Raw genomic sequence first — 72089 nt, forward strand, 5'->3', positions numbered from 1 at the left:
CCGCAGTAACACCTAGGAAGAAACACTGCTTCCTTCATGAATTTCTGGTCTTCAGGATGTTTTCCCAGAACTTGTTTTCCCCTCAATATTATATTGTTAAGAGACAGAGATCTTTCAAGAAAGAGAAGTCACTTAGACTTCCTATTAGCTTAGGAAAACAGAGGTTTCCACAAGGCCTAGGGTGTGTGTTAGGGAAACCACATGATAATGAAGACTTCTATTGTCAGGATTGGTCCTCTGCACATGAATTTTTCTTGTAAAAGATGATTAAAACCATTGTAGGTGGTTGGACAAGGATGAGACTCTTGGTGGTCAGGATTCTGCTTCTTTGGCCAAAGGGTACTATTTATTGTTATTAACATGGTATATATACTGGGTTTCCTAGCCCAAATGCTCTCTGCAATGCATAAAAGTGGGGAATATAGGACAAACCAACCAAAACAGGATAACTTCAATTTATCGGTGTGCACTTGAAAGTATACATGCACTGATCCTTTGTACATGTAGTTCTCCTAGGAAGTTTAGGAGTTATAACAGAGTTACTATCTAAATGTGCCTTGCCATAAGTCACACTCAAGTGATTGTGAACTCAAATAGCAATTACTGTCTGTGGACTTCATTTGGTAATTTATCAGATAAAATCTTCTGATATCTGCTTCATTGTTGCCTTGAATTTTTACTTAAATATTTTAGTGATGTTTAATATTTCACCTATTTCTCTATCTTATCTTTCTTACTAGATTATGATTCTCTAAGAACAGGGACAGAATCTTTTTTTTTTTTTTTGTATCCCCATTTTGCCTGGCCCAATTTTTTGGAATTGGGTAAGAACTCAATAAATATTTACCAATGAGTCTCTTATACAGTGTATATTGTTTCCATGTTGTTAGATTGAATCATAATGTAGCAGAAAATCTTATATTTCCCAGGGTGCCTTTAAGACTCTAGTCCTGGTTTCATCTTTCTCTTCAGCTTCTTTAATTTCTCAGCAAGACAAGTGCCCTGAGATTTTTACGGGCATTGAAACTTTGGAATATTATATACTGCACTGTTACCACTGGCTATTTCTGGTTGGAGTGTTCATGGATAGCCTTAATTGTTTTATACTTTTCTAAATTTCCCAAAATTATTTCACATCAATTTTGAAATTATAAAAGATATTTTATATTAATTTTTAAATAAATAAATGATCATCATAACTATTCTAGTTGTTTTACAAAAGGATAATCAACTTAGTCTCTGCCCTTAATGGGTATTAGATTCATTGTTTTATTTAACTTTGCATTTGTCTTTTCTATAGTCTTTTTGATTATGCTCCTTTTAGGGTGGATACAGAATTTGGTATGGTTAGGTAATAGACCACTCAGCCTCTCTTGACATTAAACTAACCAGACTTGGGCTCATTTTCTACCTTACTGAAAATCTTTACAAAATACTTTTCACTATTTTGCTAAGAATTATATATAAATACAAAGTCATAAAATCCCATGATCTATACAGTTGCAATCTTGTTTTATGTATATACAAATATAAATACGACTGATTTAATAACTTTTATTCATTCGAGTCCCATAAAAATAAAATAGTTTCTGGAATAGTAAAGGGAATATAATCTTTCTTTACTTCTTCACAAACCTCTCCCCCAAATCTTTGTACGAGTTGTATAAGAAGTCAATTTTGAACGTTGAGGAACAGTGAAAGATAAGCATAAGATGGCATCTCTAGCCTTGAGGAGCTTACAGGCTTTTACAGACAAGATATATCCATGAAATATTTGGAAGAAAATGTCATCCGTGTATGGTATAAGTTTATATTATCAGGATAGACTATACAAGATAAGAACATTTAAGAAGAGAAATCACAGAAGACAGAGAAAAGAAAGGAACAGAGATTACTTTAAGGAGACACAACTAATTTATGGCTGAAGGCTATGTAGGCTTTAATTGGTTAGAGAGGGGGCAGGCAGACAACAATCCAGGGAGAAAAAAACATCCATCATTTCACCAAATTCTATTGATTCCTTCTAGTACTCTCACTTCTCTGTTCATCTTTTCTTTTTTTCTACTTTAATGATGACTTACCTCTGAATTTATTTAAAAGATTCTGAATTATTTCTATCAATTGATAAATACCTACAATATTTTCTTTCCATATCAACATTTTTTTTTAATTTACTTAATCTTTCCGTAATCTTACTGCTCTGAGAAGAAGAGCTGTTTCCTTTTCCCAGTGTTAACATCTATGAGACACTTCAAATCCCATTTCCCAGCTTTTTTATTCTTCAGAAATGCAACCTTCTCTCCATGTCTCTAGCTGTACATCATCTCTTCTCTCCCTGAGTTTCTGTAGTACTTGTGTTCTTCTCTATGACAACACTAGTGACATTTCTCTGGGTATTTACACACACACACACACACACACACACACACACACACATATCTTATCTCCTCTACTAGAGTTTTGGTTTCTTTAGAATCAGTGCTATATTTATTTTATCCTTTCAATCTCAAAAATTTTGCACATGATATCCACTAAGTAAATCTTTTGTTAAGTACATGAAAAGCTGTGCACTTGCTTTTACTATTTGTCAAATGCTTTATCTCTTGGCAGTTTACAGTTTTCCATATGTAACTTTTTCTCTTATACATGGGGAAACTGAGATGCAGGACAGTTGTGCTCAAGGTGAAGCAGCTAGAAAGTGACCATGACAGAATTCAAATTCATATTTGCCCCCTAAATCTATAGCCATTTAAAATCATTATTTGGACTTCCTCCTGTCTCTTTGATATTTAATCTCAGCCCTGACATCTGTTGAGCAACAAATACACTATCCCATTGCCCACTTGGATAACCCAACCTTGTTTCATCATGCCCCTTCAGGGTAGATGATATAGACGCTCTTAATATAGCAGGGGACATTGTTCCAACTGCTCTAGGGGCAGAAGCTCTCATACCTATCATATATACTTTTTTCTCTTAAGGTTTAATTTTTTAATTTGGGGGTAACTAGAGAGGAATTTGGGGATGATGGATAAGGTGATAATCAGTTAGCTTGTTGTGCTTGATGCCACTCTTTGTGGAGGATGGACCAAAGTTAGAGTAGCTCAGGAGAGAACTCGTGAGAACTTGAAGACAAGCAAAGCAGCTTAAGGTCCTGGTGACAAAGTGTGGCAAGAGCCGAGAAGCTGACCCTTTCCCATCCACTCCTCCTCTCTAGGGGTGGCTACTTTAGAGGCGTCAGGAGGCACAGCCTGGCAAGGACAGTCCACTGTGGCTCTACTGGGTGTGATACGTGGTGTTTGGTTCTATAGCAGAATAACATTTCAAGAAGCACAGTTTGAGAGGGTAAAAATAATTAAATAAAAATTCTATTCTCCCTCATAGCTCCTGGAAGAAATTAAAGAAAATATAATTCGTAAACCCTCCCTTTTTTTCATTTCCAATTTTCCAGCATAACAACACACTCCTGATCATCCTGTTTACGAAACAGTCTCACAAAATTCTCTCCAGCATTCTTCTCCTTTGCTCCAACTCTTTGCCCACCCTCAGACACCCTTCCTTTGCTTTTATTTTTCTAGACATATATACATTCTTTTTTAAAGTATTCTTTTCCATTATGGTTTATCCCAGGAGACTGGATATAGTTTCCTGCGCTATACCACAGGACCTTGTTTTTTTGTCCATTCTAAATGTAATAGTTTGCATATACCAACCCCAAATTCCCAGTCCATCCCCCTCCCGCCTCCCCCCATCCTTTGCTTTTTTGAGGTATATTGATTTTTTACAACTTTATTGAGGTATAATTGATATACCAAAACATTTATGTATTTAATGTATATAATGTGATGAGTTTAGACATATGAGTTTGGACTTATAATACTATGTAATAAACATATTCATCACTTCCAAAATTCCCTGTGTCCTTTAGTTTTTGTAGTAAGAACACATAACATGAGTCTATGCTCTAAACGAATTTTTGAGTGCACAATATTGTATTGCGAATTATGTACTATGTTGTACGGCAGATCTCTACAACTTATTGTTTCTTTTGTATAATTATAACTTCATATCCACTGAACAACTCCCCATTTCCCCCTTCTCCCAGGCTTTGGCAACCACCAATCTATTTTCTGCTTCTACAAATTTTACTATTTTAGATATCTCATATAAACTGAATCATGCAGTATCTGTCCTTCTGTGACTGATTTATTTCACTTAGCATATTATTTTCAGAGTTCATCTATATTGTCACAAATAGTAGAATTTCATTTTCTAAGGCTGAATAATATTCTACTGTATATATATCCACTCAATTTATTCCTTATCCATTCATCTGTGGATGGATATTTGGGTTGTTGTGAATAATGATGCAATGAACATGGGAGTAAAGAATATCTCTTTGAGATTTTAATTTCAGTTTTTTAAAATATATACCCAGAAGTGAAATTGCTAGACCATATGGTAGTTTTATTTTTAATTTTTTGAGGAATGTCCATACTATTTTCCACAGCAGCTGTACCATTTTACATTCCCACCAACAATGTGCAAGTGTTCCAATTCCTTAACAATCTCACTAACATTTGTTATCTTTTTTTCTTTCTTTTAATAACAGCCATCCTAACAACTGTGAGATGCCTTTATTCAGCATAATACTGGAAGTTCTAGCCAGTGCAATTAGGCAATATAAAGAAATAAAAGGCATCCAAGCAGGAAAGAAAGCAGTAAAATTATCTCTGCAAATAACATGATTTTATATCTAGAAAAACCTAAAGACACCACAAAAAATGGTAGAACTAATAAACAGATTCAGTAAAGGTGAAGGATTCAGAATTAACATACAAAAATCAGTTGTGTTCTGTATACTAACAACAAACGATCCTAAAAGGAAATTAATAAAACAGTGCCATTTGAAGTAGAATAAATCACTTAGGAATAAACCTGACCAAGAAGGTGAAAGACTGGTACACTGAAAACTATAATACATTGATGAAAGAAATTAAAGAAGACACAAATAAATGGAAGGACATCCCATATTTGTGGACTGGAAGACTTAATGTTGTCAAAATGTTCATACTACCCAAAGCAGTCTACAGATTCAATGCTATCTGCATCCAAATCCCAATGACATTTTTTACAGAAGTAGGCGAGACACTCCTAAAATTCATGTGGAACAACAAATGATCCAGAATAGCCAAAGTGATCTTGAAAAAAAAAGAACAATGCTGGAGGGACTTCCCTGGTGGCGCAGTGGTTGAGAATCTGCCTGCCAATGAAGCGGACATGGGTTCGAGACCTGGTCTGGGAAGATCCCACATGCCACGGGGCAACTGGGTCCGTGAGCCACAACTACTGAGCCTGCGCGTCTGGAGCCTGTGCTCTGCACCAAGAGAGGCCGCGACAGTGAGAGGCCCACGCACCGCGATGAAGAGTGGCCCCCGCTCGTCACAACTAGAGAAAGCCCTCGCACAGAAATGAAGACCCAGCACAGCCAAAAATAAATAAATAAAAATAAATAAATTTATAAAAAAAAAAAAGCACAATGCTGGAGACATCAAACTTCCTGATTTCAAGATATATTACAAAGTTACAGTAATTAAAGCAGTATGGTACTGGTATAAAGACCAATAGAACAGAATAGACAGACCAGAAATAAACTCACCCATACACAGTGAAGTGATCTTCAACAAGGGTGTAGATTGACTTAAACTACCATGATTGAAACTTTCTTCTTCTCCAGATCTCTGTTACAATCCTTTTTGTCTGCTCACTGATTCTGCCTAAAAAAAAAATAAATAAATAACCTAACATTTAGACACACACTAAATGTCTCTCTTAATGGTGATGGGTAGGAAGGAGTAGGTGATTAAGCTGGAAAGGTTTTTCTTTGGCTAGTTAGGAGAGGAAAGAGTCTATGATTATGTTAGCATGTTGTATAACATCACTCTAGGAAAAGCAAGGATAATGGTGAAACATCCAAAAAGCTTTATAAACTGTGAACATGGAAAAATGGACCCCGGGCAAGAAAGAAGGAACCACACTGACATTTGTTGAGCACTGCAGATATTCTAGTGTGTTTGAGACCAAAACTCAATAACAAGGAATGCCAGTCAGGAAGCTGATTGGAGCACCAATTCATAAGAAGCACAAATTATCACTGAAATAAATTAGAAATGATACCAAATGGTACATCCATTTGTAACACCTTACTATTGAAATGCATTCATTTCTTCCTGCAGTAGATAATGCCCTTAAGAATAACTTTAAAAGACAAACAAAAAATGTTTCTGACTATTTTACTATACAGTTGTTGAGCCAAAACTTAAAAGACATCTGTCTGAAGGAGCTCTAAATTATCTCCCTGCCTGAGGTACTTATATCACCCTCTAGCCCTTTTTGAAAATCCTTTTTTCGTCTCAGAAATAAATGGAGTAATTTTGGTTCAGGCAGTTTGGGAACAAGGACAGTGGCCCTACTATTAAACAAACAAGTAATGATGATCTCAAAACAGCACAATTTGGGGTTAAATAGATATAGACAAAACACATATAGAAGAAATGAACAGAAGAATAGACATTAAATTGAGACATTAAATTATTATTTAAAAATAAAATTAAAGACGTGATTTTAAAGAATAAGTCTTTGACAAGATTTGTTGGAACTGTGGATCTTGAAATTTTTAAATAAAAAGGAATGATAGAGATTGATCAGCTCATTTGTTTTTTGTTTGTTTTTAAGGGAAATGAGGATAAGGAAGTTCAGGGTCTTTCAGCTCTTGATATCTTTGTAAAGTGTTCTTTATGAAGATATCTTATTACTGTTCTTTTGATATATTTTTGTTTTACATGTAAGATTTAAAAAATAAATATATGTATGTAGTTTAAAAACTCAAATGTTATTGTAAGGCTTGTAACCAACTCAGCAATCTCCTTTTCCTATTGCCCACCCACCAGACACTCCTTACGATATTAATTACATGCTTATATTAGTTCTTGATTTTTTTCAAGTCTCAACATTATTATAGTTCTGTTTATCCTAGAATTAATAATTATTGAATGTGTTTGTGTGCCTGGTTTTCTATGTGTCTATTACTAATTTAACCCTAAACTTTCACTCAGAACTATTAAAACTCCTCTCAAAATATCAGGAAATACAAAAAGGTATCATTTTACATTTTTCTTAGAGATTATGGCAGAGAGATTGCATTAATCACCCCAGTTTTTCACATCTCCCTGCATCCATGCCCTTTGATAGCACTCTTCCAATGACTCCCGGCTTGGCCATATGAATTGCACTGGCCTCTAGGAGAGTAGCAAACTAAGTACCAGGAGCAGCTTGAAAATGTGCTTGTGCATTTTTGCTTCCTTTCATGAGATTATTTTTTGTTAGTTTGCTGTTAAGGTATGAGATAAATATAAAGGAGAGGAGTTGTCCCACAAGACCAATTTAGCACAGTCAGCCCTCAGACTAGCCGATCACATAGTGATCAGTGAACAAGTCTAGCCAAGATCAGTCTGGCCCAGCCCAGATATGCAATCAACTGCTCAATCAGTCTATAAATGTTAGTAATAAAAAAAATTTTAAATAACTAAGTTTGGGAGTGGCTTTTACTCAACAACATTCAGTCAGTACAGAGATATTCTCACTAGAGCCTTTAGCTATGCTTCAATCTTGATTAGGATTCTTTTTTTTTTGGCCTCACCGCACGGCATGCGAGATTTTGCAGTGGAAGCGTGCAGCATCCTAACCACTGGACTTCCAGGGAATTTCCTGATCAGGATGCTTTAAGCCTGCTGTACAGCTATTGTCCTGGGATGTCTCCTTACCATCCTGGGAATTCTCTTTGTCTGTCTCCTACTTTGGAAACTTTTTTCCTGAGTCCCTGTACCTTTTGTGTTTTTTATTTCCTCCCTCATTTCAGAAGATCACATTCCCCAGTAGCACTTTAAGAAAGGATAATAGATGGATATAAATTTTTAAAGAACCATCAAATCTGAAACACTGTTTTCTGTCCTTTAGAATCAATTCATACTTTGATCAAACAAAAAATTATCGGTTAAAATTATTTCTCAGAATTTTGATGTTTTTCTCCTGCTAATCGCTAACGTTATTGTTAAGAAATGTTTTTAGCTTTTTGAAAGCTTCTCACCTCTTATTTTCACTGCAAAATTCAGAAATTTCACGATGCTTTGATATGAGCTTTATTTTATTTATTGTGTAAAATACTAAATGGGTTGCTACTATCTGGAAAATGATGATTTTCAGATCCAGTATTTAAAAAAAAATTATTTCTTTAATAATTTTCCTTCATCTGTTTTCTCCCTCTGGAACCCCTAGTTTTAATATGTTAAACTTTCTGAATCCATCCTTTATTTTTCACCAATTTTCCATTTTTAAATTTTTAAATTTTATTTTCTGGAAAAATTTTCAACATTACATTTCAAACTAATGGATTTGAAAATATTTCTGCCATATTATATTTAATTTCTAAAGGCTCTTTCTTGTTCTCCGAATGTTTCTTTTAAAAAGGACTCTGCTCTTAAGGGATGTACATCTTCTTTTATCTCTCTGAAGATTAAATTTTTAAAAATGTTTTCTATCCTTGTCTTCCATTATCTTTTTTTCTCCTGACTCCTTTCATTTCTGTTTATTTTCTTAGGTTTCTATGTTTTGTGTTGGAGGTACTCTTCAACTGTTTGATGATCTCTGAGTCTAGTTTATATTTAGACCAACATCCTAAAAGCACATAGGAAACCGAATACTTGAGTAGATCTTGCTGATTTGAGATTCCCTAAACCTGACTGGGATGATACCAGGCCCATGGCTGTTAGTATCTGTGTGCCTTTTCTCTTGGGTTGGTTATTTTCCCCAAAGAAAACTCTTTTAATTATATGACTGGATATTAAAAATCTGCTTTGTTGCTGAGCAAGATAATGGGGTTGGGCGGGTCTCAGGATTTAAGACCTACACTTTCACTCGATCCCTTTGTATTTCATAGAGCCACACCCTCTCCCCAGCCTACCTCACCACCACTCCCAGCTCTGATATTTTTACAGAGAAAAACTTTTGCCTTTTGCCAGATGGAAAAGGGATAATTTTGTTGTTGAAGGGCCTCAAGAAGAGAATCTGGGGTATAATCGCTCTTTATAATGATGTGCAATCAATTCTCTTGGTTTCTTTTGTCCTGCTCTCCAAAGATTCCTTCATGCCTTCATTCCCAGACTTTCTCTGTTTCCCATGCAGGGAATTGACCTGCCTCGGATTGGTCTTCCGCCTCCTCCACGCTCCTCGGACCTACTAGTCAATTGCCACGTCTATCCATCTGCTTTCCAAGGTCCAAACTATTGAAGACATATTACTTCTCCCATTACCTTTCCCCCTTTGTCCCTCTGGGTTTATACCATTATTTTTAATTTTCACTATCATTTTTATGGAATTGGTGGAAGGGGTACATGCTTTCTCTATGCTAGATTTAATTAAAACTGAGTTCATGACTTTAAACTTCAAAATATACATTAAAATGCATGTAATTATAGTGGAACCTCTATTACCACAGTTACACAAAGTCAGACTAAAGATGCTTTTAAATACTTTTTGAAAATAGTACTGATTATTAATATGTAATAATTATTAATTCACAAGTGCAGAAGGAGAGTAAATACTAAATATTACTTTAAATGATGTGCTGCTGTGAGTTATAAGAGCTATAAAAATTAGGTAAATATTTCTCATGTCCTAGAAAAAAATATATATATATATTTTAAGATGATTAATTCTAGGAAAACAAATGTTATAAAAGCTTACCTGTTAAACAAGGTCAGATTTTCCCACTATGAAATAAATGTTATTTTTCTCTGCATGTATTTTTTCTTCACAAATTTGGGAGTAGTAACTTTTCTAACCTACTATTATCTCTGTAAATAATGTTTTCTCAGAACATAAGTTAATGAGGTAAGTCTTAGTGATCTACTCATTAAAGTTCTAAAAATAGATCAAGAGATAGATGTGGTGTCAGAATTTCCAGACAAGGGGAAAATCTGTATCTAACAGTGATCAGTGCCCAATTCCAACGTCATGACACTGCATATTCATTTAATGAACCTCTTATCTGTTAATTACTACTCTTCCCTGGATTAGGCTGATTCTGCTTTCTGTGAAAAACCTGTAATAATATTGGACTTTTGTATACGATTATTTGTCATTTGCTGAATTCTGGGGGTGATGTGATATGGACTATGTTTTCCAAAGCTCTGAAGAGCTTCCATTATAATTTATAGATAAAAGGAATAACCTTCTCAGTAAAATCTTACCATAAAGGACTATTTTAAGAAACAATTCTTTTGAAAGAATTCAGTGCAGAAAAACTGGCACCACTTTGTCCTGCAGTGCTATCTGTTATGAATTCCATGCACATATTAAAAATGTACGGCTCCAAGACCTACCGCTTCTGAATTCCACCTCCACTGAACAGCTAGGGATTGTAAAGTTAGTACTGCAATCAGGTAGTCCAGGCTTGAATACCTACCATGTGTTAGCTGTAATGACCTTGGGAGCGTCAATCACTCTGACAGTCTACATACTCATCTGTAAAATGGGGGCACTGCCATCCACCTCCTAAACAATGGAATCTTGTAAATCTGTTTAAGCTGTGCATGTGAAACACAGTGCCTAGTGCCAGGCGTGCTGCAGGTAATCAATCCATGTTGGTTTTCTCTCCACAGTCAAAAAAATATATAAAAGATACACAGAGGTCCTAACAACAAGAACTTTAAAAACAAAAGATTTAACTGACCTGAATCATAAATTAACCTGATTCAGTTCTTGATTCCATCTTTCTACTGGGAAGTGGGCTTTTTTCCCCTGAATTTATTAGTAAGTATTTGAATAAATTGTTCTCACCAGTTAGTAGAGGGAATGTGTATGTGTCAGAATCAGCTGGGTAACATTTTCAACTGTTATTCTCTATGCTAGATCTTTAGCGCCAGAGATTTTGATATATCAACTTCTGTCAAAAATTCACTGTTTCAGGCCTATGAAATCCAATTCTTATAAAGACTTTCTGAAATCACATGTCAGGAATGCGAATTTCTATGAAATCATACTTGCTTTCAATTATGTTTGGATAAATGACAAAGTTCTTTCCACTAATTTCATGGTTTATGACAGTATTTTGCTTCCTCATCCAAGTGCTCATGTATTCATTGGTATATATCCAAGGTATATATCCAACTGCAAATTCTAAGCAGATGTATCAGGGCAGAAAAGAAACTAAAATACTTCTTTAAAATTTGGCATGTCAATAAGTAATAAAGCATGTCTGTTTATAATGTTCAGACAGCGTCACAATGTTAAAACAAATTCACTCCATTTTATCAATTTTTAAATCATGGAAATTCTAGGTTAAAGATAATTTATTTTTACTGCTGCTGCTACTACTACTACTAGCAGTAATCAGTGGGAAACATCTGAGTCATTACTATGTGTTAACTACTGTGTTAAACAACTTTAACACAGTAAATTGCATAATTTCGTCTAATCCTTCCAACTGTATGAGAAAGTTCCTCTTAAGAATAATCTAATATAGCAGTTACAGTTCCAGCTTATTGAACTATAAAGGGTATCTAATCCTTAGTCCTTATAAAAGTCTTTTAAACAATAGTGGACAGTTGTATGTCTCATTTTTTCAGATCTATATTTTTTTCTTCCTGAAATGGTGAGATTGTGATTTTCCTTTCCACTTTGGTAACTGACCTCTTAGTGACCTCTCTATTTTCCTCTTCTAAATGCTACGTGGAACTGAATACTCCTATACACAACAGCCAAGGATTATCACCTCCTTTGTGTTGGATTTAGCTTCACTCTTCAATCTAATGGCACATTAGCTCTTTTGGCCTCTGTGCCACGTATCTATTAGAGGCTGTGTTACCCATATTTATTGTCCTTTTTCATCTCACTGTCTTCTGAAAATTATTAGTGAAATGTGTAGATATGAATTTATAATATCTGTATCTCAAATTTATATAGTTAATTACCATTTTATTAAACTTGTAGAAATGATGAGGGCTACATACAGTTTTTAAAAATGTGAAAAGTCAACTTGTATTTTTTTTTTTAAGAACATAGACAGAGACAGAAGCTCAGACACATACTCATGCCATCACTGATGTTTTCTTGACTTCATTCAACTTCTAGCAATGTAGGAGTTGGTTGACGTATAACTAAAAATATACCCAAATAAATAATTAGTCATGGAAAATTGAAAACTGACACTCTAATTTCAATAATGTGAGTAAAATGAAAAGCAAGTCTAAACAAAATTTGTAGACATTAAAAATATCCAATGGGGCTTCCCTGGTGGCACAGTGGTTGAGAGTCCACCTGCCAATGCAGGGGACACAGGTTCATGCCCCGGTCCGGGAGGATGCCACATGCCATGGAGCGGCTGGGCCCGTGAGCCATGGCCGCTGAGCCTGCGCGTCCGGAGCCTGTGCTCCGCAATGGGAGAGGCCACAACAGTGAGAGGCCCGCGTACCGCAAAAAAAAAAAAAAAATCCTATGTGTCCAAGTATACACACACACACACACACACACACACACACACAGAATTCTTAAAGAAGTTATGAAGATTCTTACAACAAATCTATGCATATAGGTTAACATATTATGTTGGTAAAGGGCCAATTTCATAGCTATGTGGAACTTAAAGGACACAGAAACGATTTAATGTTTCCAAAGCTTTAGTAGCTTTCTTCATTTTTATCTTTCATCGTTCTCCCAGATTATTACAAAAGAAGATAAAGAAACAAATATGAGTTTCCTTTTGTAGACATGGCCAAATAACTACAAAGAGTATTATATAAAAGCCTTATTTTTTGACTTATAAAATTATATTCTTTGGACTGAACTGGACATTTGGACTTGGCCTTTGACTGCTCCATTGTTGAAATAAACAGAATTTCTAAAAAGAAAACGTGCCTTTGGTATATTTCCCCTCTATTTACTCAAAGTAGTTTACTGGTTGGTTGTAAATATATTTATATCTTAGGTGATGCTTTTTCTTCTCCCTGGTAGATTCATTTCTCCCAGAGGCTCTCTACTGTTACATATTTTAAAAATTATATATGAACTTTAAGATGCGGTCTTTTCGGCATACTTCTTTCTCTTCCGTATAACACTGAATTTTATCCATGATTTCTTAGTTTATCCGGGGTCTATTCAAAAGAATGCTATCTTATGAATGCTCCTTTATAGATAGATATTTTGTAAGTGGCCTTTCTATAACTTTGAAATTGTCAAAAATATTTCTATATGCAAACTGATGGGAATATCCAGAGTTGCCCCAAACCCATCATTTTTCTTTCTTATGTTTCTTTTTTCTTCATTTCCTGACCCTATCACATGTATTTAGCTCATAGAGTTTTTCTCCATTAATTTAGGTAAGATGAGAATCATTTCTTTACAGATTAGGAATTTTTGAATGTCTTTCGCCAGTTGTAAGAATGGTATATTTTTTAACATCTTTATTGGGGTATAATTACTTTACAGCTCTTTGCTAGTTTCTGCTGTACAACATAGTGAATCAGCTACATCCGTACATATAAACCAAATCTCCTCCCTCTTGTGTCTCCCTCCCACCATCCTTATCCCACTCCTCTAGGTGGTCACAAAACACCGAGCTGAACTCCCTGTACCATGCAGCTGCTTCCCACTAGCTATCTATTTTATATTTGGTAGTGTATACATGTCAGTGCCACTCTCTCACTCCGTCCCAGGTTATCTTTTCCCCTCCCCAGGTCCTCAAGTCCATTCTCTAAGTCTGCGTCTTTATTTCTGTCCTGCCCCCAGGTTCATCTTTTTTTTTTTTTTGTAATTCCATATATATGTATTAGCATATGGTATTTGTTTTTCCCTTTCTGACTTACTTCACTCTGTATGACAGACTCTAGGTCCATCCACCTTACAACAAATAACTCAGTTTCATTTCTTTCTAAGACTGAGTAACATTCCATTGTATATATGTGCCACATCATCTTTATTCATTTATCTGTCGATGGACATTTAGGCTGCTTCCATGTCCTGGCTATTGTAAATAGTGCTGCAATGAATACTGTGGTACATGACTCTTTTTGAATTATGGTATTTTCAGAGTATACGCCCAGTAGTGGGGTTGCTGGGTCATAAGGTAGTTCTTGTTTTAGTTTTTTAAGGAACCTCCATACTGTTCTAAATAGTGGCTGTATCAATTTACATTCCTACCAACAGTGCAAGAGGGTTCCCTTTTCTCCACACCCTCTCCAGCATTTATTGCTTGTAGACTTTTTTTTTTTTTAATTAATTAATTTATTTATTTTTGCTGTGTTGGGTCTTCGTTACTGTGCGAGGGCTTTCTCTAGTCGCGGCAAGCGGGGGCCGCTCTTCATCGCGGTGCGCGGGCCTCTCACTATCGCGGCCTCTCTTGTTGTGGAGCACAGGCTCCGGACGCGCAGGCTCAGTAGCTGTGGCTCACGGGCCCAGCCGCTGTGCGGCATGTGGGATCTTCCCAGACCAGGGCTCGAACCCGTGTCCCCTGCTTCGGCAGGCGGACTCTCAACCACTGCGCCACCAGGGAAGCCCCTACTTGTAGACTTTTTGATGATGGGCATTCCAACCAATGTGAGGTGATAACTCATTGTAGTTTTCATTTGCATTTCTCTAATGATTAGTGATATTAAGCATCCTTTCATGTGTTTGTTGGCAGTCTGTATATCTTCTTTAGAGAAATATCTATTTAGGTCTTCTGCCCATTTTTGGATTGGGTTGTTTGTTCTTTTGATATTGAGCTGCATGAAGTGGTTGTATATTTTGGAGATTAATCCTTTGTCAGTTGCTTCATTTGCAAATAATTTCTCCCATTCTGAGGGTTGTCTTTTCGTCTTGTTTATGGTTTCCTTTGCTGTGCAAAAGCTTTTAAGTTTCATTAGGTCCCATTTGTTTATTTTTATTTCTATTTCTCTAGGAGGTGGGTCAAAAAGGATCTCGCTGTGATTTATGTCATACAGTGTTCTGCCTATGTCTTCCTCTTAACAGTTTTATAGTGTCTGGTCTTACATTTAGGTCTTTAATCCATTTTGAGTTTATTTTTGTGTATGGTGTTGGGGAGTGTTCTAATTTCATTCTTTTACATGTAGCTGCCTAGTTTTCCCAGCACCACTTATTGAAGAGGCTGTCTTTTCTCCATTGTATATTCTTGCCTCTTTTATTAAAGATAAGGTAACCGTATGTGCGTGGGTTTACCTCTGGGCTTTCTACCCTGTTCCATTGATCTGTATGTCTGTTTTTGTGCCAGTACCATACTGTCTTCATTACTATAGCTTTGTAGTAGAGTCTGAAGTCAGGGAGCCTGATTCCTCCAGCTCCATTTTTCTTCTTCAAGATTGCTTTGGCTATTCGGGGTCTTTTGTGAAGTTTTTTGTTTTAGTTCTGTGAAAAATGCCATTTGTAGTTTGATAGGGATTGCATTGAATCTGTAGATTGCTTTGGGTAGTATAGTCATTTTCACATTACTGATTCTTCAAATCCAAGAACATGGTATACTTCTCCATCTGTTTGTATCACCTTTAATTTCTTTCATCAGTACCTTATAGTGTTCTGCATACAGGTCTTTTGTCTCCTTAGGTAAGTTTATTCCTAGGTATTTTATTCTTTTAGTTCTGATGAAGAAAAGGGAGAAGAAAAAAAAGAAAGAAAGAAAGAAAGCAAAGAAAAATAGTAATAATAAAATAAAGTTATTAAAATAAAAAATATATATTATTAAAAATAAAAAAAGGAAAGAAAGAAAGAGAGCAACCAAACCAAAAAAGAAATCCACCAATGATAACAAGTGCTCAAAACTATACTAAAAAGAAAATGAACAGACAGAACTGTAGGACAAATTGTAAAAAAAAAAAAAAAAAAAAGACAGGCAGAACCCTAGGAGAAATTGTAAAAGCAAAGCTATACAGACAAAATCACACAAAGAAGTATACACATACAGACTCACAAAAAGAGAAAAAAGATGTAAAAAAATATATATATATTGAAAAAAAAGAGAGCCACCAAATCAATAAACAAATCTACCAATGATAGTAAGCTCTAAATACTAAACTAAGATAAACATAAAAGCAGAAACAAATTAGATATTTAAAGCAAACCCCAAGTCTACAGTTCCTTCCAAAGTCCACCGCCTCAATTTTGGGATGATTAGTTGTCTTTTCAGGTATTCCACAGAAGCAGGGTACATCAAGTTGATTGTGGAGATTTAATCCGCTGCTCCTGAGGCTGCTGGGAGAGATTTCCCTTTCTCTTCTTTGTTTGCACAGCTCCTGGGGTTCAGCTTTGGATTTGGCCCTGTCTGCTTGTAAGTCACCTTAGGGCATCTGTTCTTTGCTCAGACAGGACAGGGTTAAAGTAGCAGCTGATTAGGGGGCTCTGGCTCACTCAGGCTGGTGGGAGGGAGGGTTACAGAATGAGGGATGAGCCTGCAGCAGCAGAGGCCAGCTAGACGTTGCACCAGCCTGAGGCCTGCCATATGTTCTGCCGGGGAAGTTGCCCCTGGATCACAGGACCCTGGTAGTGGTGGGCTGCACTGGCTCCTGGGAGGGGACATGTGGATAGTGACCTGTGCTTGCACGCTGGCTTCTTGGTGGGGGCAGCAGCAGCCTTAGTGCTTCATGCCTGTCTCTGGTGTCTGCGCTGATAGCCACGGCTCACGCCCGTCTCTAGAGCTCATTTAATGCCCTCTCCTTGCGTACCCTGAAACAGTGGTCTCTTGCCTCTTAGGCAGGTCCAAACTTTTTCCCGGACTCCCTCCCGGCTAGCTGTGGCGCACTAGCCCCCTTCAGGCTGTGTTCACGCAAGCCAACCCCAGTCCTCTCCCTGGGATCTGCCCTTCGAAGAAGCTGGAGCCTCAGCTCCCAGCCCCCACTCGCCCCAGCAGGTGAGCAGACAAACCTCTCAGGCTGGTGAGTGATGGTCGGCACCGATCCTTTCTGCGGGAATCACTCCGCTTTGCCCTCCGCACCCCTGTTGCTGTGCTCTCCTCCGTGGCTCCAAAGCTTCCCCCCCATACACACCCTGTCTCCGCCAATGAAGGGGCTTCCTAGTGTGTGGAAACTTGTCCTCCTTGACAGCTCTCTCCCAGAGGTGCAGGTCCTGTCCCTATTCTTTTGTCTCTGTTGTTCCTTTTGCCCTACCCAGGTACATGGGGAGTTTCTTGCCTTTTGGGAAGTCTGAGGTGTTCTGCCAGCGTTCAGTAGGTGTTCTATAGGAGTTGTTCCACATGTAGATGTATTTTTGATGTATTTGTGGGGAGGAAGGTCATCTCCATTTCTTACTCCTTCACCATTTTCTCAGTGCCCCCAGAGTGTATTTTTTAAAAAAGAGACAGAATAGGAGTTACTGGAGGAGTACAAGGCAAACTAGAAGAATAGAGAATCACAGAAGCCAAGGATATAAAGAATATTTAGAACGCAGTGACAGATAAGCAAATGCAATTAGCAATATCTAGCAGAGTTACGATAAACACATTATATATTCATAGGGTGTGGGCATCAGAACATCTCTGGTGATCTCAGAAAGTGCTGCTTTGGGAGTGTGGTACTGATAAAAACTGAATTACTGTATTTAGTTGAGTGAAACAGATGAGAGGGTGAAAACAAGAAAGATGTTTACTTCTTTTAGACGTTTGTATGAAGAGGAAAAAGATTTTTCAGGAGTATAAAGAGGCATATAGTTAAGAGAGAGAGATTATTTTTAAGATAAAACAGAGATTCAGATATGTTTACAGGTTGCAAAGGAAACAGCTAGAGAGGGTACAGGACTGGTGGAACAAAGCACTGGATAAAAGCAAAAGATGGGAGGTCTTGATGTCAAAGGCATTAGTGAATGAACCATGTTATTATGAAGCAGATTGCATTATTCTCTTACATTTTCAAGTAGGAGCAGGGGTAAGGATGGTGCTAATATGTATTTTAAATTATAAAAGAAAGAAAATTAGAGAGATTATCATTTTTAGTTTGTCTGCTAAAAGCAAAGTTGATGGAGATTGAAATGACTTAAGGGGAGAGGTGAATTTCTGTAATACTTGAAAGAAATGAAAAAACAAGATAAAAAAGAATGTCTAAAATGACCGAATGGACCAGCTAAAATTGTAATTGAAACACTTTGCAGTTTTACTGGTGTTAATTTACATACTGGTTTAGCTCTAATCTATGCGCTAGCATTCAATAACTTGGTGATAGGTAGTGAAAAAAATGGGATTGCATTGTTGACCCAGAGGACCCAAAAGTGGAGTTTTGCTGCCTAGGTGTGAAAATAAATAAATAAAAAATAAAGAAGTAAAGCTGTAACACAATGCAAAGTAGTGTTAAAAATAAATATGCAGAAACCTCTGACATTTCTATACATTAATAGCAAACCAGCAAAAAGAGAAATTAAGAAAACAATTCTATTTACAATTGCATCATAAAGAATAAATTACCTAGGAATAAATTTAACCAAGGAGATGAAAGATCTCTACACTGGAAACTGTAAGACACTAATGAAAGAAACTGAAGAAGACGTGCAAAATAGGAAGATATTCTGTGCTCATAGATTGGAAGAATTCATATTGTTAAAATGTCCAAAACAATCTATAGATTCAATACAATCCCTTTCAAAATTCCAATGGCATTTTTCACAGAACTGGAACAAATAATTCTTAAATTTGTATGGAACCACAAAAGATCCTGAATAGCCTAAACAATCTTGAGAAAGAAGAACAAAGGTGGAGGTGTGAAGCTTCCCGATTCCAAACTACACTACAATTCTATAAGAATCCAAACAATATGGAACACAAAAACAGACGCATAGATCAATGTATCAGAATTGAGAGCCCAGAAATAAGCCATCACACATATGAACAATTAATCTATGAGAAAGGAGCAAATAACATACAATGGAGGAAGGACAGCTTCTTCACTAAACGGTGTTGGGTAAACTGGACAGCCACATGCAAAAGAGTTAAACAAGACCACTATTTTATACTATACACAAAAATTAACTCAAAATGGATTAAAGACTTGAATGTAAGACCTGAAACCATAAAATTCCTATAAGAAAACATGGGCAGTAATCTCACTGACATCAGTCAGAGTGATGTTTTTATGGATCTTACTCCACAGGCAAGGGCAACAAAAGTAAATATAAACAAATCAAACTAAAAACTGCACATCAAGGAAACCATTATCAAAGTGAAAAGGAAAGCTACTGAATGAGAGAAGGTATCTGTAAACAGTATATTTGATAAGGGGTTAATATCTAAAATGTATAAAGAACTCATCCAATTCAACAACAAAAAACCAAACAACCCATTTAAAAACAACGGGCAGAGGATCTGAATGGACCTTTTTCCAAAGAAGACATATAGATTGCCAACAGGCACATGGAAAGATGTTCAACATCACTAATTATCAGGAAAATGTAAATCAAAATCACAATGAGATACCACCTCACACATGTCAGAATGGCTAACAGATAAGACAAGACAAGAAACAACAAATGTTGGAGAGGATATGGAGAAAGGGGAAGACTTGTACACTGTGGTGGGACTATAAATTGGTGCCATCACTATGGAAGAGTGTGGAGAGTCCTAAATATATTAAGAATAGACCTATCTTATGACCCAGCTATTCCACTTCTGGGCATTTATCCGAAGAACACAATAACACTAATTTGGAAAGATATATGCACCCCTATGCTCACTGCAGCATTATTTACAATAGCTAAGATATGGAAACAACCTAAGTGTCCACTGATAGATGAATAGATAAAGAAGGTGTGATGTTCATATACAGTGGAATACTACTCAGCTGTAAAAAGAATGAAATCCTGCCATTTGCAACAACAGGGATGGACTTTGAGGGTATTACAGTAAGTGAAATAAATCAGAGAAAGATAATACCATATGGTTTCACTCACATGTGGAATCTAAAACAAAAGAAATGAACAAACAAAATATAGCAAAAGCAAACTCATAGCTACAGAGAACAGATTAGTTGTTACCAGAGGGAAGGGGGTTGGGGGGTGGGAGAAATGGGCGAAGGAGGTCAACTGTATGGTGATGTACGGTAACTAGACTTGTGGTGGTGATCACACTGTAGTGTATACAGATGGTGAACTATAATGCTGTGCACCTGAAACTTACATAATAAGAAAAAAGGAAATACAAGGTATTGTTAAGAGTTTAGTTCAGGTGCTCAATCACAGATTCTAATACAGAGAAGAGAGAAAGAAGATCCAAGTGGCTATATTGAGCCTGGATTACAAACCAGGCAATCTAGAGCCTGGAAATTTCTGATTTGATGAACATATTTGTTAGGAATAATTAAGTTGTGGGGCTGAAGTTACAGTGAATGAATGGAGTATTGGAATTAAAAATTTCTGCATTGTATTAGTTCTGGTCATTGAAAAGGTAAAAGGCACAGTAATTGGTGGAGGAGAGGTGGGTGGCTAAAGACTGGAGATGGTTTATTATGTTAAAAAATCCAGGCTTATATGTACCACAACTTCTTTATCCACTCCTCTGTTGATGGACATTTAGATTGCTTCCATGTCCTGGCTATTGTAAATAGTGCTGCAATGAACACTGGGGTGCATGTATCTTTTCGAAGTATGCTGAATTTATCTACAAAACAGAAACAGAGTTACATATGTAGAAAATAAACTTATGGTTACTCGCAGGTAAAGGGGGAGATAAATTGAAATATTGGGATTGACACATACACACTACTATATATAAAATAGATAACTAATAAGGGCCTACTGTATAGCACAGGGAACCCTACTCCATACTCTATAATGGCCTATATGGGAAAAGAATTTTAAAAAGAGTGGATATATGTATATGTATAACAGATTCACTTTGCTGTACACCTGAAAATAACACAACATTGTAAATTAACTATACCACAATAAATTTTTTTTAAAAATCTAGGCTTTGAAATTTAGGCTTATGATGATGTTTGGAAGCTACTGTTTCACAGGAGATGACCATAAGACATCTACTATAATTCTGCTCAAGGAAACTGCCTCAACTCCAGTCATAATATTGTTCTACAAATACCTTTATGTCCTTTTAAAGAGCCCTAACAAGGAATAGGGAAGGCAAAAAGTCTGATTCTTAAACATGGAATAAAGCTGGATTAGACTTATATACTCAGTCTCTGTGGTGACCAAGAGCACTGTAGGCAGATAATAAGCAGTTTACTCAAATTGGTCAGTACTAAGAATAATATCTGATGATAATTAGTGTGAGCCATCAAAAATGATAACCTCATCTTAAAATAACTTGAGTCAGTGTTTCATCTGAAGGTGAAAAGTTAATATGACACACATGTATCTAATTCTCTGTACAGCTATGCATTTCACACAGATCTTGATTTAAATCACAGCCCTGCAGCCTTATAGCTGCTTGACCTTGGGCAAATTAATTAACCCTAGGGATCCCAAGTTCTTCAGCTGCTGAATGAGGAAAACAGTATCTATCTCAGCATTGTTGTCAGAATTAGGAATAGTACATGTCTATCACACACAATATGTCTAACACAATAATTACTTATTCAGTACATTTATTTGAATTAGAAATAATAGCACAAATAACACTAGGATGTTGCTTAAAACATAGTACATGTTAATAGGTATATCCATTCCTCTTAGTTGCTGGATTTAACAATTGACTTATAATTGACTGAACCATTACATGTCCATTAGTCCTCTAGGTCTTGAAATATATTGGAATAATTTTTTGAAATTGTCCTAACATGCTTATAATGGTGGAGTGGTAGCAATAAAATGAAGAAATGTTGATAAGCCTCTTTACCTGGTGGGGTAATCTGGGATGGGTCCTGTAGTGTGGATGATGAAATGTTATGCTTCAAAGCGATTGTTCCCCTGGTACCCTGCCACCAGCTCCCTCTGGGTCAGGAACAAAGCCTGGAACCTATATTGTGGACTGGACTGGACTCAAATCTGTTTCATCTTTCTTCCAAAAGTCTCCTTCCAGGACCCCAGTCCTCCTCTTTTTGGCTCTCAATTTCAAAATAAATGTTCCATCCTTTAATGATTTATTCACAGACAACTGAGTTTGACTGTCCACTGCAAAGGGCTCTTCCTTGGAAACTCACACATACTTATTTTTCTTCCTTGAGTATAGCTCTGCCAAATCCCAGACATTACAAACAAGGATGCCTATTCATCTTCTCTGTGGAGAGATGAATAGTATTTTCTGCTTTCATTTTTCCCTGACACGTCTCCACATTTTAAGAATGAACAAAGGGAGTTATTTACTTGCAATGCCTTACTGAAGGGGGACAACAATGACAAAGTCAAGTCTTCAATGCAATACCATCGATAACTGTGGTGGCCTTGGATTTAAGTTCCAAAACCCTGATTAAAGTTTCTTAAGTTTCCTCTCAAGCAGAAGATTTTGTTTCAAGATTACTGAATGATAAATACAGGTAGACAAAAATGTATTAAACACCTTTCAAAGGTGTTCGTTTATTTTTTTCTGTTTCTATCTCCCTTATAATTTACCAGAGAATGAAAAAATACAGGAAGGGGGTGGGCATCTTAGAACACCTCCCATAACTTTGGTTAACTTAATATTAGGGAAGAAAAAGGTTGCAACAGAAAAGGAGGTAAATTCAATCAGCTGTGTGGAGTGGCAGGCTTTGAGCAGATAATGCAGATATTTCATGGAATTTGCAAGTGGAAATGATTCCCAAACCTGTTCTATCTTTGAGTGGCATGTTCCAAGTCCTATCCAATCACTGGATTGTGTATATTTTGAAGTACAAGCAGTGCAAGTGTGATTCTAATCCAGAAAGGAAAAGTAAAAATTAAGACTTGATTAAGCAATCATGTCAAGCCATCTAAAACAGAGGTTTTTAAACAGAGGTCAATGAAAATACTTTAAGTAGTCTGTGGACCTATGAAAATTGGAATTGGAATTTAATGTTTGTACAAAATATTCAGTTTTCTAGTGGAAGAGTCATAAAGTTTCCACAAATCAAAGTTTTAAGAATGAATGATGAATGGTGGAGGGTTGGAGAAAGAGTGGGATGTAGGGGATGGTAGAGAAAAATCCTTGTGTGGGCCAGATCATCTATGACCCTGAGCAGGTGGCTCCTGAAATCACAGAGAGCTGCACTAGCAACAGTGGATCACCAGGAAAAACTAGTGATGGCTCTGAAAAAGAAGTCGTTTCTGGGTCTCTGAAGAGGATGGCTTGACTTTTGTTTGAGCTTTTTCAAAACTTTGAAAGGTGTACAGAAAGGAAAAAGGGAAAGAAGATGCATGGTATAATGTGTTTACACATTCCAAGGTATAAGAGGATGCGGGATAAATTAACAAAATGATGCGAACGAACAACTTGTGCCTTGTAGAAAATAATAGCCCTTACTATTCTTTGAGAATTATTTTTTAAAACAAAGCCAAGTACATTTTCTGATGTATCTTCAGGTGGAGTTAAACCTCTAAATAATAGGAAAAACAAAAAGCCCCAAACTTAACCTCAAATAACTCATTTTCTGGAACCCCAAAGCAAAATATATTCAATAAACATATTTTTATAATTGTCTAAAATGGGTGATCACAATTAAAGTTTTATTCTTTTTATAAGGCAGACCTGAGCTCTGGACCTACCCCTTCAGCACCCCAATAAATCGACCTGGAACAAAGTTTCCTGAGAATTGTCCCATAATAACTGACTAAGAATATTTCCTGTAATCTCCAGGTGAGATGATATAAATACCCCATTTATTATTATTATTATAATTAGCAGCTGTGTAATGAAGAAAACCAAGGCAAGAACAGAATTAAAATCTTGGCACAAGGATTAAAATTATATTAAAAATTCAAAGAAAAGAATTGAGCAATCTATGTAGTACTAAAAATAATTTCCCTCTGGACTTCCCTGGTGGTGCAGTGGTTAAGAATCCGCCTGCCAATGCAGGGGACACGGGTTCCATCCCTGGGCCGGGAAGATCCCACATGCTGTGCACCACAACTACTGAGCCTGTGCTCTAGAGCCCACGAGCCACAACTACTGAGCCTGCATGCCACAACTACTGAAGCCCACATGCCCTAGAGCCTGTGTGCTGCAACTACTGAAGCCCGTGTGCTCTAGGACCTGCATGCTGCAATTATGGAAGCCCACGTGCCTAGAGCCCATGCTCCGCAACAAGAGAAGCCACCGCAATGAGAAGCCCACGCATCACAATGAAGAGTAGCCCCTGTTCACTGCAACTAGAGAAAGCCCACACACAGCAACGAAGACCCAATGCAGCCAAAAATTTTTAAAAATTAAAAAAATAGAAAGATAATTTCCCTCAAAATCTTTAAAATATTTTAAAATACTCTTGTTTTTTATTAGTCTCAAATTAATTTAGCTTAAATAGAATAAGCAAATCACTTTACATTAATTATGGTTACTAATCAATATTAATTTTTGTTTCAATTTATGAATGTTTTATAAGTAAAACAAGATAAGAGAAATAAACCAGCATTGATTTTACTCTTCAAAAAATTTTCTTTGAAAAATCTTTTTTTTTTTCTTGGTAAGGTCTTATTTCCCTTCTTTCCTTTCTTCAAATTTGTTAAAAAAAAAAAGTCACTACTATTGAACGGCTGACAAATGGCTTGAGCTGTGTAGTACATAATCAGACACTGTGCATTTTATGGTTTTATTCTACAGAGAAATATTTATAAAAAGATGTTCAATGATTCTCCATTTTAGATCATTCTCTCCACGTGAATGTAGAGATTCTATTCAAAATAGAAACTGTGTTTGTATCTATGTCTGAAAGTGTGGTGTGTTTGAGGAGACCAGTCATAACAAGAAATCAGAGAGCTAATTATAAATCATTTATTAAAACTCCGTCAGTCAGAAGAGGTATTTTTCTGCCAGTGGGGATATCTATAATTTTTCCACAAGTGGCTCACTTATAATAAAGACTAAATAAACAAACATTCTGGATAGATACATAAATTATTAAACATATTCTCAAAAGTAAAAATGAATAAGGGACGTTATTATGCTTATAAACCGCCATAGTCTTCCTGGTGCCATACATATGTAATAATGTAGATCGGGGGCATGGTGCATCTACAAAATTGGGATCATAACTAGTAATTTTTCTCTAAATTTTCCCTGACTTTGAAAATGAGAATTAAGCAATGTAAAGAATTCTAGAGCTAAGAAGTCATGAATAATAGATTTTAAGTAGAGATGAATAAGGAAGTTATGAAGAAAGGGAAACATGACATAAAATGAGTCCAAAGGAATTGAGGCTGTGCTCATTCAGTTAAAGGGATAAAACTAGCCCAATATTATTCACCTAACATTCTTTTAACTGTATCACAATTCAAGCTACTATTTTTAAAGCTTAATAATTACCTCTGGAAAAGTTTAAAATGTTACCTAAAACAGGTAAACCCTGAAACTCAATGGCTAAACAAAGAGCATTTTCTCTTCCTCATGCAGTCCGAGGCATTTAGGGATCCAAGCTGCTTAAAACTCTGTAAGCTTTTGCACAGCAAAGGAAACCATAAACAAAACAAAAAGACAGCCCTCAGAATGGGAGAAAATTTTTCAAATGAAGCAACTGACAAGGGATTAATCTCCAAAATATACAAACAGCTCATGCAGCTCAATATCAAAAAAACAGGGCTTCCCTGGTGGCGCAGTGGTTGAGAGTCCGCCTGCCAATGCAGGGGATGCGGGTTCGTGCCCCGGTCCGGGAAGATGCCACATGCCGCAGAGCGGCTGGGCCTGTGAGCCATGGCCGCTGAGCCTGCGTGTCTGGAGCCTGTGCTCCGCAACGGGAGAGGCCACAACAGTGAGAGGCTCGCGTACCGCAAAAAAAAAAAACAACAACAAAAATATCAAAAAAACAAACAACTCAATCAAAAAATGGGCAGAAGATCTAAATAGACATTTCTCCAAAGAAGACATAGAGATGGCCAAAAAGCACATGAAAAGATGCTTAACATCACTAATTATTAGAGAAATGCAAATCAAAACTACAATGAGGCATCACCTCACACCGGTCAGAAGACCATCATCAAAAAGTCTGCAAACAATAAATGCTGAAGAAGGTGTGGAGAAAAGGGAACCCTCCTACGCTGCTGGTAGGAATGTAAATTGGTACAGCCACTATGGAGAATGCTATGGAGGTTCTTTAAAACACTAAAAATAGAACTACCATATGACCCAGCAATCCCACTCCTAGGCATATACCTGGAGGAAACCATAAATCAAAAAGATACATGCACTCCAATGTTCATTGCAGCATTATTTACAATAGCCAGGACATGGAAGCAACTTAAATGTCCATCAACAGAGGAATGTATAAAGAAGATGTGGTACATATATACAGTGGAATAGTACTCAGCCATAAAAAAGAACAAAATAATGCCATTTGCAGCAACATGGATGGGCCTAGAGACTGTCATACTGAATGAAGTAAGTCAGACACAGAAAGACAAATACACGATATCACTTATATGTGGAATATAAAAAAGGGTACAAATGAACTTATTTACAAAAGAGAAGTAGAGTCGCAGATGTAGAAAACGAACTATGGTTAGCAGGAGACAAGGTGAGGGGAGGGATAAACTGGGAGATTGGGATTGACATATACACACACTACTATATATAAAATAGATAACAAATAAGAACCTACTCTATAGCACATGGAACTCTACTCAAAACTCTGTGATGGCCTATACGGTAAAAGAATTTTAAAAAAGACTGGATATATGTATAATATATGTATAACTGATTCGCTTTGTGGTACACCTGAAACTAACATAACATTGTAAATCAACTATACTCCAATAAACATTAAAAAAAAAAAAACTGTTAACTTCAGTGCATTCACTACATTCCTGGTCACTCTCTAAACTGAGATAAGAATAAGAGAGACAACGAGCATAGGGTCATGTGGGCTAAGACTAAAAAGAGCGCTTATCAAGTCCACCCATGTGTAACTGGCCAAAGCTTAGATACGTGATCACACCTAACTGCAAGAGAAAGTGGGAAATGTAATACAGCAGTGTTCTCAGAAGGAAAGAGAAATGAGGTTGGTGAATAGCTACCCAGTATCTGCCATCTACATACGTGTAGGGAGAATCTTTAAAAGCATGAAAGTTGTTATGTCTTTTTAATGCAATAGTCTCTTACTTCTCAAACTTCAGTGAACATACAAGTCATTTGGCTATCTCGGTAAATGCAGATTATGGTTCAGTGGGTCTGAAGTGAGGCCTGAGAGTCTAATTTCTAATAGGTTCCCAGGTGATGCTGATATTACTCATCCATGGATCTCAGGATCAAAACAACCATCATTAGGTGAAAACAAATCCCTAACTAACAAACAAAAACACAGACTCAGTGGGATGAAGTTTAAGTCCTATAACCATCTTGCTGTTTTTCTTGGAATACATATTCCCTCTCTGTGCCCTGATTCAGCTAAGTAATGTGACTTTAATAATACATAGTTTCTCCAAAGCGCACAGAAATCTGGAGATTTATGAGATAATATCTGCAAATGCTGTGGCCTCCTTGGGGAAGAGGTATTAGAAATATACTAGGTATTATATTGTTATTAGCTTGTATTTGGCTGGAAGAAAAGAATGTCCTATTGGGGAAGGATGTTGCATGTTCCTCTAAGTTGCTGAAAACCTGTGCAAAGAAAAGGAGCCCTTTTCCCTGTATGGATTATTTTTGCCATTATTGTTTCCATTATTCTATTTTGACATTTTCTACTGGGGCATACAAAAATCCAACCATAGCATACACATAACCATACAAATAATCACAGAAATGTGATGATTCATCTAGCTTCATAACACACCTACTAATAGTAGAGGACTTAAGAATTAAAATACATGTACACACCTATTACTTGCTGCAGAAACATGGGGATTATGTGAGCAATAGCATATAAGCATTCACAGAACCTCAGAAGATTATAGATCCTGCAAACTTTGTGAAGATTTCCCCTGTTAGTTACATTTACTCTTTGTCTTTCTCTGCCTTAAAACAAATAAATATCCCTTTTCATCGTCTCTCTGTAGCTGAAGACATGAAGCCCAGGTTGTCAAGATTGGTTGATTCTTTGATTTATTCATTCATTCATTTAGACTGATTTTTACTTCTCCCCTCCATCCCCCAAACTCAGTAGGCTCAGAATTAGCCGGAGAAAAAAATTAAGGGGGAAGAAAGGGATAAAATGGGAAACTGCAGCCTTCTTTTATCTCTCCAGTTTATAGCCTACTTTCCCATTTCAGCTGGGAGGTTGTTTTGTAGAACTTTCAAAAATACAAATCAAGAATTGCAGTTAATGTATCCTATGGGAGCAGAAAAACAAAGCAAAATATTGGTAAAAGTCAAAGACCTATATTCTTATCATCACTCTTGGTGAGTCTTTCCTAATGAGTTAAAATGAATGCTAAGTGAAAGAAATGTCAAATATGGGATTTTGAATAACAATATCAATCCTCCAGTACTTTTTGTCTTGAAAACTTATGAAATAGCTATTTTAAGGTAAAAATATTCTGCAACATTGTCAGCATATAGCCTTCATTTAAAAATATAATTTTGATATTTTGAATGAATATCTGGTTTTGTTGGTAGCATTATTTGAATTATTCAAGAAAATGGAAATTTTCTGAATATATACAAAACTGCCTCCATCTCTTGATAGCTAGACACGACCACAGTTTACTACCATAATACTGATAATACAGTATGTTACAGTAAGTCTGGTTTTAGCCCTAATAGAGCTCTGAAAGATGGACTAGGTCTGATTATATTGTTGCAATTTCATTGATGAGAAAGAAAGATCAATCAGATGAAGTCCCTCAATATCAATTGCAGTACTGCTAGTAGAAGAGAAAAACTAACTTGATTTCCTGATTCCAAGTGCAAAATTACTCTTTAAAATTAGACTGATTAGATCAAATTAGATTTAATTTCCAATTCCCTTTTTTAATTAGACGAGTGTCTTTTAATTATATAAAGTAATATAGGTTCAGGATTTCAAAACAGAGTACAGGAAGGTAATTGATAAAAAGTTAAAATTTCTCCTCTCCAAACTTCCCTGCCAACCAAAATTTTATTCTGCTGCCAAGAGATATGCGTTATTAACAATTTTTTTGCATGTACCTCCAGGAATTTTTATATGTGGGTAAATATCTCAATTTCCTTTCTAACTATAAACTCAATGTAGACATAATACGAATTGTATCACTTATATAATTTAATGTGTTATGTTAATGACTAAAATCCTGATAATTATTGTGAACTGAAGGTTTTATTTGGATTATTTTTTAAAGTTTAATTTTTCCCTTAAATCTAAAAAAAGATTAATTTTATAATTTTCATTAACATGAGAAAGCTACATTATTATAGTTATTCTTAGATCATATATACACAAGCACAAACATATACATGGTCCTTTGTCTATGTAGAAACACCTCTCATTTCAGCTTTTTAAAATCATGAAAACCACTGAGCTAGGTGAATTCCCTTAATCATACTTCTCTCTTGTTATGCCTTATTGCTGAAAGGTAGCAGATGCTGGGCTTATTGTCCAAATTACACCAGTAGCTGTATGTAGTGCTGTTCAGAGTGCAGTCACAATGAATTCAAATCCCATCCAAATACACCCTAAAAATGTTGGTTTGACCCCTAATTAGTTGGTGCATGTCCGTGAGCCACCCAGCAAGGCTGTAGGGGTTGAAGAATCGCATTATTCTTTCTTAGTGAGCCTTTTCCCTACTTTCTCAGCAGACAGATGAGTCTCTTATCAGAAGGAGCAGATGGCAGCGTGAGTCTGTTTGAAATTGCAGACATGCACTTGGAGAACAGTTCCTAGAAATTTTTTGTTAGAGTGTATTACATAGAAGGACAATTGGTGTTAGAAGCCTAGGGAAAAACTTCTGAATTTTGGCTCAGAAATATTTCCTGGGTTTGGCTTTAATAGTTATGCAATGTTGGAATTGAAAATGAGACAGCTCATTGGCCCTTTGTCTTCTGAGATGTGGAACACTGATAACCATTTCAGATTTAAGAATTCCTGAACTTTAAACTAGTGGCCCTAGAATAACATTAGCGAATTATTTTAACAGTTTACAAGTGCTTTCATACCCTGGATCTCACTTAATTCTCAGGGCAAATTGATTTTTTGTAAGTCCTCTTTCATAGGTAAAGAAACTGTGGATCAAAGAGGCAAAACGGTTTATTCTAGGACACGTGACTCACAAACAGCAAATCCGCAATTTAGTTCACTGGTCAATATGTGCATAATAAGTGAAATTCAAGAGATGGGTAGGTAGTTATTATGTGTCAATCATTGCGGTAGATGCTCTATATACATAATGGCTTATTTGTCAGAAAATTGCTGTAAGGAAGGAATTATCTCCATTACACATATGAGGTTACTGTGCATAACTTGCCCAAAGCTGCCCTTCTTGGAATGGAAATATGTTTCAAGCCTACATTTAGTTAACTCCAACTTTCATGCACCCCTACAGCTTCCAAAAGGAACACAACCCTGACAATATCTTGATTTAAGCCCAGTGAGACCTGAGTCAGACTTCTACAGAACTGTAGATAATAAATTATGTTGTTTAAGCCACTAATTTTTACGGTAATTTGTTACAGCTGCAATAGAAAACTAATGCAGGAGTTTTGTGGGTATTAAATGAGCTTAGATAGATGAATTAGGTACATAAATATGCAACATGGCATTTAGTAAGGATTCCATGAATCATAGTTATTATTTTAACAATATTTTATGTTTTTGGCTATGGCAGTGTTTTGTACTTTGGGAAGTACCCTGCACGTTATTTTGTGTGTCTTAGAAAGTAGTCCAGAAAGTCACATAGCTTTTGTTTGTATGCACATGTGCTTTGCATAAAGAGACTCATATATATATATATATATATATATATATATATATATATATATATATAGTTCATAGGTTTGAAAGCAGATCTATCCATCTATTTCTTTTTTGTTTTATTTAACTGTACATTAGGAAAATGTAGTTAACTTTTAAATGTTAAAGGGAAGAAAGACAAAACAAAATAAAGCAAAGACAGACACAAAATAAAGTAAAAAGTTCTACCAGGGATACACAGAGAAAGAATTGTTTTTATTTAACATGCTAGAGATCACACTAGGATTTGTTCTATTACTATTTTTTCTATTAGCATTATTTGTCATTTTATTTACTTGCATTTTACTAACTTTGTTAGGAACGGGTTTTTAATTGAAGAGGTTTGCTCCCAGGAATTAAAGATGGAGGCTTAAATAACAAAAGTGCTATGGGTTAATATTAGTTTTGCAGAGTGGTATCACAAAATATGCTTTTAATATTCCTTTATTCCTCATGAATTATAAATAAAAAATAAAAATTATTACACAACTAGTAGTGCCAGCATTAATTTAGGTGCTGCGGATATACCAATAAACAGAGACAAAAATTCCCATCCTAGTGGGGAAGACAATCAGGTAAGTAAAGCAAATGTTTACTTGTCTTAAGGAAACATGGAAGTTAATGCATTTAAAATCTTGATGGTTAATGTTATAGAATCAAAGAGTTGACATTTAGTCAGCTCTAGAGTAAAACAATGGCTTACTTCTCAGGCATTATATAGAAATAAAGCATTGCACATAAATGAAACTTCTTCTTGTAAAAGTCATTATTTGTTTGTATGTTCTACATTTAAAACTTTTTGAGGTAAAGTTTTTACTTTGACACCAATTTTTTGTGGACTTTGGAACAGAGTATAAAAAGCATAATTTAACATATGGTGATTATTCTGGTCTACTTTTATTACAAAGATGAACTTGGAAGCTATTTAGCTGTACATGGCTGATTAGCTTTACAAAAATTGCCCCAGACTGTTAAGCCTTTTTAATTTGTATGTTTATCAAAAATCTTTTTCTCTCCCTCCTTCTTGGTTATTTTATGGCACCTAATCCGTATACCTGATTTTTGCAGTTCCTTTGCTGTTATATTTTAGTGAACTTATTTCTAGCCTTGGATTCAAGATAACCATACCTAGCAAATTTTGGTTTAAAATAAAGAGAGCCTTAAGTAAAAATTTTCCAAAACGTGTTTTCCAAAAAGTAAAGGCAGTGGTCCATACATTTTGGTTCATAGATGTTTGTGTTATCAGAGAATTTGGTGGCTTACTTCTGGGATCCTGGTTTTATTTACTATGGCTGAGGTTACCATGGAAATGAGGTAGTCATACGTGGATGAGCTCTGATTGACTCCTCAGAAACAACTCTACTTAAACATAGTTGCAGTCAGAAAACCTGCATTAATCCTATTCATTTTTTACAAGATATGTGAATCCCAGTACCTCTAGATCCAGAATCTGAAATATAATATTATTAAAGAAACTCCTTAACCAGTTTCCAGGAACACCATGCTTTCTTTCCTCAGTTTTTGTGGCTGAAGGGTTTTCAGTTAGAATATACTCTAGGCCCTTAGAATAAAAAACTTTTAGTAAAAAAACATCCTGGTGTGAACATCCAAGAAAGCCAGCCTTATCTAATTCTTGCCTTTTAAAGTTTGAGAGTCCCCACCATAATTGGCACTCTTTGGAAGTTAAGATCTTTATAAAGTTCTAGAAATAATATATTATAAACAAATGTAGTAAACAATAGAAAAAAAATGTTGAGACCAAAAAAAATGAAGCACAATGATTTTAAGGAAATTACAAAGAACTGACAATGAGATGTCTTAGATTTTACTTAATGTGGTTTTAGCTTACAATCATAGAATGCCAAAGCTGAAGGCATTTTTATACATGATGCCCAAGGAAATTAAGTGAATTCCCTAAAGTGATGTATTACAGAGGGAAAGAACTAGGATGTTAAGATGTGAATTTAGGATTTTGGCTCCTAGCCCAGACTTTTTAGAAAATACCATACCATGGTATATTGCTCTATTGTAATTTTAGTAATAACAATACCTTCAATGTTTTTAGATTTCTTTAAATCCTCATATCAATTACATAATGGTGAATATATTTAATCCAATTTAAGAGTTGAACACAAAACAGCCTAGCTGGGCATACCAGCTAGGTGTTAATTATTACAAAAATTTTGTGTAAGATGCTGAAAATAACAACCACACTATTTATGTTATGTAAGTATTTGAGGATAGACTATGTGATAAAAGTTTTTGAAATACTGAAAATATCTCTGTGAGATTTTATTATTTTATCTGTTTTAAGAGAAGAGGCTGAACTATAGATGGCTGCAGGGGTAAATGTTGGTCTTGTATCTGAACCTGAGCCAACCTTGCTAAAACTTCACTTGCTTTGCATGAAATTACTAACTGTGCTCACCCAGCCACCAGACCAAAGTGTGCTCCTGATTAAGCAAAGACTTGATTTTGGCAGTGCAAACAATCTGACATACCCAGGACTTAGCTGTTGGATTCATGCAGTATTCTTTTGCTCTCTAGCCATCCACAACTTTTCTGATTAGTTTCTTTCATTTCTACATAGGTTCTGTTTCAGAGGATTGGCTTTTGGAATTTAATGGATCTGGATAGATAAGAATATCTTTTCATCTGAGCTTTATTCCTATTTGTTGAATAGATTTTAATATGGAAACATGGAATAATGCCTCATTATCTATGTAGAAAAGATAAGAAACCTAAATTTAGCATTTATTATAAGACACCAAAGTGCTTTAAATACTATGCTCACTGGCAGGTATAGGGGTGAACATCCTTTCTCCTTTACTTCATTTATTTCTGGAGTGATTTCCATTGGCCATGGGTACCACCTCTGCCTTCTTCCTTACTTCTCACACCTTTCTGTGGTATCTTTGGAAAAAAATGTCTGTACAAGTTTAGTTTAGGTCTTTCCTCCTTCCTTTTAGGAATAATTACCTGCAGAGATAGTGTGTCCTGGACTGCTCCCAATTTTATGGGAGTCTTGGTAGGGTAGGATATGTTCCTGTGCGGTACTCTGCTGAGTAAATCTGTGTAATTCAAGTACATATATTAGCAAGCTATCTGACCAAAGGTTCAAAGCTCTGTCTCCAATCAGATTTAATAGTCATAAACATGTCTTTAGGAAACACATGGTAAAATGAGTTAAGTGGCTCAATTCTAATTTTTATTTATAAGGACATTTGAATTTTTCCCATTAGTTGTCTTATAACAATCAAAGCATATTTTCTAAACAAGAACACAGGAATAAATCCAGAAGGCTCATTTTAGAATTGACATTAAAGAATAATGTTTGTTGTGTCAGAGGTTAAATTTTTCATTATTACGGAAAATTTGATTTATTTTTTCTATTGGTACAAGACTACTCTATTTTCGCCAAAATGTATTCATATCCTATAGTTCAAAAATTTCTTGACATACAGATGTTTGTAATAGTATTTTGTAACTCTTGTCTCTTTGTTTTATCTTTAATTTCTGTCCCTCCTCCCTCTGGTTTTTATTTGTTTTGTTTCTTTGTATCTTGGTGATCAGTTTTTTTTCATTTTTTTGTCTAGATTATGTATCTTTGCAAACAATCAGTTTTGTTTTTCATAAATTACTTTTATTGTCCTTTCTACTCATTTCTGGTCTTTTTAAATTAATTTTTTCTACCTTTCGTGGAATAACTTTTGCTTTTCACCATTTTTGCTCATTTATTCTTAGTCTTTCTCATTTCCTTATAGATAAAAATATACAAAATCTCCTCTAAGTATTGCCTAAACTATATCCCCTAACACTTCTACCATTAGTGCTTTGATTGTCATTAAATACTAAATATTTTATAATTTCCTTAGGAAATGCTCTTTAGCTAAATGTTATGTAGGGTTATTATTTTCAGACATCAATTTTTACCATTGATTTTTAATTGTATCATACTTTTGCTAGAGACCATAAACAATCTGTATTTTATGGTCTTGCTAAAATATCCTATCTTGGTCTAGTACATAGCTTATTTCTGTGAATGTTTCACGTAGACTCAAAATGTTTATTCACTCCATGTTTTCTCTGTAAGCAGTTGTTACATGTGTGTGTGTATGTACATATACATATATTCATAGATACATATACATATATAAACTCAAACTTATAAACTGTGATTTTTTTTTTACCTTTCCAATAATTTGCTTAGTTTTAATTTTTGATATATTCGCTTCTTAAATAGTACATTAAAATGTCTAATTATAGCTGTTGATTTTTCTGTTTCTTCCAGATAATCCTGTAAATTATTGTTTTAATATATAAGCTGTATTGTAAATGCATATATTTGCACGTGTGACATATCCTCTTGATCTTTTTACTTTTTTCAATGTATATTCTCTATGATTCCTTCACCTTTTATTCTATTCTACCTAATATTGAAGTTACTATCTTAGCAATTTTATTTGGTTAGTATTTATCCTTTTTTTTTTTTTCCCCCTGCTGTACGCGGGCCTCTCACTGCCGTGGCCTCTCTGTCGCGGAGCACAGGCTCTGGACGCGCAGGCTCAGCGGCCATGGCTCACGGGACCAGCCGCTCCGCGGCACGCGGGATCCTCCCGAACCGGGGCACGAACCCGCGTCCCCTGCATCGGCAGATGGACTCTCAATCACTGCGCCACCAGGGAAGCCCTATCTTTGTATTTTTTCAGCTTTTCTTTTCAAATATTCTTTATCTTTTCTTTTAAATAGTCCTCTTTGGGGGCTACATATTGCTGAATCTTCTTTCATACCCAGTTTATGTGTCACTTTTCTCACTGTGTTTAATCTTTTTACATTTGTAGTTATTACTTCAATTAATAAACTTTATATTATTAACATAAATATTTTATATATTAATACTACTTACATATTATATAAATATATATTGAGGGTCTCTATTCTATTCTACTTGGCTGTTGTTTATTCTTACACCAAAATCACAATGTCTTGATTACTGTTGGTTTAGGATAGGGCTTGAAATTGGGTAATTCCAGTACAATGACTTTGTTTCTCTCCTTCAATATTAAGTTGCTTACACTGGGTCTTTTGTCTCTCCACATAAGAGTTAGAATCAATTTGTCAATATCCACAAAATAACTGTGCTTGGATTTTTACAGTGATTGCATTGAATCTATAGCTTAACTTGGGAAGACGTGACGTTGTGCCCCTCCCTGAATCTTCTACCATGAACATGGAATATCTCTCCATTTATTTAATTCTTATTTGATATCTTTATCAGAGTTTTGTAGTTTTCCTCATATAGATCCTGTACATATTTTGTTAGAACTATACTTTGGTATTTTGTTTTGGGGGTGCTAATGTAAATGGTTATGGTGCTCTATGTGTACTTGTTGAATGAGGGAAGAAATGAAAGTCTAAGTCCAAGGCCCTTTCTAGTACAAGGTAATGAGGAAGGGAAATATTTAGTACCTAATATATTTTTTTTCCTAGAGAACAAGCACTTATTTTCTTATTTGACATTTATTTTCTTATTTTATACTTTATTTTTAACATCTTTATTGGAATATAACTGCTTTGAATTGTTGTGTTAGTTGCTGCCGTATAACAAAGTGAATCAGCTATACGTGTACATATATCCCCATATCCTCTCCCTCTTGTGTCTCCCTCCCAGCCTCCCTATCCCACCCCTCTAGGTGGTCACAAAGCACAAGCTGAACTTCCTGTGCTATGCAGCTGCTTCCCACTAGCTATCTATTTTACATTTGGTAGTGTATATATGTCAATGCCACTCTCTCACTTTGGCTCAGCTTACACTTTCCCCTCCCTATGTCCTCAAGTCCATTCTCTAAGAGTCTGTGTCTTTATTCCTGTCCTGCCCCTAGGTTGTTCAGAACCTTTTTTTTTTTTTAGATTCCATATATATGTGTTAGGATACAGTATTTGTTTTTCTCTTTCTGACTTACTTCACTCTGTATGACAGACTCTAGGTCCATCCACCTCAATACAAATAACTCAATTTCGTTTCTTTCTATGGCTGAGTAATATTCCATTGTATATATGTGCCACATCTTCTTTATCCATTCATCTGTTGATGGACACTTAGGTTACTTCCATGTCCTGGCTATTGTAAACAGAGCTGCAATGAACTTTGTGGTACATGACTCTTTATGAATTATAGTTTTCTCAGGGTATAGCCCAGTAGTGGGATTGCTGGGTCATATTGTAGTTCTATTTTTAGTTTTTTAAGGAACCTCCATACTGTTCTCCATAGTGGCTGTATCAATTTACATTCCACCAAGAGTGCAAGAGGGTTCCCTTTTCTCCACGCCCTCTCCAGCATTTACTGTTTGTAGATTTTTTGATGATGGCCATTCTGACTGGTGTGAGGTCATACCTCATTGTAGTTTTGATCTGCATTTCTCTAAAGGTTAGTGATGCTGAGCATCCTTTCACGTGTTTGTTGGCAATCTTTATATCTTCTTTGGAGAAATGTCTATTTAGGTCTTCTGTCCATTTTTGGATTGGGTTTTTTTTTTTTGATATTGAGCTGTATGACCTACTTGTATATTTTGGAGATTAATCCTTTGTCAGTTGCTTCATCTGCAAATATTTTCTCCCATTCTGAGGGTTGTCTTCGTCCTGTTTATGGTTTCCTTCACTGTGCAAAAGCTTTTAAGTTTCATTAGGTCCTATTTGTTTATTTTTATTTCCATTTCTCTAGGAGATGGGTGAAAACGAATCTTGCTGTGATTTATGTCATAGAATGTTCTGCCTATGTTTTCCTCTAAGAGTTTTACATTGTCTGGCTTTACATTTAGGTCTTTAATCCATTTTGAGTTCATTTTTATGTATGGTGTTAGGGAGTGTTCTAATTTCATTCTTTTACATGTAGTTGTCCAGTTTTCCCAGCACCACTTATTGAGGAGGCTGTCTTTTCTCCATTGTATATTCTTGCCTCCTTTATCAAAGATAAAGTGACCATATGTGCGTGGGTTTATCTCTCGGTTTTCTATTCTGTTCCATTGATCCCTATTTCTGTTTTTGTGCCAGTACCATATTGTCTTTTTCACTGTAGCTTTGTAGTATAGTCTGAAGTCAGGCAGCCTGACTCCTCCAGCTCCGTTTTTCTTTCGCAAGATTGCTTTGGCTATTTGGGGTCTTTTGTGTTTCCATACAAATTGTGAAATTTTTTGTTCTAGTTCTGTGAAAAATGCCACTGGTAGTTTGATAGGGATTGTATTGAATCTGTAGATTGCTTTGGGTAGTATAGTCATATTCACAGTGTTGATTCTTCAAATCCAAGAACATTGTATATCTCTCCATCTGTTTGTATCATGTTTAATTTCTTTCAGCAGTGTCTTATAGTTGTCTGCATACAGGTCTTTTGTCTCCTTAGGTAGGTTTATTCCTAGGTATTTTATTCTTTTTGTTCCAACGACAAATGAGAGTGTTTCCTTAATTTCTCTTTCAGATGTTTCATCATTAGTGTATAGGAATGCAAGAGATTTCTGTGCATTAATTTTGTATCCTGCTACTTTACCAGATTCATTGATTAACTCTAGTAGCTTTCTGGTAGAATCTTTAGGATTCTCTATGTATAGTATCATGTCATCTGCAGACAGTTTTACTTCTTTTACTCTGCTTTTCCGATTTGGATTCCTTTTATTTCTTTTTCGTCTCTTGATTGCTATGGGTAAAACTTCCAAAACTATGTTGAAAAACAGTGGTGAGAGTGGGCATCCTTGCCTCATTCCTGATCTTAGTGGAAATGGTTTCAGTTTTTCCCCACTGAGAACAATGTTGGCTGTGGGTTTGTCATACATGGCCTTTATTATGTTGAGGTAAGTTCCTTCTATGCCTACTTTCTGGAGAGTTTTTATCATAAATGGATGTGGAATTTTGTTGAAAGCTTTTTCTGTATCTATTGAGATTATCATATGGTTTTTCTCCTTCAATTTGTTTATATGGTATATCACATTGATTGAATTGTGTATATTGAAGAATCTCTGCATTCCTGGGATAAACCCCCTTGATCATGGTGTATGATTCTTTAATGTGCTGCTGGATTCTGTTTGTTAGTATTTTGTTGAAAATTTTTGCATCTATGATTATCAGTGATATTGGCCTGTAGTTTTCTTTTTTTGTAACATCTTTGTTTTGGTATCAGGGTGATGGTGGCCTTGTAGCATGAGTTTGGGAGTGTTCCTCCCTCTGCTATATTTTGGAAAAGTTTGAGAAGGACAGGTGTTAGCTCTTCTCTAACTATTTGATAGAATTCACATGTGAAGCCATCTGGGCCTGGGCTTTTGTTTGTTGGAAGATTTTTAATCACAGTTTCAATTTCAGTGCCCGTGCTTGGTCTGTGTATATTTTCTATTTCTTCCTGGTCAGTCTCAGAAGGTTGTACATTTCTGAGAATTGTCTATTTCTTCCTGGTTTTCTATTGTATTGGTAAATAGTTACTTGTAGTAATCTCTCATGATCCTTTGTACTTCTGCAGAGTCAGTTGTTACTTCGTTTTCGTTTCTAATTGTTTATTTGAGTCTTCTCCATTTTTTTCTCGATGCATCTGGCTAATGGTTTATCAATTTTGTTTATCTTCTCAAAGAACTAGCTTTTAGTTTTATTGATCTTTGCTATCTTTTACTTCATTTCTTTTCACTTATTTCTGATCTGATCTTTATGATTTCTTTCCTTCTGCTAACTTTGGGGTGTTTTGTTTTTCTTTCTCTAATTGCTTTAGTTCTAAGGTTAGGTTGTTTATTTGAGATGTTTCTTGTTTCTTGTTTGTGGTTTGTTATTGTAGGTCTTATCCTTCTCTTGTGTTTCCTGCCTAGAGAAGTTCCTTTAGCATTTGCTGTAAAGCTGGTTTGGTGGTGCTGAATTCTCTTAGCTTTTTCTTGTCTGTAAAGGTTTTATTTTCTCTGTCGAATCTGAATGAGATCCTTGCTGGGTAATCTTGGTTGTACATTTTTCCCTTTCATCATTTAAAATATGTCCTGCCCCTCTCTTCTGGCTTGCAGAGTTTCTGCTGAAAGGTCAGCTGTTAACCTTTTGGGGATTCCCTTATATGTTATTTGTTGCTTTTCCCTTGCTGCTTTTAATATATTATCTTTGTATTTAATTTTTTATTATTTGATTAATATGTGTCTTGGCATGTTTATCCTTTGACTTATTGTGTATGGGACTCTCTGCGCTTCCTGGACTTGACTATTTCCTTTCCCATATTAGGGAAGTTTTCAAGTGTAATTCTCTCAAATACTTTCTCAGTTCCTTTCTTTTACTCTTCTTCTTCTGGGACCCCTATAATTTGAATGTTGGAGCATTTAATGTTGTCCCAGAGGTCTCTGAGACTGTCCTCAATTCTTTTCATTCTTTTTTCTTTATTCTGCTCTGCAGTAGTTATTTCCAGTATTTTATCTTCCAGGTCACTTATCCATTCTTCTGCTTCAGTTACTCTGCTATTGATTCCTTCTAGCGAATTTAATTTCATTTATTGTGTTGTCCATCATTGTTTATTTGCTCTTTAGTTCTTCTAGGTCCTTGTTATATGTTTCTTGTATTTTCTGCATTCCATTTCCACGATTTTGGATCATCTTTACGATCATTACTGTGAATTCTTTTTCAGGTAGACTGCCTATTTCCTCTTCATTTCTTTGGTCTGGTGGTTTTTACTTTGCTCCTTCATCTGCTGTGTATTTCTCTGTCTTCTCATTTTGCTTAACTTACTGTGTCTGGGGTCTCCTTTCGCAGGCTGCAGGTTCGTAGTTCCTGTTGTTTTTGGTGTCTGCCCCTAGTGGGTAAGGTTGGTTCAGTGGGTTGTGTAGGCTTCCTGCTGGAGGGGATTGGTGCCTGTGTTCTGGTGATGAGGCTGGATCGTGTCTTTCTGGTGGGCAGGACTGCATCCGGTCGTGTGTTTTGGGGTGTCTGTGACCTTAATATGATTTTAGGCAGCCTCTATGTTAATGGGTGTGGTTGTGTTCCTGTCCTGCTAGTTGTTTAGCATGGGGTGTCCAGCACTGGAGCTTGCTGGTCGTTGAGTGGAGCTGGGTCTTAGCACTGAGATGGAGATCTCTGGGAGAGCTCTAGCTGATTTATATTATGTGGGGTCAGGAGGTCTCTGGTGGTCCACTGTCCTAAACTCGGCTTTCCCACCTCAGAGGCTCAGGCTTGACACCTGGCTGGAGCACCAAGACCCTGTCAGCCAGACAGCCAGGTACGTGGGGAGTTTCTTGCCTTTTGGGAAGTCTGAGGTCTTCTGCCAGCATTCAGTAGGTTTTCTGAGGAGTTGTTCCACATGTAGATGTATTTTTATGTATTTAGGGGGTGGAAGGTGAGCTCCACGTCTTATTCTTCTGCCATTTTGAAGGTCCTCTCTTATTTTATACTTTAAATAAAATCGTTATTGAAAGGAAAATTCTTTTTGCCTTTACATCACAAATAAAAAATTGAGTTTGGCAAGATCGATAACTTGTTCTGGGGCCCACTGTCAGTATGCGCTAGGCCTGATGTTTAAATTATGTTGTCTAATATCAAAACCTGTGCTATTTTCATTTTATCGTAAGATATACACACCTTATAGTTAAAAAGTAAGCTTGAGGAATATTTTAAACTAAAAATTGCATGTTTTCACACTAATGCTAATTGGATGTTGAAAGACACAAAAATAATCATGCTGTATTCAGTTGAACTGTGAACTGATCACTGTTTAGATCACTGAAAAATCTAAATGTTTCAATTTATTAGTGTTAGTAAAGTTATCGTGATCAGCACATAAGTAATCAGTTGAATTTATTGAAAATTTAGAGTGATTTGAGACTATTACTATGCTTTGTGTAGATTAGACATACTCAATTATTTAATAGAACAGAATCAATAATCTATAAAAATGGATTCCTAATTAAGTGCAAAAGTGAGTTTCTTTTTATTTACCCTCTTTGTGGTACTGATGAGGATGAGGACTAAATTTCAGGTTGATACAAGAATAGAAAGTATGTATAATGTTGATTAGAAATTCAACTGCTATCTGAGTTAAAATTAGCAATGTTTAATGAGAAGGAATGTGTCAATATATAAATACCTTTTTTTTTTTTTTTTTGCTATTTGGAAGCTTTCTTTTATTTATCTTTTAACTTAAAATGCATCCTCATCACTAAGTTAAAGAGGTCTGTTGAAAATAAAAAGTAAAAAAAAATATATGAATTCTCTGTGGCTCAGAGATTTACATACATGTGTTTGTCTGTACTAGCTATGAACATACATATGTGTGTATGCATATATGTGTACATATATGTGTATTAGCTATGCTTATTTTCATTTAGTCCTCAACTTGAAGATTTTTTTGTCAGTTTGCTTGTTGTTTGCCTAGACTAGCTTAATGGTGCCATATCATTTTTTCCTGTTATAAAACAGAAAACATGAGAAAGAGAACTTGTTTTTCTCCTGCTGTTTTATAATAGGGAAAGATGATATGGGGAAGATGTATGGCTCTGATAAAGTAGAAATATATACTTAAAAAGATATTTCTACCTGAACCATTTTGGAGGAGCACCACACACAGGCTTTAGGGTGAGATTTACAGATAGTGGCAAAGTTGAATCTCTAATATTTACTTTCAGGAGAATATAGGAAGACTTCAATTACAGCAAGTTAAAGAGAGTCACATGTGTCTGAAACTGCCTCAGGTCAGCAATAAATAAATGGCAAACTATACTAGTTAGATGGAATTCTAACGTAACTAGTTTAGGATGTGCAACAGCAGCTCGCTATCTGATGTGTAGCAGGAATAATAGTGCAGACTGAATTCTCAGAGTAGATCATATTATCACACTGACTCAGGACAATGGTCTCTCTAGGGCTGGAGGAACTGTAATCACAAATCACTGAGGTAGCTAAACCACTAAGATAGCATCAATATAATATAAAAAAGTAGCCTGAAAAACCAGTGTATAACATTACTCTATGGAGAAAGCAGTTGTTAAAATTTACATCTAAGCCATCTGATATTGTACTATCAATAATAGAAGATTTCTTCCAAAATTTTGTTTATCAGGGTCAGCCTCAGATATCTAATAGAGTAGCTTGCCAGTGATTTAAGCTGGAAGGCTCTGTTTTCCATGGTTTTTGCACAGAGAATTGAATTTATGGACTATTCACGCAGCAGGGGCTATTACATGCAAGGTGCCAATGACTACTTGATTATCTCAGAAGGACCTCAAAGCTAGTTGGGCATGAAATAGAGGACCTCTTCAAATGAAAGGGATCAGAATATTCAACACAGTTTATAAAGTGTGACAATTCTATTATGTAAGTTTGAACAGCAGCCACTGTTGGAAAAAAAAAAATCCATGAGAATATCCAGGAGAAAAATAGCTTGGCAGGACTAGTGACCGTGAAAAAATATAGGCTTCATTACTAGTGGGAGAACAATGTTTGGAGATTTTCTATCTTGAAAACTTGAATTATTCTCCATAGAATATGAAACTGGTCCCCAGTAATGTGAAGCTATTATAGCATAGATAATATTTGTAATAGCTGGCTCTAGATTTAATGTAGAAAAATTTCTCCATGATTGGGTTTTGAAATTAGTGATAATATCTAGTCAACTTTGGTTTCTAAATAAGAATCATGCATAGCTGTGTGCAAGAACGAAGAACAGGTTGGTTATCCATCCTTTCCTAAGGGAGGAGGAAATTTGTTTTTTTAATATACTTTTTAATATACTTTTTATCTTAGAACAGTATTAAATTTGTAGAATTATTGTGAAAACTGTGCAAGAGTTCCCATTTGCCCCACACTCAGTTTCTCTTATTATGAACATATTACATTAGCATGCTACATTTGTCACCATTAATGAACAATGAACTGTTACATTATTAGTTAACTTACATACTTTATTCAGATTTCCTTAGTTATTACCTAAGTCCTTTTTCTGTTCCAGGATCCCATCCACGATACCTAATTATATCAATTTGTCATGTCCCTCTTGGTTGTAACAGTTCCTCAGACTTTTCTTGTTTTTGGCGACCTTGAGAGTTTTGAAGAGTGCTGGTCAGATATTTTGTAAAATCTCCTTCAGCTGGGATTTGTCTGGTATTTCCTCATAATTAGACTGGTGTGATATATTTTAAGGAGGAAGACCATAGAGGCAAATTGCCATTTTCCTCACATCAAGGGTACATACTATCAGTATGATTTATCATTGTTGATCTTAGCGATCATTCCACTTAATGTAGTGTTTGTCAGTTTTACCCACCATAAACTTATCTTTTTTTCTCCCTATCTGTACTGTATTCTTTGAAAGTCATTGTGCAGAGCCCACATTTAAGGAGTGAGCTTATGCCCTACCTCCTTAAAAACAGACCATTTACATCAATTACTTGGAATTCTTTTGCACTGGAGATTTGTCTCTTTTCTTCCTTTTAATTTATTTGATCCATCATTTATTTATAACTAATGGACTCATGAATATCTATTTTGTATGTTGGGTTATAATTCAATATGAGTTTACTTATTTTGTTGCTGAAATCATTCCAGCTTTGGCCATCAAGAGCTCTTTCAGATGGCTTTTGTATTTCTTTGACATATTTCCAACTTTGTTTTATTTTGAATTTTGTTTGTTTGCTTTTAATACTTACTTTCTGGCACTACAAGGTTTTGGTGCTAGTTGAGCTCATTGAAACTGGGATATCACTGTTTCTATGACCTCTCAGATGACAGAGCAAAAAGATACCATGTATATGTATATATTCACTTACCTACAAATATTTCTGTATGTAACCATATGCATCTATTTTAAGTTAAACACCAGTTCATACTGAAATAGGACTTTTTTTGTTTAGCATCCAGGACTGTATTATGATGTTCAGAAACTGCACATTCTATATGTCTTTTTGGACACTCTTTAATAAATTTGTATTATACAATCTTGCACTGGTCTGTAATTTTGTTAAAAATAAAACTATTTTCTCATAGAACTATAACTACTCTTATTTTAAGTAAAATTTTCAGTTTTTATTTGCTAGGGTTCTGGGTTTGAGAATATAATCTCCAAACTCAGATGGTCTGAGACCCCTGTGGTCTCTTCTTCCAGGAATGGCAGGTTGTTGGAGAACTGGTTTATACTTTTCCAGCCCAAAGAACACTGGTTTTTCTCCTAGAAAATGATTGGGTTTCTTTTCCTCTCAATTTGGCAGAGTGCCTATATATATGTGTCTTTCAAACTTGCCTAAATAACTAAATCACCTGGAGAACTTAAAAGAAAAAAGTACTAATATGATCTCTCTACTCCAGACCAAATTCAGTTTGTGTAGGATGAGGCCGTGGAAATATATATTTTTAAATCTCCCAGATGATTATATTACAGAGCTAGTAATGAGGGTAGCATTGATATAGGTGACTTCTAAGATCCTTTGGTCCTGAGATTCAGCAAATCTCTTATCTTCAATAATATGATCGGTCTGGATCAGTTGGTGTTTCATTCCCAATACAATTTAATACATGCAAAATAAACACAGTTCTAAAAGTTACTTGGTGCTTGAACAGTCAGATTAAAGAGCGTTTGCTTTATGTTTGCTATAGACCCTTTTATCCTGGTACCATATAAACCCCATTTTAGACAATGGGGCTTGTAGCCATCTGAGAAAATAAAATTGAACTAGGCCAATGTGACTCTGTTATTCCAGAATTCAAAGTTCAAATCCACTGTGGGTGATTTGAACTGCTTCCCATATTGGTGAATTGCATACTCTTTGTTGACCTACTTTGAGATAGAAAGATTCAGCTCTTAAAAAGCAGAAAAATAGTGTTTCTCCACTTTCTAAGTAGGACTGTACCCAAAGCAAAATAACAGTGTGCGTTTTTCTCAGAGATCCTTGGGGAAGATTTCACAGAACACTAATAATACATTCAGGTATTGAGTGAGGCCCAAGGTCAGGAAACAGTGAAATCTAATGACTGAAAGTATTAAACTAGAAACCTAGATATTTGGATTTTAGTTCTGAGTCTCTGTAAAAGGCTTTCTGATACCAGGGAAGTCACAACACTTCTGTGTGCTTTGGTTTCTCCATCTGTAAAACCAGGATAATTTTTCTTCTTCGTTACAATGCCAAACAGATGCATGAAGAAATCTGTAAGAAAACACTTCAGATGCTATGGTGAAAAGTCACCTACACTGTACCAAATGCCAAGCTGTTATTGCTCTTCTATTTGATCCAAATATCTTTTGTAATCTAAATAAGCTGCTTCCTTGACAGTGTTTAGGAAAATTAGAAAACTAGTTTACCACAGCTTATTTGCTGATTTGCAATGAGGTCCTTCCCAATGTTTGGCCCAGTGTTTTTCTTTCTAATGCCAATCATCTTTGTGTAGTCATATATATGTGTGTGTGTGTGTGTGTGTGTGTGTGTGTGTGTGTATACATATATATATATACACACACACACACACATACATGTACATATATTTTCCACATGTTAAGTCAAGTTATGAGTCCCTTAAGGTGAACCTAGAGTATTCCCCAAGAGTAAACAGAGCCTGCTACTGCTGATTTACCCAGGTTAAAAGAGTGACTTAATTTTAACTGTTTTATCAGCTTTTGCTTTTCCAGCTCCGAAATTCTGTGATTCTAATAGTGTATGTGAAAATTCTAAATGGATTTAGCTTCTGCATTATAAAGATCTCTGACCCAATCACACACTAAATAAGGTAAGTTGGAGCAAATTATATTAAGAACCTTTATTTTGGGTTTTGATTATGAGCTATTTAGTTGGATGTCTTTCTCCATTAGCTCCTCTGAAGGGCTTCATTTAGCGGAGCATGAGACAATGTAACAGTGTACGTACAGTGCTGCTGGGTTCCAAAATTAAGCTTCTTAATTATTTTTTAGCTATACTTTTTTACAGCTTCTCTGGTAGTTCTTGACTCAGAACATTTGAATGCTATTTCTCTGTAGGTGAAGATGGTGACACACAGTTGGAACTAACTCATTACCTACAGTGCCATATGCAGCTCAAGAGAAAGTTCAGTGAAGGGCAGGAAAAGTAGTTCAGACTTTTACCATTGTCTTTTTGCACCCATCACCTTGTATCCAGACAGCCTAGAAGGGTGGTGTGTGCAAAAGTGGGTTCAGCAGACATGAACCTAAAGACAGGATTGGACTTTAGTTTTTATATCAAAAAAAAAAGCAAACTATAAAAACACATTGGATAATCCCATTATAAACTGTATCTTCACAAATATTCCCAGCTTCTTAGACTCTCTTGAACTAAAGAACTTTTAAAACAAGATATATATGGTCAATCTTCTAGAAAGAGTAAATTTTTTGTTAAAAAATACTAAAAAGGGATTGGGAAGACATGGACATCTGAACACTAATGCAACATAGGGAAAGAATCTGTGTCCCATATCTGAAAAGAAACTAAAGATTTTTCTTTAACAGTGAACAATAGATTTATTTTTAGAGAGAAACTGTAAAACAAACTATAACTTGTGCTTTCATTTAGTACTTTGAAAGTGCCAGGTATTTTTATATGATGCCTGATACTTTCTTGAGGTCCTAGCTATTTACCCAAAATGTACCCAGCTTTTTCAACCATAGTTGTCTCAAATACATCTACTACCATCATCCGCTCCTCATTGTATAGAGCTTTTGATAACAGACGGAAATGGACTCAACCCATTTTCCCTGAGACAAATCAGAATGTGAAACTCTAATCAAAAGGGAAAGGAGAGGATTCCTTGAAAACCTCACCTCAGTGTTTAGCTAGACTTGGGTCACAATTGAGATTTCAGTTCTAAGTCACAAAGGACAGCAGCGGGAGGGAATGGGGCGCCTTGCTCAGTGGCTTTCCCTTTGTGCTTGGATACGAGGCAGAGCTACTTAGAGCCAGGCTGAGGAGCAACACGCACCTAGGTTGTACCTTTCCTCCACCACTTACCACTTTACTAACTTTGGAAGGGCCGCTTGATCACACTGAGTATTTAACCCAGAAGGTTAGCATAAGGATTGACAAAATCAGGTTACATGCATACTCTGTAGAAAGTAGACACTCAATATAGCAATTATTATGTTATTATAGTGTTCATAAATAATATATCAATATATTATCCAAAGTGTCAGTAATATAGAGTTCTACGTAAATTACTCAATACCTGAAACTGCACTGTCAAATAATTAAACCCTGGTTTTGATCTTTGACCCTTCTGCCACCTAGTAGCTGGGTTCTTCCGACAGCTGAACTTCCGTCCTCACCCTGCCAATCTAGGCCTGCCCTCTGTTTCCCAATCCCAGGTGACAGAGCTGCACCATGGAAGGAAACATTTCAAATCCCTGAAACATATCCTGAAATAAGAATATTTTTTAAACACTCTAAAAGGTAATCATTCTAAAATGTATCCCTTATATCCCTGTAGGGTAAACAAACATGGCTTTTCTGGTGTATTGAAGCTGTGTCATTAGAGTACTCCATCCAGTTGACTGGCACTCATTTATTACTCTCACCCCTATAGCTAATTCAGCCATGATGTCCAGCTGATTCCTCCTACCAAATTTCTCTTAAACCCATTACTTTTTCCTTCCCATCTGCCACCATAGTAGTCCATGCTGCCATCATCTCTCATCGCCTTGGAATACTGCAATACCTCCTAGCAGGTCTCCCGGCTTTCACTAGAGCCACTTCCCTTCACTCTCCCCAAATCACTCTGAGAGGATTTCCCTTGTTCTCTGGATAAATTACAAAGTTCTAGGGCAGCCTGAACGTCCTGCATGATCTGGTTTCTGCCTTCTAGCCTGTTCTCATGCCACTCTTACTTCTTGGCACTCTAGTCCCTCTGTGTTTATCTTAGTCCTTTTTGTCAGGTCTTCAGAAGAGATGTTTCTTCTTCTGAAATGACCACCCTTCTACTCCTTCCTTATCATTAGAGTTAACTTCAGCTCACCCTTTGGAATTTAGTTTAAATAACATTTCCCCAAGGAAGCTCTCCCTGATTTTCCAGACTCCCCAGATTAGTCAGGTCTACAGTATGCAATATATTCCCAGTGTGTCTGGCCTTGTCATAGCACTTACTGCTATGATCACTTAATGATTAATTTTGTAATTAGTTATTTATTATTATATAATTATTTAATAATTATCTCTGCTGCTAGAATTTAGCTTCAAGAGGGCAGGGGCAAGTTAACTTTCCTTTGGGTATCTATGTTTGTAAGACTGTTATAATAGTAGCCTCTACCATGGGAATAAATAGATGATGCAAGAAAAGTGCTGAGTACGGTGACTTGTATACAGTATGTTCTCACTAAAACAATATTAGCGTAACTGTTGTGTTGTGTACGGGGCGGGGGGGGGCGGGGAGGGAGGAGGGGCTGTAGGACCAAGACAATAGTGCCTAGTCTTTTACTGACTAGTGATGTCTTATCAACAGGTGGTGTCAGAAGGAAAGGGTGCCTTGCCAGACCTGTGGTGGGCTTAATTTTAGCACAAATTAAGCAGTGTGTGCACAGAATTGAGGCAGAGCATCAGAAGAGAACAAACATAGTGGGTGATTGTGTTACTTATACATCCAGGAAATTGAAGCAATTTTAAAACCTCAAGCTGAGGTTTGAATATCAGGCCCACAGAACTCTCAGCAGACTTGAGAATGCACTGGTCTTTTCTATAGAAAGGATAATCACCAAAAGGGGGTTGGTTAAATATGCCGACGTCCTGTGCTAAAACATTTATTCTAAAGTTAACTGAGGTGCTGAAGAGTTTTACTCTTTTCCTGAAGAAACTACATAGTTGACATTTTCTCTGTTGATGGTGAACTGCCTACAGAGAAAGCTTTTTGCTTTACATCAAAAATTGGCCAAGAAGAAAGTAATGAGCAAAATGCAAAAGGACAAATCACTACAGAGTCATTATTCTCACTCTCTGACCTTAAGGAAAGGCAAATTTTGTGTGATTAGGAAGAGTCAGAGAACTGTAGTTTTTCTACTAAAGTTTCTCCTTTGCCTAGGCCATTGAAAAATTTTAAAACAGTCAGCAGAAGCAGAGAAAAAAGCTGTAAATATTTTTGAGACTCTAAAAATGTTTCTAAACATCCCCAGTCTATCATTTTAAAATGTAGGCAAAGGTAGAAGAAAATCAGCATGTCTTGAGCACCAATTATGTGCCTGGTCCTGTAATAGGTGTTTTCTTTATATTTTTCTTCTTTGTCTTATTTTAATCTTTAAACAACTCTGAAAGAAATATGTTATTGTTTCCAATTTACTGTTGTTTTTTTTTAAAGTAATTTGCTAAGTCTAATAGTAGATGTATCTGGCATTTGGAAACAAGTTCACCCAGCTTCAAAAACTGTGTTCTGAAATATATTTTCTCCCAAAGCTAATAAAAACTTTGAGTCTCTTCCAATTCTAAAATTCTAAAAATATATTTAAATCATAGCATTAACAATCTTCCTTCTAGCAAAATTTCAACATGGTTAAATGCGACTCTGCACATATTCGTTGCCTGCACCTGAAAAACTAAAAGTGGATTGAGAAAAGCCATAAAAATGCTAACTGGACTCACTTTAAATTCATAATTACAAACCTGAAGGGGACTTAGGTCCTTCCAGGCAATCCTTCTCTCTGTCTCCCTGGTGGAGTCACTCTGTCACTCAACTCTTTCTCATCTGCTCCTCTTTCCTCCAGCCTCTACAACCTTTTCTCCTTCTCACTCTCAGTTACTAAGCATGCTTTTCATTAATAGAGAAATTGGAAAATTTCCAGATGCTTCCATTTACATGTCTACCAACTCAGTTGTATCTGTAGATATATATTTTGTCTTTCCTCACGTTACAGCAGATGGGCTGGCCGCCACAATCTACTGACGGCACCTCAATTTATGCACTGGATTCCAACATCGCATTAATTTAAAGAATTTCCTCCTTAAATAGTTCCTTCTCTCAATCATTATCAGATTTTTTCATATCTACTGGAAAATTCCAAAGAGTATGTGTATATATGCTTATGAATATATAAGCACACATGAATTCATACACATGAATACACATATATATGAATGCATATATATGAATGCATATATATATGACTACATACATATATATATATATATATATATATATATAAAATCAGTTCTATTCACACTAGTTTTGTTCTATAAATTCACCAGGAGTGCTGAATTAGTGAATATGTAAGCTTTGCTCCTAGTAGAAACACAGGGTTATGTTCCTGAGAGCCTCAGTTTACAGCATTTTGTTTTACATGTGTTTCTGTTTAAAGGAACCGTATTTAATAAATATTTCTTAAATATAATTAATTTCATGGTCTTTGAATATTTAAGGTTAGGAACTTTGAAATTTATTTGCATTATGTAGGTTTGTTTTCCAAAGTCCTTGTAAAACAAGCCAGTCTCATCACTGTTGAAACATACTTAACCATATAATTTTTTCCCTGTATAATGCTTAGCAGTTATTTTTTCAAATTCTCCCACAGCCTCCTGATCTGTGGAATCTGCCTTGCCTTCAAGTTTAACATTTTCATACCAGATCCTTTTTCTGAAATGTGTGAACCAGCCAGAACTAGCTGAGATGGGTTTAGCAGTTCCCTGAACCTGGATAATGGGACAAATTTCTTTGGCTTTCATCCTCACTACAGTACGGTTCACTGTGCCTTTTTAAAAATCAGTCAGCATCTCATGAATCTACAAATTTAGCCACTTTTCCATATTTACCATAGTTTCATTACACAGTTTATGGAGGAGACTCACATACAGTTCATTGAATTTCCTCTTCCTTTTTCTAACTGTACTGTATTGTTGCTTCATCAACAGTGAACTCAAAACCAATGGCATGATAACTCATGCCCAAATGAAGCTTATTAACATACACATTTCTCCCTAAGGTATAGTGAACCTTCTTATGCTTAGGGGCACTAGATAGCTGTACTTAGTATCGCATTGGGAGGGTGTTTTAAACAGGGGAATCACTAGACAAAAAGCACAAAAATGAAAAAATTGTGACACTAAGTAGACCATGAAAAAAAAAAACACTTGTTTACAGTTTGAGAGCTGAAACAAGAAGGCAGAACATTGCCTTGTTGACCTCAATGGAGAATGTACATGTCAGGCCACTCAGGGTTTTCACCAGGTGTTGATTTTGGGGTTACAAATAAATTTCAGCAAGTAGTGAGTTGGCAAATTCAGAATCTGTGAATAATGGGCATTGACTACATATATGTATAATATATACATTCTCTGTACACATGCAGTAATTATATTTTGTAATTAAAACCACAAATATACTTCGTATAGTTATATAAGTGCTGTAATTAAAAATTAACAAAACCAAAAAGTTTTGTCCCTGATTCATCTGCAATTTATTACCCTATATCTCTGCTCCCTTTGAAAATTTATACAGTCTTACTAGCTCCAGTAACTTTTATCCTATTCTTTCTTAAACTGCAGTATCAAAACTCCACTGTCAAGCTCATCAACAACTATACATTGTTAAATCCTACAGTCAATACTTAATCCTCATCTTACTCAACCAAACTCATCATCTGATACAGCTGACCATCTCCCCCTTCTTAAAACTCTCTCTCCAATTACTTTCTGGACACCGTTCTCAGTTGGTTCTTCTTTTCTGGGGCTTTCTCCTCTAGAGCAGGGATTTTCAAATTTATGAGTACATAGTTACAGGGGTCTACAAAGTCTTTTCAAGTATTACAATGACAAACACTTTTAAGGGAATCACTGTATCCATTTTATTTTTGCCTGAGACTAAATCATGCTGGTTCTTTTTTGTTTCCTTTCACAGTCACTCTTCTCACTTTACCAAAGAAGAATATACCTTTGCCTTTCCTGAAACTCACTATAATGAACTGCCCTAAACACAAGAGGGTGCCACATAGATGCTAATGTAGGTGCTGAGAAAATGAAAGACTATAACAACTGAGTGACTAATAGCTTTACAATAGATTGCCAGATCTTTCCAATATTTATTTTTAACGAAATTGAAGGAGAACTCTGTGATGTGTTGGGTAGAATCTTATGAGAACCAGAACTCATGAACCACCAAACACAGCTTGGACACTGAGAATCAAAACCACCGACTCCATCCCCACCCCCACCCCCACCTCCAACATACACACATCCTACAGTCTACATTAAGGTGACTTTACCGTTTTAATGTTATAAGAATTAAAGTTATAAATATTTATAGCTTTATTATTCCAGGAGAGACTCATCCAGCGACAAATAACTTAAGTGTTCACTACAGGAGTTTCCTGAAAGACTCATAAATTCTTCAGTAGAAAGCATCAACAGGCAGGTTACCCTGCTTCACAAAATACTAGCATTCTGGTTCCAGTAATTATAAACTTATATCATGATTCTTACCCAATTCTAATCAAATCACTGTACCCTCCCTCCTGCCATTTACTGAAACTCATGCCTTAAGCCAGACTTGAAATTCTCCATAATATCTGACCATGTTTTTGGCATTACTGCAAGACCCTACCACAAAGCTCTGACTGGGTGGCGTTCTCTCTTACCACTATAAACCTAAACTCAGCTTTGACTTATCAACAGGTTGTGTTGGTGATATTTGGAGATCTGGCATTTGACAGTTAAAACCAATCTTTGTAGATTACATGTCTTTGCAAAAAATTTAAGGGTTTTAAAATCAAGTGACTGTTGATTCCCATCTACATATTTATTTGAGCAAGGCTTTTTGAAGATTTTATACACACACACACACACACACACATATGTAATGAAAAATATTAATAGAATTGATGCTAACTCTATCTTATTATTATTATTTTATGTTTTTATTTTTTGTGGTACACGGGCCTCTCTGACTGTTGTGGCCTCTCCCGTTGCGGAGCACAGGCTCCGGACGCGCAGGTTCAGCGGCCATGGCTCACGGGCCCAGCCGCTCCGCGGCATGTGGGATCTTCCCGGACCGGGGCACGAACCCGCATCCCCTGCATCGGCAGGCGGACTCTCAACCACTGCGCCACCAGGGAAGCCTCCCTATCTTATTAACTTTGTAATCAAAATTTAATGTTTTTGTTTTTATATTTAATAATTGTACTACTAATAATCGTAATAATTCAATCAGAAAATAATTTTCACACTTAGAATTTTATGGAAATTTTTACAGAGAAGTCTTATCTCCCAATGATTACAAGACAACAAATTTACACTTAAAAATATACATAAACTTTTTTTGCCAGAGAAATACTTTAGTGGGTGACCTTAAAATTTTTTCAAGCACAACAGTACATAATATTAAATATATTTTACAAACTAAGTACAATAGAAATATTAGCTGAATAGAAAAAGTGTAAAATTCCTGACTATCAAAGAAGCACTTGATCAGGTATTTTTAGATGAACGAGGGTAACCATCAAAGTTCATCATCTTAGAATCAGTAAGTATGCTTGAAATGTGATATAACAGGGCTTCCCTGGTGGCGCAGTGGTTGAGAGTCCGCCTGCCGATACAGGGGACACGGGTTCGTGCCCCGGTCCGGGAAGATCCTACATGGCGTGGAGCGGCTAGGCCCGTGAGCCATGGCCGCTGAGCCAGCGCGTCCAGAGCCTGTGCCCCGCAACGGGAGAGGCCACGACAGTGAGAGTCCCACGTACCAAAAAGAAAAAAAACAAAAAATGTGATATAACAGTGTTATTTTAAATTTTTAAAATGTCAATATTTATAATACATTAAATTATCTTCTTTATAACATCTTGGGCTCATGATAACATTATTTTAAAATGTGCAAAGGGACAGCTGGTTGTTTCAAAATCCTTTCAGGGAAACATGGTTTGAAGCCCACTGTCCTATTTTGCCTCTAAGCTTAAGTATCAGGACTTAATTAATCTTTTGCCTATTTTCCCCTCTAAGAGCTTCCTCTGGGGGATATTCTTGCGTCTCATGGCATTAAATAATATCATGTCACTGAGTACCACCTAATTTATATCTCCACTCTCAGACTCATATACACAATCTTACATGTGGCATATCTACTTAGATATTGCTGGGGAGGAAGAAAACTTTCCTCTACCTTTCTAGGTTTTTCTGGCTGGTCTGAGAATTAAATTAACATGAAACAGATGGACAGGAGAAAAGCTAATTTAATTTTGTACCCGTGGGAATCCCACACATGAGAGGTTCAAAGACAGAAGAGTAAAATGAGGTAGACCATGCCATCCTGAGCTAAGGAATGGGACAGGGCTCCGGGGCTTCCAAAGAGAGGAGGGTCATTCACAGGACGGTAAGAAGAGCAGGTGTTTGGTAATTAGGTATTTGCACTATATAGATGAAGCCACTCAGATATCATTTATCTCTGGTAATAACTCTTTTTCTGGGGAAAAAAAACCCAATTTAAATTTTTCCAAGTGGTTAAGGGAGGGATAATAGTTTCTCTTGAACCCACAGGATTTAGATTGCTTTTAGTTCAAAAGAATTCTCTTGCAAAGGTGGAACAAATTGGGGAGGCCTATTCTGAACCCCTACAGTGTCAAATATGCATCTCAAAACCAAACATATTCCCCCCAAAAATACTCCCAGACCACCTAATGTTTTTCTCTCCATTATTTCCATTTCTGTAAGTGCTATTGAAAAAGAAAACTGAAAAAATATACAGATAACTTGAAGTTATCAAAGACCCATCTACTTTTCTCTTTCTGTGAAATCTGTGGGCTCTACCTTGGAAATACATCTGGAATCTGACCATGTCTCATCATCCTCACCTCAAAAATCTAAGGAAGTCACAATCACTTGCTCCCTCTACCCATCTCCCCCGACCCTGATCATAGCAAATGAATCTGAACTAGTCTTGCTCATAAGTTTCTCTAGAAAGTAGGAACAAGTCTTTACAATTTAAGTGAAATTTTGTTATTTCTCTTTTCAAACCCACCAATGTCTTCCCCTCTACACTTCAAGGTCCTCGTTGATCTAGGCCCCCATTTCTTTTATTTCCCACTTCTCTTCCTAAACTCTGCAGTGCCAGTCACTCGGGCCTCCTTTGTCACTTACCTTTCCTTCAGCCTAGAATGCAATTTCCCCAGCTAGCCACATGATGTCAGCCTCTTCAGGCATTCAGGTCATCTTGTCTCTGACTACCCTGTGTATTAACACCTTCACGTAGTATTCCTCCTTCTGCCACTATTCCTTACCATGCTATATTTTTCCCTCACAACACTTATCTCTGTCTGACATATAAATATGTATTTGCTACCATTCTTATTATCTTCTTTCACCTCACACCAGAATATCAGCTTCTTGAGACCAGGAAAAATTTGTTTTACTACCAAATTCTAAGAACTTCAAACACTACTTAGCACAGAGTAGGTACTCAGTAAATGTCTGGTTAATATATAAATGAATATCTTTTTGGATAGGAAAAAAACCAAGCAAGTAAGGGAACTGACTTTATTCAGTCTATTGCATTAGGGAGATCTAAAAGTCACTGTCTCAGCCATGTGGGTTTGCCTTAGACTTCTACAGGGAGGAGTAAACAAGATAAAGGTGAGGTGATTTACCGGTGGGGTTGTTTTTGCAATCAGGAGATGTCTCAGTCAGTGAGCCGAACAGAAAACGTTTATCCCTGTGTCTAGCTAGTTTCAGGAGGACCAACAGTTCTAATGTCAGCTAATTAGTCATGAGACAGAACCTGGGAGTTGGAGGATCTGCATCTGGCATTTCAGGAGGTTCAGTGGACAACGAATCTTACCATGAAGTCATATGGGGTAGGGAGGCTCTTTGTGGGAAGCCTTTTCTGGAACACAAAAGAGGGAGGTATTTCTTAACCATCTTTGTTTCTGGACTCAGATGAAGTTCAACATTGTCACCTATATTATTTTAGCTTTTCTTAAAAATGTTTCTGGTAAGATACTCTAATATTTGGACATGTCAGGTATTTTGTTTTGTTATTGTTTTCTTAACTGGTAAAGTTGTTCTGTATTGGGTACCAGTATTGAACATGCAAAATTTTAAACTTCTTTGAGTTTTATTACTTTTTATATTTTTAAAATACCTCCATATGCCAAAAACAACTTTACTTACTGCTAACAATTTGTAAAACCCAAAGAATACTATGAAAGATGGAGAGTAGGAAGAAACTGAGGCTCATGGGGATCATGTAAGTCCTCTAAGGCCATAGAACATGTAAAAACTGGACCAAATCAAATCACATTCCTAATGAATACATCTTATTATTTCTATCTTGTAGAACAGTTATCATTGGGAAGACTAATAATATGTTTCTGATTCTTGACTTTATGGTATATCATTACAATTGCTGTTTTGTGTGTTAGAAATAGCTATCACATATATGTACTGTAGCTTATTTGACCAAATAATATCAGCATTTTGAGACTGCCACACTTTTTTTTTTTTTTTTTTTTTGCAGTACGTGGGCCTCCCACCGCTGTGGCCTCTCCCGCTGCGGAGCACAGGCTCCAGACGCGCAAGCCCAGCGGCCAGGGCCCACAGACCCAGCCGCTCCACGGCACGTGGGATCCTCCCGGACTGGGGCACGAACTCACGTCCCCTGCATTGGCAGGCGGACTCTCAACCACTGCGCCACCAGGGAAGCCCTGTCACACGTTTTAATATCATTTCCTCTCTCCTATTTTTCCCAACATTCTACTCCTGTCACTCAGGCAGGAATATGTATTTAGGTTTTTGCCATAGGTGACTGAATATTTATGGAACTCAGTGCCATCCCACACATCCAATAAACAGCAGCTAAATATATCACTGCAGACATCCTACAAGGATTTGGTCCTTGCTTAATCAAAGAGCATATGACTAAAATGAGAACTAATCGCTCTGTTGAACAACTTGTATTATTCATAATTTGGAGTATTTCTCATACTGACATTCATTCAAAATTCACCAACTTATTGATAAGCTAGTACCATATACTAATCACAGTGGGGAATAAACCTGGCATGATCCTAAATTATAATAGAAGGAAAAGAAAGTTATGTTAGTGACTGCTTGGAGATCATTCTTGAGCCTCTGAAAAGGAAGGAAGGAAGGAAGGAAGGGAAGAAAGAAGGGAGGGAGGGAGGAAGGAAGGAAGGAAGGAAAGAAGAAAGGAAGGGAGGAAACTGTCTTCCCTCTCTGGTTTTACCTGGTGTTCATTTATTAGGGATCAGGTAGCCATCATCTTGAATTCTCTTTTTCAGAGACATATGATGCTTTAGAGCAATTATTTCCTTATAAGTCTGTCTATACCAGACCTAAGTCTATCTAACCTCTAAATTCACTGAGTATAGGCACCATGTATAAATATTACGTTTTTGTTTTATCTCTGAGTAGTTGAATGAAAAAATGAATTAAAAAATAAGATTGGTTTGTTTCTGAGCTTTCAGGTTACTATTTATTAACTTTATTGTTTTTCAATTTTATTTTTTTATATAGCAGGTTCTTATTAGTTATCTATTTTATACATATTAGTGTATATATGTCAATCCCAATCTCCCAATTCATCCTACCACCACCCCCCCATTATTTATTAACTTTAGCAATACTGTTAAGCTTTTGAAAAAGAAGTCATTCATTTGTCCATTCATTTATTTAAAAGTATTTAATGAACAATTACTATGTGCCAAGCACTGTGCTATGTGCTAAATATAAGTAGTCAATAAAATGGACTTGATCTACGTTTTCATGTATTTTAATACAGGAGAGACTGTTGATATTAAAGTAATAAAAAGGCAAAAAGAAACACAAATAAAAATATGTAAATGTAGCTCCATAAGGACAGGCTAAGTTTCTGTCTTAGTCATCAGTGTATTTACTTACAGTAGCTCTTTGTATCTAGTAAGCATTTGATCAACTTTCTCTAATTAATTTAAGTAAAATTGTAAGAAAATTACATAATGACTATAACTTGTGAATATAATTTAAAATTCTGGGCAAGGAAGGGGTGCTATGAATAGAATAAACTAAATTAGAAATGAACTCTAACACTATCCTACCAGTACTATGTATAGCAACAGACCATTGTAGGAGAGGAAAAATAATTTTCCCTCTACCCTTCTAGGTTCTTGGCTGAGACCACCCTGTAATAAAAAAAATAGATTAATAGGAGAAAAACAAACAGAAGTTTAATAACGTGTATACCTCCCCTATACATGGGAGATATCCAGGAAAACTGAATAACTCCTGGAAATGGCCCAAGCTACCACATTAAATACCATCTCCAGCTAAAGACAAAAGAAGATGTTTTGGGTCTGGGAAGCTGTTCTGGGAGGTTATCAGGCAAAGCACAGTAAAAAAGGGTACAGTTGTTATGCAGACTTAACTTCCTGCATTCTCCATTGATAAATTTCTAGAGAATTAGTCATCCTCCTCTTCCTGGTACAGAGAGGGAGACACCCTTACAATGGTGATTTCCCTTATAAATGTAAATTTCTCCTACAAAAGGATAAATTCTATTGGCTTTCAGAGTTTTTCTTGTGTCTGCAGTTCCTTAAAAATAACCAGCTCAGGGCTTCCCTGGTGGCTCAGTGGTTGAGAGTCTGCCTGCCGATGCAGGGGACACGGGTTCATGCCCCGGTCCGGGAAGATCCCACATGCTGCGGAGCGGCTGGGACCGTGAGCCTTGGCCACTGAGCCTGCACGTCCAGAGCCTGTGCTCTGCAACAGGAGAGGCCAGAACACTGAGAGGCCCTCGTACTGCAAAAAAAAAAACCAACAAAACAGCTCAAGATAAACTTTCTGCCAAAGAAGGATATTTTGGGGTAGAAAATTCTGCTCCCCTTCACCATCCTTTAGGATATGTTTTCCTTAACTGACACTTCTGTTTTTTCATTCAAACTTTGAAGGCTCTAAAACAAGTGAAATGAATTATTTGTATATATAATACCTAAAATAATTTATCTTAAGTATGTTATTTAAGTACTTTTGACTACCTTTTTCTTTTCTGAAAAGCAGAAAGAGTAAAATATCCAGTAATGTAAGTGCTTGAAACATAAAATGAATCCAGTAAATGTTTATTTAATGATCCCATCACTCCATTTAAATGTACATTCCTGATATTTGCTAAGTATCACTTTGCTTAAGATAAGACATTTCAATCTTGTATGTTGAGAAATTATTTACGTTTTGTAATGTTATCTTTCAGATAGTGATATATTTTAATAATTCTTTAATGCCAAAACAATGTACAATTAAACACTTTTTAAGCCATCTGTGCACACCAAATACTATCTCTTTTTTATTCCACTGAAAGATTATTAAAAGGTCTAAATGGTTGTGTGGCAACCATTGTATCCCTTCCCTGCTACAATACTAACATGCCCAGTTAATATAATATTAAAGAATCAACTTTATTCATATATAAGTTTTCATCCTTGGGGACTTCTATTTTTAATTTTAATGAAATTCCAATCACCTTATGTAGTTGCATTTTAAGATGATCATCACTGTCCAAATATTGTTTCTCATGTATGTTTGTTTATAGTAATTAGTCTGATTTACTTAAATGCACTGTAAGATAACAAATATATGCAAATAAAGCCTAGAGGGAATAGGATCAAAATTAGTGTTCCTGATTCAGAATGGCCTGTTCAGAGACAGCTTTAGGCAAATTGAAAAGTGTAGAGAATTACCCTGTATCATACCATTTTTGGTACCTGTTCTTCTTCCCAAAGATTCAATATAATTTCTTTTTTTCACCATCCTTTGCAGCCAGATTAAGGCGCAAGGGTAATGTCACTCCTCCCCCAAATAAATAAACTCATGTGTTTTTCTCAAAATAAGAATTAATCAAATTGAAAAATAAATAAACTCTAGTTCTGGTAATAGAATTCCATCTAAGTTAGTATACATGGAGATTTTTTTTTTTTTTTAATAATCAGGTGTACTGAGGTATAATTTACATACATTAAAATTTACAATTTAAAGTGTATAATTCAATGATTGTTGACAGTAAATGAGATAATATAGAAAGTGCCTAATCTATTGCATATCATACAATAGTATCTCAGTAAGAAGCTACTCATCATCTCAAAGTCTATCCAGTTCATATTTCTAACCTCTATACTACAAGATTCATAAAAATCATGATTTGTTTTTGCTTCATAATTTCCCTCTAATGCTTACTCCAAACTGTGGAAGAGATAGAAGCCAAATGTGATAAAGGATATATAAATGAAAATTCCTCTTATGTTCCTATTCTCCAGCTGAAAAATTTCCCCTTGTTTTGTTTTTCTAGTTTTTAATCCTTGTAACTATTTATGAGACTCCAGCTCCCATGCTATACCTTTCTGTCCTGCTATTCCCTTGTGGTATCTCTGTTTCTCTAGAACACATTCCTCAACATGATCCACGTGTCATGATACTGCTTCCACTACTTTGCCTTACGTGATATCTAGTTTTTCCCATGATACTCATTCCTTGCAACATTTCTTATTGATGTGGATACTTCAGAGCTGAATGATTTAAGGCCTAGGTGAACCCCAGTGATGAGTCCCAATCCATCAGACACCAATCTGCTGGCCCAGATAGATTGCATTTACCATATTTCCTCCTGGGAAATGTAATATATGTATTTGCAAGAGAATCTTGGATAAGCCACTTGGGCTAGGGGGTGAGATCTCTGGAGGGACATGACAGAGATGATTTCAAGACTTTTAGACTCAGTACTCACATTTTATAACACACATTATTATAAAATGTTAGTTCTATAAGGCATACCCCATTTACTATCCTGGAATAAAGTTCATGGATAACATAACATAAAATTTCCAAAAAATTATATATATTTCTTATCTAAAATATAAAGGCAAATGAAAAAATAATTGATAATAGAACACTGCATTTCAATGTAAATTGCCTGGACATGATGAAACATAAAGACATAATGAAATAGCCTGATACTGGAACTCAGTAATAATTAATTAAGAAAAGTAAAAGAAAAAATCAGAGACCATCTATATAAAAAGTACAGAAAAATAAAGAATAAAAATTGGTGTTAGGAAAAGTAAAAATATACCAGGTTTTAGTTTTCTTTTTTGTTTTTGATGAGAGAAATAAGGAAATGACATTAACGGGCACAGGAATAACATGCCAAGACAAATTACAGACTGTGGAGGTTGGAAGCAATGAAGAAGAAAGTATTCTCACAAATAAGCAGGTCCTTAGGTGTAAGTTAACGTCAAAACACTCCTCTGTGTTATGACATAGACTAGGGTAGTCACAAGTATCACAGAAAACAAGTCATACAAATAAACAATTTGTATTGTTAAGAAATAGGCTAATGATGGGATTCAAATGTGGAGGCTTACGCGCAATAGATTTAACCTATGATATCGTCTAGAGACAGATCAGATGACCAATGCCAACATGTCGCTTTCAAGGAAGCAGCAGTATCACCCATTTCCCAGCCACCAGCAAGTGCGGAAGAAGCACCCAGATACAGGGCTCCATCACTAAGGAGATGATTCAAAAGTGCAGACATTAACTCTTTGTAATGCCATTGACCAAACTTAGTCATATGGACATACCTAGCTGCAGAAGAGAGTTGGGAATGTGACCATGTGACCAGTGAAAACGCAGGGGGGATTTATTTATTGCTCAAAGGAAGAGGGCGCAATCTATGACACAAAATTCCTCTGTAGAGGCAAATATTCAGTTTCTGCAACTTAAAAAGACTTTAGTGATCATATAGAACTAGAGGAAAAGTTGGAAATTTTAAAGAAAAAGACAATATACAACAGGCTATAGAGATATAGAGTAGACCTTCTGGGACTGTGTCATTGTAGACTGAAAAACAATGATGCCTCTAACAAACAATTTTAATGTATACTTTTCAAGTTAGTAAGTGAATATGAAATATATTTTACATCACCTTTACTAAAGAAATTCAATGAAATCTCTGCATTTCATGTGTCTCTGTTACATGAAAGGATTTTGTTCCTCTGCTGTTAAAAAATAAATCCTGAAATTTCTTTGTTATTTATTTGCAACTAGTGTTGTTGCCATTCAAACACCTGTTTTAATCGAAATACATACTTGGAAATGCTCTAATAAGAAATTTAGTTTCTTTCCAAGGAATGATTTTGTAAGTTTTAATGGGGTCCAAAACTTATCATAATTAGATATATTAAATCATGCTTTGGGTTCAAAATCATCTTTTAATTAATTCTTCCTGAATTATTGACTAGCATGTTTCATATCCATTTCAAGTGGATTAATCATCCAATCTAGTATTACATGTTCATACAGATTTTTAAATTTAAGCATTATATCTTTTTAAATAGAACACAAATGAGAGCAGTGTAGTTCCATTTCTGTGTGCTTGAGCTTATCCTTATTTAACTGCTGCAAAGATAGAAAGTGAAAGTTCCTGGCAAGCAAGGATTTTTAAAATAGTATACAATTGTTAATAAAGTTACTAATACTCCCTTTACTTTATGGCATAAAAGAACCTCACTTATCTTTTCAAATACATATTAAAAATATGTCACATCATTTCATAATATTTTAACTTTGGTATTCAATTTTTATTTGATTAACTAAAAGAATTCTACAACAGAATCAATTAGTGAACAAAATTCTTTTAGAATAATTTTAGGATCAGTTGTTCATTTCTTTATTGTCTTTTCACAGTTTATGAAATTTATCATTCAGTGGGTTACATTAATTATCCATGATAATGTTGTTATCATTAATAACAACATTCTTTGGTTTATGAAGTCTTTAATTCTTGGTTGTTAAGTGCAATTGACGAATATTGAAACATATGCTAAAATACTTGATTCAACTTTAAAATGAGACTTTAAACCCACCTTACTGACTTCCTAACCCTAGGGCTCCATCTGTTTCATAAGCACTGATATTGGAGAGAGGAAATTTTTCATGTAAACTGATATATAAACGTTATAAAAATTGTCAACAAGTATAAATACTTATTGCTAGGGTGTCAGCTCAGGTTCTTCAAGAGGCAGACACCAAGGCAGGATTAGACATTTAAAAATTTCTTGGAGGAAATGCCTATGAAGAACAAAGGGAAGGAAACAGAAGAAGACAAGGAGTGTCTTCAGAATGCAGCACAGGTCTGACACTGTAAAAGGAGAGAGGAAAAGAAGGAGGACTGGGAATAAAGAACCTTGGATTATGGAGCAGTTTTAAGAAAAATTAGAATAGGCAGATGGGAGATCCTCAAGCTATAGTCACCCACTACAGGAACCTACTACCCTGTTAGAATGGACTTGTGCTGGTACCTCCACTGTACTCACTGGAACAGCCCACAGGAAGCATGGCCTCAGTATGAATACAATGGTAGATCCAGAGGGTAGATAAGTCCAGCTGACATCAGTGAATGTCGCCAGCCTGTAGCAGATCTGAGCAGCCTATTTCCATAGCTGCCAAGTTAGCAATTCTGAAAGTCACATTTCCTCTATGGTTTTTTAATTAGTGATAAACCATACATCTCCAAGCAGTAGAACTTTATTTTTATGAGGATACTTTCATTCACTTCTAAAGAAAAGATGCTTATCTGCTGTTCATTACAGAGATGGATTTTTTTTTTAACTTTCACTATCTTATAGATTCTTCTTCAATCATTTTCATTGCTTAATTCAATAGAAGAAAATAATTTGATTTGGGTGTTTGTCCTTCCTTAAACTAATGACCTGCTGAAGCTGATAAATTTACCTTTTCTCCAATATTTTTTAGCTTTTGATATTTTTGTATCAGTTTGCTATTCTTTAAGAAACAAGTGCTTTATTATTCGGATTGCAATATTTATAAGCATTCCAGGGACAGTATTATAGCTCTGGGACATTACTTTAAATCCTGGAAGTATAATTTTGTCAGACACAATGGTTTTTTTTTGTAAAATGTACACTTAATTTTGACCATTCCATAGTGTAATTAAAAAAGAAAAAGTGTTGGCAGAGTAATTCATAACTGTGGATTTGTGGGCAAAGCTATAAAACTCAACTTCAAATTTCAACTAAATATTGTCAACATTTTGCATTTATTTGGCATTTTGAGATGAGAACTACTTAAACATTCACACACACATATATATACACACATGTGTATATAATTACCTTGTCGATATAAATTTATATTTTATCATGAATACAACACCCACAAACTTACATTGATAGGTAACTTTAAATGGTGAATCAAACACCACCATTGGCAATTTAATTTCTCTAAATGTTAAACAACTGCTGCTAATGTTCTAAAGAGAACAGTGTTAAAAATTTCCCTAAATTTCCAGTTATATGACTGTAGAATTTAATGCCTTCTAAAATCATGCAAAAATAAGTTCAGAAAGTCATAAGCACATTTTTGACCCATGAAGTTCCAGCAAGACATTTAAAATCCGTGGGACAGAGGTAGTTCCTTACTGTGTAGAAAAACTATCCCTTATGTTGCAAAGTGTCTCCCATTCATGGCTCCTTCAATCGATTCCAGCAATGCCCCTCAGTTGTGATAGTCAAAAGTATCCTTACTTTTATCCAAAATACCCCAGGAAATGCCTTCTGAGGCAAGAGTCCTGTGAAGTACAGAACTTTTTCTATGTTAAAGAGAGTATGTGAGGGCTTCCCTGGTGGTGCAGTGGTTGAGAGTCCGCCTGCTGATGCAGGGGACACGGGTTTGTGCCCCGGTCTGGAAAGATCCCACATGCCACGGAGTGGCTGGCCTGTGAGCCATGGCAGCTGAGCCTGTGCGTCCGGAGCCTGTGCTCCACAACGGGAGAGGCCACAACAGTGAGAGGCCCGCGTACCACAAGAAAAAAAAAAAAAAAAAAAAAGAGTATGTGAGCTAAAGCATTTCCCCTGGACTACTCAACTGCTTTTCTAAAATAATGATGAATAGGTACTTTAAATGTATTTGTTTGAAGGGCCATCAATTCATTGCCATGTCAGAACACTTGAACTGTTTTTGGCTCTGATCTGTTTTCTATAACACCTGGAAAAAAGAGTGAAGGGAATTGCTCAGTATATACCCAGGACCCCAGAATTTCAAGTTCAGGTAGGCTTTTAAGAAAGTTGATCCTATAAAGAAAAATAAGCAATTATTTCTGCCCTGAATTCTTGTGGTCCAGAGCATAAGCTTCTGCAAGCTACAACAGGTTTGTCAGGTCTCCCCTGTAGGACTCTTGCTGGGAACAATAGGACTGGGCACTGGACTTCCTGTGTTTTGTCAGTCTCCCCTGAGAAGGAGTAGATAATTATTTCCTTGTCAAATTTTTCAACATTTATTCCTAAAAACAAATTATAGCCAGTACAAATGGAATCATAAAAAAGATACAATTAAGAAACAAGAGGAAATAAAGAATTTTTTTTTTCAGTTTGCTGTTTTACCCAGAGACCAGATCCCAGTTTATTTCCTTGCCCTGAGCAGAAAACACTGATTTTCCTAAGTATAGCCTGATCTTGTGAAGCCTAGACAGTCTATTTGGCATGGTTCTTAGAAGCCTCTCCCCCATGCCATCCTTAATTTAACTCTATGGTTTACCAGTCCTCTTGGAAATATCTTATTTCAGGCCTTACTTCAGGTTGTTTTGCTGTTAATGTCCCTTCTCAGTCACTGAAATATTAATCTCCCTGTCACTGAAAGAGACATTTTTCTTGGGATTATCAGTTTAAATGTGATGCCGACAAATGTCATCATTAGGTCTACGGATACAACAAATTACTAAGTTTTCTGTGGAAATGAATGCAAATATTAATTTTTTTCTGAATTTATACTGGTTAGAGCAAAAATCTCAGTATACACACATCTGGGTTGGAATCCTGGCTCTAGCAGATTCTGACTTTAATATTTGCTGGATGAGTAACCGGAAATCAGTTCTGTGACCTCTTTACGCCTTCAGTTGCCTTACTGGTAAAATGAGGAAAATGTGTCATATTATGAGATTGTTTGAATGATGAAATGAGATGTTTATAGCAATAGCTTAGTGCCTGGCCTAGAGTTAGAGTTCAATAATATTAATTACAGTAAAAGTATTAAAATAACAACACTTTTCTTTATACTTTGTGGAGTAGTTAGTATGACTAATAAGTGATCCAACAATATTTCAGAGGTTTTAAAACATAGAGTTGATTTCCCTCTCACTTAACAGTTCGGGAATGGTGATCTGCATCAACAAGTGGCAGCCATTTGATGGCAGCTCTTCCAACTTTATAACATGGCTTTTAAATTCTCTCTGATCATCACCATGCAAGCCCCATGAAGTAGGGGGTGGGTGGGGCATGTAAAAGAAGCATGATGCCATTCTTAAATGCACTGAGCAGAAACAGGACATACAATGTTCAATCATTTTCTACTGGTGAGAGCTTGGTCACGTGCTCACCTATCTGCAAGTGTGGCTGACTGGTCAATCATGTCACAGCTATAGTTACTATGGGCAAAGGAGAGAACAGATTTTTGTGGATGGACAATCTCCCACCTTGACTCTCCTTAAATGAGCAATGCAATAGTCTTTTCTCCATATTTCATATGGTAAGGATTCTCTCTACTACCAGGGAGTAAAAATATGGGAAGTGGGTTTTTACTTGAGCCTCTGGGACAGTTTCTTAAACTTAGAGCCAACATGCAACTGTAACCCAACCTCCTGGAGAACTTGTTAAAATTGTAGATTCCAGGCCTCTAGATGACCCATTGATCAACCTCTCAGGGGCATGACCTAGAAATTTATTAACTTTCATCAAGTAAGGTGGGTGTTCCTTACATGCATTCAATTTGAGAACTATTGCCATAAAATCTAAGATGATACTTCATTTTAAAGTCACAGGTGACCAAATTTCAATTCTTCAAAGACTGCTACTATTTGTTCTTTAACATGATAGGAGTAAAAATTTAAAACACAGAAAACAAAAAAAGCAACTCATGGTGATTCTTTCTCCATGATGAGTCATTTTATTTTTTAAATGGCACTGCTGTTCTTCATATGAAAGACAGACAGTGATGAATTAGTTTCAGTAGAAATTACATCATTTGGTGTCTTACCTTCTATGACCATCCCAATCCAGAATTATAATATTGTGAATAAAATTATCATTAAGAGATATGAGAAGTTGGTTGTTATTAAGGGAAACTTTGATTTTTCTCAATAATCATAAATTTTCTTCAATGATCAAAATTTATTTTATGACCTTGATTTAAATCACTACTAAATATCTTATTTTAAACAATTCAACTTTATAGGGAAAATATCCTTTAAAATAAAACTCTAAATGATTAAATATTTTACATAACTTATTTCCTTCATTAGGGTATTGTTTTATAACCTGTATCTTCAAATATAGTCTTTAAATTTTTTTCAGTTGTCGTATGTTATTGTATAACAATATTGTTATATGTTATTGTTAAAACGACACCATTTTAGTACAGTAGTTTTATGTGTTCCTTGATACCCTAAATGATTTTATTTTGTTATATATTTGGTTTCAGGCTTTCAAAAATGCTATTTCTGTTTTTGAAAGTATTTTCTTAACATTCACGATTTGACTGAAAATGTCTCATCTTACATTGAGCTAGCAAAAGATTAGGCTTTCCCATTTTTTTTTTTTAACATAAAGATCAAGGTTTCTCAAACTTGGTGTGACCTTTTTCACTTTTGATGTTTTTTATATGCCTAAGGCCAGTGAGTTTCATATTTCAGTTTCCACAGAGAGCTCAGATCTGTGAGAATTAGCAAGGGATTAAAGTGTTATTTTCTCCCCTGTGCTCTTGCTTCTGGCTACTGTGCTCTTTCTTTTACTGCATAAAGTTTTCAGGAGATTTTTTTAAAATTCACTATTCTTTATTATGTCTTCTATTTTTCTAATATTCTTGCCAGATTTTCTTGACATCACTTTGGCCAACAATGCCATCAATGTTGGCTTTATTTCCCTGTAAATAGATTTGGATGATTTTCAAGAAGAGATAGAATGTGAAGCTGTAAACCAAATTCATGTTAACCTGCCACAAAAATTTGAACTAGGAATGAATTTCTCACCTCTCATTAAAGAAAACAAATGAAATGTAGCTTAGTGGATACTGAGTATGATTACTGGGTACTGGGTTTGTTAGAAAGCAATCAATGTTTTGACATGTTACCAGGTTAAGTGAATTTCCCCACTCATTATTTACAGGGGCAAGGCACAATCACATACTTAAGTGTATTTGCCTATGCTTAAATAAGAAAAGTCAAATTTTCATATTATGCGTAGAATATAGTAGGTAATTCTGAATTCTTGAGTATAATTTTTTTTCACAATGACATTTATGATTAAATCAAAACAGTCCTACTGAAAGAACTCATTTTAAGTCTCAAAAGATCTTATTTTTAAAATTTTAAGGATGCTTACATGGTATAAAATGTGAGATTCTGCTTATTGAGTTTATTATAAATAAAAGAAAATAATTAATTGGTTGTAAATAAATGGTTAATCACCAAAATGCCTTTGCATTCTTGATTCTAGAGCTTATAGATATGCTGAAACATTAACAAAGGGATAGACGTATGATCTGTGTGATGGAGAAGAAAAAAATTGTGACTATATTGTTGAGCCTTTGCTGAAATTTCATTGAATTTTAACTTTTATATAAATATTGCTCCCCACTCTGACATTAACTCTTGATACTGTGTTGATTCTAAGACCAAATCTAATCTACAAATCTAGCAGGAAATGCCATCTAGCATTTCATGAAGTAAATGTGGGAAAAGAATTAGCCTCTCTTCCTCCATCTCTTGAGAGACAAAAAAATATGAGGCACTATGCTAAGGCTCCTGTGTACACTATCTCATTTAATTACATTGCTTTTATACCCCTCTTTTATAAATGAGGAGCCTGACCCAAGGGATGAAATTATCTGTCCGAGACAAACAGAGTAAGTAAAGAGAGGAACCAGGAGATGCAAGCACAAATCCAACCATGAAAGACTGGGCTGAAGTCTAGACCTACTGATTTTATATCCCAGGGACACTTGGGATTTATTTCACATTAAACCCAGGTGGGCCTGGAAAGTCTTATTTACACAGATAATAGGAATGATGGGAATGAATATTCCAGGGGTAAGATATCCTTATGCTGGTAATTATACCATCTAGTGTTGTTAACGGCTCACTTTTGGCCACAGCTTACCCCACTGGCACATATCAGAATTTCCATAAACCTTTAGGAACAGTTGGATCCAGCCACAAGGCTATCAAGGCCCCTTGAGAAGGGTGCAGGCTGAACTTCCCAAAAGACCTGACAAGGTCTTTACAGTGGTCTATGACACATTCCTTGTGATTCAAGGCCAAAAAAAAGTGCACACTGACTGTATGTTGTATACATCCTAGGCTTTGAAAAAAAAATACTGTAGTCTTCAAGGAAGGTTTCTTGTGATAACTGCTAAACACCAGCACCAACACTCTTCCCACTTAGGCTATTTCTCACTTAGGCATGCTTCTGTGATAGTATACAAGTGTTAATTTACTTAGTTAGGCACTTTGGCATAAGCCAGTTTCTACCTGAGATTTCCCATTCTGTGATAACACAGAGTATACTGATTGAAGCAAACTCTCAACCAAAAAGTGAATCGTGTGTGCCTTTAAATACCTTTAAAATGCAGGCATATTATTTTTACTCTATCATTAAATACCATAATTATCAGCATCAACCATAAATAAATTGAACTCTCTTTCTGGCAGAACAATTCCATGTTTTTACTTAAAAATAAAATTAACAATCTCTCTTTTGAGTGCCTACAATTAATTTGGAGAGACAGTGTGTAGATAAAATACGTTGTACTCTAAAAATAATAACCGTGAGGCTAAAATATTTTATAGACACAAAGAAAGATAAACATTTAGGGATGTATAATACTTTTCTAATATTGAAAGTTGCCAGTAGACAACTCAGGGGACCTGGATGGAGCAAGCAAAATGGTCATTTCCAAAAAAACTGTGAACACGATGCTCTTTTAATGAATTATCAGATGGTTGTAGATATTATCACAAATTCTCTTTAGCCTTAACACATGTGTTGAACGGTAAACAAAAGCCATTTATTTTGAAAAAAAGATATTGTTTTATCCGTTTAAAATTTCAACTCTGACAGTTCTAAAGATAACAGTTCCCTTAGATCTAATGAACATTATCTCCATATGTTTTATGCACTTATTTGGAGCAAAATCTCATTAGGCAGTGAGAAGAAATTAGCCCCTTATAAAATTACACATCTAAGAGAATTGACAGCTTTTTTTTTTTTGATAGTGCCAGCATTTGTCAGAAAGAGAGGAACAGACAGACCCCGAGTCACAAAACATGGTGTGTTTTGTATTCTAACAGTGCCAAGTTAACTAGGCATTTCTGTCAGTTTGGAAAGTCCAGGATCTCAGTAGCACAGACTATCCTTCTAGGGCTAACTGGATAAAAAACTGACATTCTTTTAAACTTAGGAATATTTTAGTGACTCGGTGGATTGCTATAAAATGACTTCAGTTGAATGGGCTTGACAGGATTCTGACAAAATCTTGTTATTAAAAGTAAGGTTAATTTTTAGGTTTTTTTTTTTAAATAAAAAGCTCACAGTAATTTAACATGAAAATTATCAACCATCTTGGTTTGTAAGTTAGGTCTGGTTTATTCTATATTATTTCATATTCATATACAATGTTTATTATCTCTGTAGGCACTTTTACAATTTATGTTTCTCTTATATGTTCAATTAGACTTTTAAAACTGAGGAACTAAAAAAAAATTTAAAAATTAAAAAAATTAAAAAGAAAAAACTGAGGAACTAGAAATGTTAACTTTTTTCTTAAGTTATTAACTTATAATACAACCAGCAGATAACTAGAAACACATTCATTTAAACAAATGGGGAATTACATTTTCTCACCTAACCAATAGTCTTGAGGCCGGAGTTGCACAACCAGCCATACAGCTGCCAACAATGTCACAGACAGTTATATTATTTTGTTCTCATGTTTATTTCCTCACATATGCAAATTGTTGCTATAGCTCCAGCCATCATGTCCACTTTCAAGGCAGAATGAAGGGCAAGCAGGGCTGTGCTGGAACATCTGTCTCCTTTATCAGAATTTAACCAGCAAACTTCTCAGTGTACTCCACTGGCCAGGACTAAACCGTATGCCA

Source organism: Leucopleurus acutus (genome assembly GCF_964270905.1).
Source record: "Leucopleurus acutus genome assembly, chromosome: 13".
Classification (NCBI taxonomy): Eukaryota; Metazoa; Chordata; class Mammalia; order Artiodactyla; family Delphinidae; genus Leucopleurus; species Leucopleurus acutus.